The sequence below is a fragment of the Lepeophtheirus salmonis genome, chromosome 10, assembly GCF_016086655.4.
Source record: "Lepeophtheirus salmonis chromosome 10, UVic_Lsal_1.4, whole genome shotgun sequence".
NCBI lineage: Eukaryota > Metazoa > Arthropoda > Copepoda > Siphonostomatoida > Caligidae > Lepeophtheirus > Lepeophtheirus salmonis.
In genome coordinates, this window is record NC_052140.2 from 18,000,384 (window position 1) to 18,072,472 (window position 72,089).

Consider the following 72,089-nt stretch of genomic DNA (forward strand, 5'->3'; position numbering starts at 1 on the left):
TAATTTCTATTCTGTCTTCTATTAAAGAAATTAATTCTTAAAAGTAGAGCTTCCGATCATTTTGTAATTTTCTTACCCACAATTAACACATTGAATTTAAAGACGTAGAACATCATTTATACACTTCAATTCATTATATAAGAAAAAGGCCATAAAATTTAAGCCTTTCTGAATAATTTGCATAAATTATTTTATAGCAAGAATACCTTGGCTGAAAACATCTAATAAAAATGTACTTGCACAACCCTTTCAAAAATATTTATATAGGATGTTCCTAATCCTTTATTCTTCAAAAGGTTAACTTTATAAAAATAAAGATAATTCAATCTTTTTCCTTTTTAAATTAAGGAAAAAGATTGAATTATCAATGCTCATAAAAATATGACAAACATCGCTTCGCTATCCCATTATAACCAATTCAGAACACATAGTATCCAATGAATTTTGATCGTTTCTAACAGAAGATATTTCGAAGTCTAAACACATAAGTCTTCATAACTTAAAAGAAAAAAACATAAGACATTTCTAAGCATTGATTCCACCCATAAGAAAGACATTTGTAATCAAAACAATTAAATTACCTAACAAGGAGTTTTGTTTCCTAATAGATCAAATTGTCATAGAGAACAGGAACAATAATTTTTGAGATACCCTTTAATTGATTGTCTTTCTTCTACATCCACATCATAAAATGCGACGTCTTCATGATCCGAAGTTCGGTTATACGAGATATTGTCAATACATGAAGAACCCATGGGGAATTTATGACAAAAATAAATTATATCAATATAAGGATAACATGGAAAGATTGAAAGTATAAGAGGAATCATTATTTTGGGTCAGCCGGTTAAGAACCTAATCTTACCAACATACATTTTTATTTTATTTATAATCAAAATCATGTTGTTAAAATGATTTTAATATTGAATTTTTTAGTCTTTTATGTTTGTACAATATTTTTAGTATTTAACTGATGTTTATGTGTGCAAAATGGAAAATATAGTAAATAATATCAAAATATTATGACTTAATTATTACAGTTGTTTAACAGTTTATCATGTAATAAATTACTTTTTATTTTTGGAATCTACTTTTTATCCAGTACATTAACTAAATTATAGGATGCCTATTCCTGAAGATGGCCTGGACTTTTTTATTTGCTCTGCAAGCCATCCATCGTTGTTGGAAACCTGGTCAACTGTGATAATCTTCTTATCACCGATCATTTTTACGGTTGAGCCGTGCCCCTTGAAGTAGTTGAAGAGCTATTTGTTGAGTAATTTTTCAACGTAGAACAAAGTTTATTACTTGAATCGAGATATAAGAGTCTGGACTTTGCATCTAAAAACAAGTTAATCAGCTGATTAAAACACTTAACATGTAATATTCTAACAAATCTACAGGACAAATTTTCTTCCATACCCTGTACACCAACAATTTCAACATGACTAAAATATATTTTGATTGTTACGTATAAAGTCCTTAGGTATTTTAAAATGTACATGTAACAAGGTTTGTAATAATTGTATCATTGTAACTTAGTCGATTTTGGAAAACATCAATGATACGAGCGTTTTTTTAAAAACTGAATAAATTTCATTTAATAAAGGTATAAATATAATTTGAAAACTTTGTTCAAATTAACAAATTAGTATTATTTCCCAAACATACTCATTTTAGACTGTTTATTTTTAATGTAGCTAAATATTTTATCAATTCTTTAATTTTTGAAAATAAATAAAATGTCATGCAACGTTATCTTCGAGTATTAACATAATGCTCAAGTACAACTATTAATACATGTATATCATTTAAGGGTAAAACAATTCAATTAGAAAAAAAATAAAGAACTATACTTTTCAAAATTGATGAAACTTTAAATATTTTACTTTCTAAAGCCTTCAATTTGCTTTATAGAGCAAAGTACCCATAACAAGTCATAAAAAATAACAACATGAAATTGTTGTTGATCCATTGTTTTGGAACTAACTAAAGTAGCGTAGCATCTATTACAATAACTCATAAAACAAACATTACAGTTTGTCATTAAAAATTTTTACAGTTGTCTTTAAAGGTCTTACTAACTGAAAATGAGGTTAAAAAAAAGTTTTGTATCAAAGAAACGAAGTAATTTTTTTTTGTTGGTTAAATTAATTTATTTATATTCTACAATTCAAACAGTGTAAATAATGAATACACATAAAGATAAAAGTAGATCATATACATATAAAGCCACAGGACAATTACGTTTTAAAAAAATATTGCACGGACTTTGCAGTCATTGCTCAGATAATAAAATTTGATATTGTCATTAGAAGTTTGAAATTGTGCCCTAAATTTGGTCCCATCTGAAATTCCAGAAATGGATTGGTAAATTCTTTGTTACCATGAAGGAGAAAGATCAAGTAATACCATATATTTATCTTATTCCACTTAGCCACCATTTTTTAAGAAAGTCTTAAAATTTTGTTTTAGCAAGATACAATTTTGAATTTGTATTGTTTTTGATGAAGCAAACAAAATGTTTTTACTTATCTCTAAATATAAAATATCAGCAAAATATAGAAAATTATGTCACAAGATAGTTAGTCATAAAGTACATTACAATTATTTTTGCAAACACAGCCAACAACACATAGTTATAAGCACTACAGATCTATATATGATTATCATGGCAAATACGAGTGAAACATATGATACAAACGAATGATCCATAATTTAAGTATAAATACGTGTGTCTTACTCTTCAATTTACCAATAATTTGTAAAATGTGGTACAAGTACATTGTTTTATTTGTTTTCACAACATTTGAAGGAACATATTCTGGTAGATTCATTTTGTGTAAGTCAAAACCTTCATCAAGTAATCAATATCTTTTTTAAATAGAACTGAGCCATGCTCAATGTCGAATCATCCATGATAAGTATAGCTACAAGGGAATTGGATCAAGAAATCTTTTAGGAGGAAAGGTGTGGCCCAACAATACAGTTCCCTATACATTAGCTCAAGGATTCAGTAAGACGGATTTGAGTTTAATTCAATCTGCTATGGATGAAATAGAAAATAAAACATGTGTGCGATGGGTTCCTAGAAATGGAGAGAAAAATTATGTATACATTAAGAACAATGAGAGAGGATGTTTTGCTGTCCTTGGTTACAATCAATATAGACGAATGCATGTATTAAATTTGCAAAGAAGCAATGGATTCTCTTCTTGCATGGTAAGTAGAAAAATTAGAAAATGTTATGTTAGAGAATCTAAAGATTTTTTAAGAACCTAATAATTATTCTTAAAACAAACAACATAGTTATAAATAGCAGGATCTTATTTATTTTAATATTATTCTGGAGCACCTGGAGTAAAGATCCTATCTGCTCTTATTCATTTTAATTTATAAATCTTATATCGTCGTTACCGCCATACAATAAAAAGTTTTATTTTTCTTTAGGTCTCAGGAATTGTACAACATGAAATGCTTCATATACTTGGATATCATCATGAGCAAACACGACCTGACCGAGACAGTTATGTCAAAATACATTGGGATAGGATTCAGAGAGATTCTTTAAACAATTTTTTTAAAAACATATATGATAATGCCACTGTCACACCACCCAAATGCCAACCCTGGTCAAATGCAACAACTTTTGATGATTGTTATTCAGGTTTTACTATAGACACTTTTGGGTATGCTTACGATTATGGATCTGTGATGCATTATGGATTGGCTGAGTGAGTAGCTAAATAATGCATCAATTCCTTCTATGTTTATATAATTTTAAAATAGTTTTCAAACGTCAGATAATAATACAATGGATGCACTAAGATTTGTACCATCTGGAATTCAAATTGGTCAAAGAAATGGAATGACAGAATTGGATGCATTAAAAGTTAAAGCAAAATATAAATGCGATCAACTATCAACTCTTTCTACTACTCCCCCGACACAGGTTACAACAAAAGGTTCAAAGAATAGTACGTATAAAAATATAAGAATGATAGGGATGGGCTTTATATATTTTTTTGGAACCGGATAATTACAGATAATTTAAGTTGGGAGTCGATTTTGTCCTAAATTCAACTCCGAGTTCAACAAGGGTTTAAACTTATAATTATTCGGCGTTACTCTACATAACACATAAACAAATACATTGGTGCTTGCACTTTATGGCTTATAGAACATAAATTTAACATCTAATGGTAACTTTCTTGTTTCAGATTGTGAAGATAAATGGCCATTTTGTGACTCAATGAAAAAATATTGTTCCTCTGAATATACTGGTGGGAACTGTCCAAAAACATGTAAAAAGTGTCCAGAAGACATTAATACCACAACAACAACAACTTCTACCAAAGATATTACAACCACTTCAGGCAATCATTTGTTTTACATTTAACAATAAGATCAAAAATGTTAATTGTCTTATATTTCAGATTGCTTGGACAAGTACGAAACTTGCAGTAAATATTTATCTTTTTGTTCAGATAAAATTATGACTGACAATTGTCCAAGATCATGTAAGTTGTGCCCTGAACAAGGAAAAACCACAACACCAGAAAAAGTAACAACTAAAAAGCCTGATACAAGTAATGAGCTTAAACTTTTTTGACATTTAATATATTTTATTAACCATTTACTTCTGTCATAGACTGTGTTGACCTAATCCCAGATTGTGAAGGCTTGAAGAGGTTTTGTTCTCTTCGTTACGTATTTAAAAGATGTAACGCAACTTGTGACATTTGTTGATTCGAGTTTAGATCCTTTAGTTCACTTTAACAATACATTTTAAATGAAAGCCTAACACTGATTTTGTTTAAGCTTCAAAATTATTGATTTGAAAATAAAATAATTATATATTTATTGTTTAAATATGAAAAACTATTTATAACTTATTCTATCAGTTTCAATTTTTACATAAAGTATAACTAATATTCAAATAAATTTAATAAATTATTAATAATAATAAGGGGTTCAGTTTATGTGTACTCATTGAGGTACATAGGAGATGAGACTATTTATTCTTAGCATACTACTATTAATCTATAAAAGGAATGTGATACAATTAATTTTAGGTTAAGATGGTTTAGGTTTAAGGTCTTATTTATTAATTTGTTATCATAACAAGAGAAATTCTTCCAATGCTGGGGCTTTTAACCCTTTTACTAAACCGATTATTGGGGGATATGAGGTTCCTTTAGTGATCTATGTCATAATTAACTCAAGGCATTTGATTGTCAGGTTATAAGAGCTTCTTGGACAATTGGGGGGGTACTATTATTCGTGTCTCTTACAAAAAGAGCGCACCTACCTTTCAGGGCTTGGCTGCTTGCACCAATAGCAGCTCCCATGCCTGTGTCCTCCTTAGTTCACTCTTCAGCTTTGCTGTCTGCTGGAGTATATTTTTTTATTCAATTGGATGACAGGTTACGACTTGTATTGAGGTTTAGGGTGGTGCTAAGAGTTTCAACAAGAAGGTTAGCGACTTTAGTAGCAATATTTGAACAGTTAAGGGTTATGGTAAGGATTCTAAGGTTTGGTTGTGTTGAGTTGGCCTTTAGCCACCTCATTTTTTATGCTTTTCTTTTAAAGCGTTGCTAATCTTAGTGGTGGGATATTGAATTCATAGGTCTTTTGGTTATCAGGATTGATTAAAAAATAACTTGTTGAGGTCTCAAGAGCCTGTGGTTAGGGTATTGGGGTGTCAATGTGTCGGAAGAATTGGTATTAGAATAATAAAGTTCTTTTATTTATAAAGAGGTAAGCTAATGAAGCTGATAGACTCATAATCTATTTATAGGGTCCCTTCTCTTTAAAGAATAGGAGAAGGAATTTCTAATTTTTTCATGGCCATGGTCGAGCTTTTAGTTAATAAAAAAGGAAATTGCAAGTTTTTTTATTTCTATAGACTTTACTTGTTTACGTAATTTGTATAAAATGCGCATTTGTGGAGTGGGTAAAGCGTTTGCATTGAACAAATGCCTACTTGGTCCCAGTTTAGTTTTCAAGACGCGTCTTCTCCGGGTGTGGAACAGTTTATTCTATTCCATGATGTTATAGTTGATGTAGGGGGAACATTGGGAGCAGTTTTCGTTCGTAGAGGGTCCTTACATTGGGGGCTAATTGATGGGGAGTAGTTTGAGTGAATTTGAACGGCTTTACCTGTCTTAGTCATATTGGGGGTTCTTCAGAATTGGAGCTATTTTTCCCGTTGTCATTCAACTGGGCATCTTACCATTATTTTCCATTGTTTTACCCAATTCTCACATGCAAACATTGAGTACTTTTTTTTCTCCGGCAATTTCTTCCTTAACCGTTGCTCTCAACCATACGGAGCTCAGATGTAAGACGATCAGCGATTGTCATTTTAAGAGCCTGTTCATACTTGTAAGTTTTCAATCTTTTTTAAGTAGAATGTTGTTTTGCATACCCAAAATTGAAGGATTTTTGACATTGAAGTTTGAATCCAGAAAATATGGTTTTTATTCAGATGTATCATATACATTTTTACATTTAACTTTTTTTTTCTTTAAGATCATAGATCCTTCTTCTGACATTAACAGGGAATCTGGTATAAAAGCAGGGTTGAGACTTTTCCCAAACCTCAGATTAGATCCAGCTGGATTGTGTTCTATAAACTCATAATTCACAGCAATATCATACCCATCAATATGCTAAATATTATCCTCTTTATTATAAACCTTCTTTATGTTCCATTTAGAGAACAAACGTGTCCTATTTAAAAACTAATTCCCAGGTTTACTCGAATGCAGTATTGTTATGAAAGGAATTACATATTTTCAGAACATTTGCATATCCTTTGCCATTTGTTTTTTACTTTGAAATCGCATCTGTGATTTTTTCGGCAGGTTATAGAAGTTGTACCTATGCAAATGTTCCGTTTAATTTTTCTCGTATATTACTCATATACAACTCTTTAGATAAAGTGAGAATGAGAGAAGAATAACAAAAAGGAACAATCCCTAGATATGATTTAAATACACTAAAGTGGAACACCATTATACAAAAATCCAAAATAACGGCGATAATGGAGTCTCCTGGCACTTAAAACTTTTTAGATGTATAAATCGAAATTATTGTTACACAACAAAAAAAAATGTCTACATGTTATACATAAACATAAGTCACTGCTGTGGGAGTTGCTGACTGAGTCAAATGCATCCAAAAAATGAGAACTTTCCTATTACGTTTCTTTAATTTATTAAGGAGGATCTTAGATCATTCCAGCCTCTTTTGTCAGTGTAAAGTATTGAACTTTTGTAACAGCCCAAGACATGAGGCCCAAATCCTCCTTAAAGATGAAACCGGATAGCCATTTCGTGGACCCTGAGGTCCCTGGCCGTTCGGCAGATGTTGTCACGAGGGTTTTCGTTTATCTTCGTATTCACACTCCTTATGAGGCCTTGTATGGGCTAACTTTAGTATTCCTGACCTGTTATGATTGACAAAGGATTCAGTTTCGTTGTAGAGTTTGTTGTTGTTGTATATAGTAGTCCTATAGATCCCGAGGTTACGTGGAATTACAGAGGGATGATCACCGCCTTTGATACGTAAAACGATTTTGTAACGAAATTTTTCCATTTTTGTATTTTGGAATTCTAGAAGGACCTAAAGGTGATTTTATTTTTTCGTTAAACACTTGAAATGAATCTGGTAATTGTTACTTCTCTATTTTTATGAAACGCAAGAAATTTAAAAGTTCTTATCTGGATAAAAAAAGAACAAGGACTTATGACGCATATGTATACATAAACTAGTGAAATGTAATATAAAGATCAGGAATTAGCTATTGATTTCTTTAATCCACTTTGACTGAATCGAAAGTTTATTAGCATGATTTATTTCCTATATGATAAAATTCTTCTTTGAAGAGACAGACAGAAAAATGAAGGAAAATATTACAAAAAATTATTAAAAAGTATAGATGGATAATTCATTTATGAAGTATATTTTTAACAAACTTTGTTCTATTCTGTCATTTTTACTGCCTGATCAATTTTGACAATTTTATAACTAATTGACAAACCACGTGTAAATAAGGAGCCTGTTTTAAAAATTTAATAAACTTACGAACACAGTCTATAATGAATAACACATTGATACTCCTAAGCTAATCCAAACGTTATCCTAGCATATACTGAATGACAATCATCAAAATATTCAGCCGTGGACCATTGTTCGCATATGGGTAGTTTGATGGAAGTGTTAGCATCAATCATTCTAAAAAGTTTGGAAATACATTTCCTGTACTTCTGCTCCAGTGTATTTTGACTTAATCATCTCTATCAGATCGTGTTTGTTCATGATTAATTCCCATTATATGAAACACTTCATGAATGATTGTACTTTTGATCTAAAAAGTATACAAAATGTATTTCACATAATAACCTGTTCTTTTGAAGTTAAAACATTCATTCGAGCCTCACCTCACAAGTTGTGAATCCATCAAATCTTTTAAATTTAAGACATGACATCCTCTATATTCACTGTAACCAAGAACAGCAAAACATGCATTTTGATTGTTTTGTATATACACAATAGATTCAAAAGTGCGTGGTCCAAATGATCACTTTCTTTTTGATGATTTTTTTCTATAGTAGTATGTATAACTTTCATGTCATTAGAATATAATCCAGGCCCCATTGTGGAGGGAATCATATTGTTAGCCCATACTCTTCCAACTAATAAATTTCTGTATCCAAGCTTTTCAGAATTATACATACAAATCATGAACTATTTGGCATTCAGCATGTTGAAACTCTATTGTTAACAGAAATTTTCAACAATTGAAAAAGGATTATATTAGGAGAGTCAACTTTCTGAATTGCTTTGATTATTAGTGATGAGATATTGATGAAATACACTTAAAAAATATTTTAGTTTTTTGTATCTGAATTTATCTCCAAAATTATTTTAAATTTTATTGATGTTAGATGTAACTGCAAGGTTTATCAGTGCTGGATATTTACCTTCAAACATTATGTGAATCATGAAAAATAAAAAGAAATAGGTCATAAGTAATTATTTATAATTTATGTCAATTTATAAAGTTATTAGAAAGAAAATATGATATTATGTTTTGAGGCAGAGATTTTTTCTTTTAAAGGGGAAATATTCCTTATGTCTAGTGCCATGTAGATTCTTCTGTATTTTTAAAACAAAATAAAAATTTTCAATACTTACAATCCAGTAATGCTCTAATATATCACAATAAGAAATATCAAAAAGGTGCATTGGCATATTTGTCTAAAATACTTATGCTTAAAATGTAGGAATATTTTTATTTTTTTATTATTATTACTAGGAAGTACCCGTTAGACTGGTCCAATTTGCAATTTTTTTTAGAAATCTTGGGACGTTATAGGCTTAAAATATGAATGCCAAATTTTGAAAAATTTAAGAAAAGTTTTTTATTGGTCGCACAACGAACTTAAAGTTTTGAAAATTGACGATTTTTTCGAAAATTTTGCCTTCTTCTTGTATTATCTTTCAACTATTAGCAGATATGATTAAATCTTTTTATAGTTTGTTTTACATAAGGAAATAAATAAAATATTTATACTATTTTGTTCTTAGATTAGTTTTTTGGATTTTAAACGGAATAGTAGTGAAGGACTTTTTTTAACCTATTACTCATAGCGCGCATAATGGATCTTTATTATTTTTTTTTTTAAACGGCAATATTGTCGAATCTTTACTGTTAAAAATGAAAAATATTATTAGAGGCACTTTTTTCTTCATTAAAATTTGCATAAGATTATTTTTTAATAACTATGTCATTGGCTGTAAGAGTACTTTTGCATATTATCCTGTTAATTCCACAACTATTTTATTTTTTATGTTGCATATTATGACTAAAAATATTAATAGCAGTTCAATTTAAACAAAGAATACTAAAGTAATGGCAGAATCGACAAGTAGTCAAAGTCCTGAATTGTCTGGATCGATAGACAGCAATGATATCTGATCGAAAAGCAACCTTTTTACTTGCATCAACAGTTAAAAGTATTGGCAAAAGTATTCAGGATTTCAACATCAGCAGATCATCGATACAGAGGGCAAGGATACATGAGAGAGATAAAATATGCAGTAACTTGAAAGAAATTTTTTGTCCTAAATCTCCTTTAAGGACCTAACAAGGAGAAAAATGGTCGATCGTGTACTTGTAATTTTATCTGGATTCGGTACTAGTCGACTTCTAGGTGTTCCTAAGTTGGCCCCTGGAACTGGCGAGGACCAGGCAAAAGCTATTCATCTGTTGCTAGAGGAATATCAAACATTTTGTGAGAGCTCTATGTTTTGATACAACAGCAAGTAACACTGGGAAAATCAATGGTGTATGTGCATTACTTGCATCAAAATTGAAAAGAAATCTTATATACTTACACTGTCGATATCATGTATTTGAATTGGTTTTAGCAAGTGTTTTCTCCATTTGTATGGGCCCCTCATCTGGGCCTGATATTCAAGTTTTTAAAAGGTTTCAGAAGGAGTGGGAAAAAATCAACAAAACAAACTTTAAGACGGTCTTCCTCCTCGAGGTATACACTTTATTGCACCAGGAGCTATGTATCATGCTCGTTGGATGAACAAGGCATTGTACGTCTCAAGATTTATTTGTTTCGAGATAAATTCAAGCTCACTGCTAAGGAAATTAGAGGAATTCGCAATATTTCTATTTTTATTGTGAAAATATATATCAGAGCTTGGTTCACAGCTCCTGATGTTATATCTGTTATCTCTTAAGCTTGATTTTTTTGAAAATACAAATCCAGAAATTTAAGAAGCTGCAATCAAAAAAATTTCAAGGGATCTGTACTATTTAAACGATCATAATATAGCCTTGTCATTTTTTGACCCAAAAGTGTCATCTCAAGAAAAAAGAAATATGGTCAAAGCAATTAACAATTCGGAAAGGCCCATTAATCTATCAAATACATCAAAGCAAGCAATAATAAACAGGAAAAATATTTGGCAATTATCCTTATCAAATTTTATTTCAAAAAAATACCATACACTTTTTTACAAGTTTGGATATAACAAATAATTTCCTTCAAACTGACCCTGAAACTTGGCATTCAAGAGAAGACTATAAGGCCTGCATGTTGAATCATTAACAACTTAATAGGTATTAATGATTTGGCTGAAAGAGGAGTTGCCCTCATAAACGAATTCAACTCTTTTATAATTACTGATGAAGTGCGGATGCAATATTTATTACAAGTTGTCCAAGACCATCGAAAGAGATTTCCCGATTCGAAAAAAAGTACATTAAGTAGGATAGATTATTTAATTTTTTTAAATATCAACAACACTCATTGTATTACGACTGACGTGTTGGAGACCCCTCCCTTATTTAAATTTTTGTTCTTGTTGTAGATTTTTCTCTGTCCAATCTTCCCTTCAGTCCTTTACTCCGGCACACCCCCTGTGGAAACTTTTGCTGTAGAAGATTTTAATTTTCTACAGCAATGGGCTTAGCCTTTAAATCCTTTTTCTAATAAGTCACTTTTTTGAAGTATAGCTACGACTCAGACCTATACATAAGGGTGGTAATTTTGGTAAGAATAGAAAAGCGTGCGAGGAGAAGAGAAGAAATACTTATGGCATCTTTGATTAAATAATATACATCTTCTTCTATCAATCATGAACGTTATCATTCCCGCCTTTATTATTCAATATTAATATAATAATATTAGATGGTGATAGTCTATAGAGAACTGAATAAAATCCCTAAAATAACGTCGCCTTCTGTCTGGATTTCTGAAAATGGAGGACCAGGAATTTGGAAAATACTTACCGGATAAGAAACAGATAGTTTGTTGGATTTGTCGATATAAATGTGCCTTTAGTCCCATGTCAAGAATTACACGCCACTCATTATTATCATATCAAGAGCATGAATATTCATCTAAAAAATCAAGTTAGTGATGAATACATCAAGTCAGACTTTAACTCTTATCTCACAAAGATGTTTATTGTATGTAATATACCCTTATCCATTGCTAATCATCTATGTTCAAAAAATTTATGGAGAAACATACGGGTAAACCTATCCCTTCCCGAGGAACCATTATTTAATTAATGGAGGATGTTGGTACTGATGTCATTTATAGAAATACATATAAAAATGTTTTGAGTCATCCACACTAAATGACGATCAAGTTATCAGTAAAAAAATATTTACTAATGTCGAAATGAAACTCTGAATTTTGTACTATCTCACAGTAAGTATTCAATTTTTTTTAAATCTAACCCTAAAATATGATTCTATTTTAGCTAAACATATCAAGAATTATGATACACAACTCAGTAAAGGGCAAAAACAACTGCTTAAATGGTCACAACAACGGGGGTAGTAGCTCTGTATGGTTTGCAACTAGTTTGTCTGAGACTAGTTTCTTCGCTTTAAGACTTGGGTATGATAATTAGGGTTTCCAATATTACATAGTCAATAAATATTACTTTTTTATCACTAAAGGCTTAGCTATGGTTGATAGGCTCCAAGAAATGGTGTTCAGAAAACTCATAAAAGGCAAAAACAACTGTTTAAATGGTCACAACAACGAGGGTAGTTACATTGGGTGTTGCATTATAATTAACAATTGTGTATATCCTTCATGATAATAGTATGTTGTTATATAAGCATAAATAACGGGGGGAAATCTTTCTTGATGCTCTTAATAAGGAGTAATATCGCTGGACATTACTACATAATTAGCTTTTGCTCTAAATCTTTCAGATGGATTTATTTCTAACATTTTTTTTATTAGTATATTTATTGTCTAATTTTATGATTTTGACATTTACTTTATTATTAATAATTAGTTAAATCTCATCGGTAGAGATATATCTATCCTGTGCACAATTGTATATAGTAACTTCCACATGAAGAAGAAGGGTGATAATCTTTTCATTAAACTCCACGTCTCGTTTGTGTTTTGCAACCTTAAGTTATGACATATTTAACTGGATTCCAATGTCAGAACAAGAAAATATTATTTGGATCAATCTATTATATCAATATTTTATATTTGTAATTTATTGTTATTATTAGTTATATGATTCTAATTGTTTAATTTTGTATATTTAACATAAATATATGATGGTTTATTTTTTGTTAAATAAATTCTATTTAATTTAAGCTTTTTTTTTTAAACTTGGAACTTCCAATATATTTCGAGATTAAGTCATTTACGACCATAATTTTGTTACTTTCTTTGACATATGACCCTTAATTTACGATAAAGCTTAGGCAAGGGACGTGAGAGCCGTTGTAAACCTGATATATATTGTGATTTCTTTACTTTGAACTAAGAAGCTCTGTCCAGGAAATACGGCACAACCCTTGCTTATTTAACGGGGAGTTCCAAAGACTACTGGAGAGTACTGGAGTTATTAAAAACCAATGACGAAAACATTTGGTACTTTGCTTTTTTTTCTGACTTTTATTTCAAATATCAGAAATTATATTTATATATTTAGAGTTATTATTGTGTATTTGAGATCTCAAGGTGTATGTATATAATCTATATTTCAAAGTTGATTTGTACACTTATATGTCATTGTAAATTCCATGAGGATATATTTTCCAAATATCCTTGTATACCAACAATCTGTAATTGAAGTCATCGAAGCCGACATTTAACTCCTTGTATTTTGATCTGAAAGTTGATCAAAGCATTATTATATGTTTATATTTTTGTATGATATATACAGGCCCTTCCGTTTAAAACACAACGTTATTTAAAATTTATTGGACAACTGTATTGGGATGATATAAGCAAAAACAATAATTTCAGGTTTAGATAGGATCTTATCTTGATCAGTTTTTGAGGTCATCATATGTAAATAGAGACCTTATTGTTCCCTTCTCTATTTTAGAAGCTTCAGATGTCTAAAGAGGAATCTATTGAGGGTCCTATACACGATCAAGGACCCGTGGAATACCGCGATTTTCACTTTTGCAACCTAGAGCTGAACTTCGCGAAAAATTGCTGCGTAAAGTTCAACACCAGGCTGGAAAAAGTAATCCCGCCCAAAAAATTGCTATTTTGCTAACGAATAAAAAAAATGTCCCTTTCAATAATCTTATTTGCAATTTGTCTGAAAAGGATAATATTTCTGAAAATAAATTGTTGTGTTTTAAACTAAGGGTCTGTATAATTAATTTACTCCGTTAAGAATGAACGTCTCTGCTTCCGCTTCTTTGATTGCTGGACATTGGTAATTAAAGAGACATTTGCAATTTGTGTCAGTGAGGTATTTTGAAGTTCTTCCAACTCTGCTCCGACAGTATTCATTTTCAGAACATATGTTTAACTAAAATAAATAAATAAATATATTAGTTAGAACAATATAAACATGAGCTTTTTGATAATGTTGGTTTGTAATAAAAAAGTATTTGACCTATGGATATTATACAGAAATACTCCATGATATTTTTGGGTAATTCCACATCAAATCGTCAAAAGGCTTTCAAATATCTCCGGAACCATTTTTAATGTAAATGAAAATATATCAGAAATAAAATTTGTTATCCTCTTAGAAATATATTGTAAATAACATTTGCAGTATAAGTATTTGATTCACCATTCTTGGGGTTATAATTATCAAAATCAAAAAAATGGTTGGATGAAAAATACAAATTATCACCCTAAGAATACCATTCCAAACGTCAAATATGGGAGTTAAAACATTATGTGTTAGGAATGTTTTTTCTGGTAAGGCAAAAGAACATCAAAGGGACATTGGTTTTTTCCCTGGGCAATAAAAATAGGTCGTTTAATACGATTTTTGCCACAAAAATGACAAAAACACACATCCAGTTCAACAAAGAAGTGCCTCAAGAAGAATCACAGTAAGGCCATGTAGTGGCCTTGCCAGTCTCCGGACCTAAATCCAATTGAATATCTTTATCTGTGGGCAAACTTATAAAAATTGAGCAAAGGATAAAATACTTATTAACTCCACTGTAGAACAATATTAAACTTGATCAACAGGCTCAAATTTAATATGATCGGTCATTATATAAGGCCATGGCCTCAAAATGAGTTATTATAGAATGAAATTGAAAAAAAACTTTTATATATATTTGTACTTTTCAGAAATGCATTGTTTTTGGAAATTGAGTCATAGGTTCACAATATATGACTGTTTAAAATTTGCTACACACAAATGTTTCTGGAATAATAAACGGCTCTAAAATTTTGGGAACGGATTATTTGATTGATAAATTTAATCAAATTGTAATATTATCAGTTCAAAATTTGCTTTTTTTTCATGGCGGTTTGACATGGAAGAAATTACACCTTTGAGGTTTTGAACCTGACATAAGGCTTACCTGTTTGCAAAAGTATGAAATGGAGACGACGTAGACGTTGTGCTTTCTATAGTACTCATATTTCGTTTCATACTCTTCATCATTAGAGCAATGACAATTAATGTTATCCTTCATTGCAACCTTTAAGCCATATTCGTCATAATAATGATTACTCGTATACGCAGGAAGAGAGCCGTGGCATATTGGTACAGGTGGAGGAGCGTCCTTGCAGTACTATAAGTGGGAATAGAAAGAGTAATATAAAGACTTAGTTAATTGGGAAAATTACATAAATCCAGACTATTTTAAATACGTATTTACAACGACAGAGGGATTAAATAATGCAATCACTTTTTTAACAATATCAGTCCTGGCACCAAGTGTAAATGCTCAACTTTATCGGTGGGATCATTCTTAAGAAATTGTAGATTTTTAGTCAATATGTACCAGGGATGGCGGCAAGTACATTAAAATGTACTTAGACCATTTACAGTTCTTTATTGAAATTTTAAGTACAAATTCAATTATTTAGCTCTTTTTTAAAATGTTTTGAAGTCATTTAAAGCACTTCAATGAAGTCCAAATACAAGAATGATCAAAAAAACAACAACAACATATACTTAAAGGTTTGTTTCAATCATTTTTGTCAATAAATTATATCACAACTTCAAACTTTTGAATAAAAGGTTTTATATTTACCGAAATCAGTTTTTACAGATGGTCAATTACCTTTTGCATTTTAAAAAATGTCAAAAGGGGGCGCAGGTTTGATTATTTTTACATCCAATGGACAGAAAACAATATAAATTTGTAAAAGTGGAGGTTTTAAAATAGAAATTTACCTATTAGATATATATATATATATTTAAGATTGTTTTAGTTTAGAATTTTCCCATAAACAAACAAAATATAATTCAATCTTCTTAATTTTTTATTGGCTCTCTTAGAGATAGCCTGTTTACACTAGTTGTTTTTAAAATATTTTAAAACTAAATTAGGGAAATATTTAATATAATTTAATGTAGTAAGTACTTAGAATAACTTAAATACTACTTTTTAAACAAGATATCAGTATTTCTGATTCATATTTACTCTGGTATAAGTACTAAATTGTATCACATAAAAACACTATTGTACTTGCCCTCATATCTGATATGTATATTGTATTTTATATGGCATGCATAGATTGAAACAATTAGTCAAAAAAACAATTTTAATTCAAACATGTTCATATTTAATTTAAAATGTTTGACGATTTGGTGGATCTTCATAAATTTGTACATATCGACTAAGAATCTGGCACTTTGTTTTGTTCTTAAAATTTTCTACATATATAATAGTCCCATTCCAGACATTTGTAGAGCTCATGGGCATTAACGATATATCTTAAAATATATATTTTTGGAATTTGATTATCCTTACAGAAATCATAAATTTAATATGTGATCAAAAACAGGGTTAGGGGGTAGTAACTTGGTGCCAGGTCCGGACTGTTGGGTGGATGATAAATAAATTCCCATCCATGCTTCTGGGGCGTCATCCAATTGTGTTCGACCCGGCGTTGTCTTGATAAAACAAGATTCTTCTCATAGTCGATTTTTTTTAAAATGTCAAACCTTCTGTAAATGGTTTAAAACGGTTATATGATGAATGTTCCCCTCCTGGGCGATGCTACAACTATCACCATGACGGTTTATCTTGGTATTTTCCCTGATTTATGAACATTTTCGACAAGAGGCATGCTAGTGTGTGTTATATAGCTCACTTTCACTAGCAGAACGAAATCGCTTTAGCCACTGTTGTGAAGGACAAACCAAAAGAGTTTCGACCATTTATACAATAGAAATTTTCTTGAACGTTTGTGCGAGTTTTTCCCTTTCAAGAAGTAAAATTTCAAAAATATAAATGGCGAATTTCTTCCCTTGGGACCTTCATACTCGACGTACAATAATTAACGACTAAAACCGGTCTAGCACAATTCTCTCCAAAAAACATACCTTTACAACACTTTATCGTATGATCTGATCTGATCAATCATAAAGAAGATGTATTCAATGTAAACAAGGGCGGACATACGAAACTACTTTTTCCCAGCATGTTATATCAGCGAAAAAGAAAGGAGCCAGTGTCACTGCTTCTACAACCAATGGCATTTAGGGTGATGATACTGACAGAAAATATTGTTTTGAACAATTGAAAACCATCACTTTCAACTTTAGTTACAGAGCGATAATTCAGAGCAGAGGTCTACGTTATGTGATCAAGTTGAAGAAAGTTCTTTTTCCTTCATTGAACTTAATTTGTTACATAATGTTTTACCATTTATGACCTGATAACATACATTTTACTTTTTAATGAGGACTTCGTTTATATGTAAGTCAAAATTAATGGCTTTGGAGATAGTTGAATTCCTTAATTACGTTTTTTTGATTCCAAGATGTGACTGTATAGTGATGTTTTAAGCTAGTAACAAAGATGGAAATCTTCTTCTTGCCTGATCTTGCTATCTTGACTTTTAAATGATTATAAGCATGCTCTTAAAATAAATTTTATGTGTTATCCATTTACTCTAAATCCTATGGATCTCTTTCCCCTATCTACTTTTACTTATTACTTTAATTTAATTTATGAGATAGTACTTCTCCATTTCTTTTTATAAATACTCTGACAGGTTTGTAAATGTCAGAGTTGCTGGTTTTTAGAATATATAAAATTATCGTATTCCTCCACGACTTCTCTTTTGTTTCCTCGGTCATTGTGGATCCTCTTTTGATAGTTTGTGTCAGACACAATATCGTTGACGAGAATGAAATCCAGACAACGTTACCTCCCAGCTGTGAGATCGGTGGCAATGTTAGCCTAACAGGTCGTGGTTATCCCGTTTTCTTCGATATAGAGAATCTTACTCCGTCTACGAAAGGCGAAGGCCATACAGTTTTTACCTCACGGAGGATACAATTGGACACTTCTCACTGATACAAGACGAGGTGTGTATTCGTGGGATCACATCTGTCAGTATTGTATTAATCCCTAGTATGTCTTATTCACCCATGTTCCTACTCTTCCTTCTATTCCCAGGGTTGGTGAATGTGTAAAAGTGGAAAAGTTAATTTTGTTTTAATTTTAACAAATATGTTCTTAAATACCTAATCATACATGTCCAAAAAATAAATCTTTGCAATTTGCTCTAGATTTAGTATTAGATATGGTTAAAACTAGTGCAGATTTATGAAATTGACTCTCTATGTATGTGTAAAATTAGTTACTTTATACTGATGAAGGCTATGTGTTATGGATCGTCCGTCATACGGATCCCATTCTGGAGAACACTGCACATTTCTACAATCACAAATCTTTGCTTGGCTTGTTCCCCATTCATTTTTTTGGATATAGGAGCAAATTGATCCAGTTAAACAAATTGGCTGTAATAGAAAAAAAGAGAATAAGATTAATAATTATGCAACGTATAATTTTTTAACAATTTTTGTTGTTTATTCTATAACAGATGACATAAAAAACAAACCAAATACATTTATTTATATAACCTGCTGAGACACCATGAATAAAATGTTAAAAAAAAATTTTAGTCATGTTATTTTATGGTAAAATTAAAATAAAAAGAAAAAAAATACTTAATCAATTACTGTTTTTTTAAATGTGCCTTTCATTGGTCAGATGGAGTTACATTGATTACGTAAAAATAAGCCAGTGTATATGGGTTAGCCTTAGAAGAGCTTTGATCAAAGTTTTTTTTTAAATTATCAGTTGGCTGTTATGCTATGTTTTTGGAGGGTAGAATATGATATGTTTTCGCTCAAGAAACGAGATCCTTCTATATTTTAAATACCGCTACAGAAGAGTTAAAATAAAAATTGATAAGTTTTTTGTACTAATAATCTCTCTCTCTATATATATATTAAATAAAGTTTGTGTATGTTCTTTAAAGGTGCCCACACCGCTTGACCTAGGAGTCTGATACTTTACATGGATGTCTCTATTGAATCAGGTCAGGCTAAGATGGGGTGCAATTTTCAGGGGGAGGGGGAGTCATGTAAGGACCTTATTGTCATATACAAAATACAAAAAGTGACTTCCAACTAAAAATAATGAGGAAGTTTTCTAAATTTATTCAAAACAATAATGTATTCAAGTTTATGATTAAATGGTCGGATATGTGAAGTACCCAGATTATGACAATAGCCTTTTAGAAGAAGGTGAAATGTGGACCAACTGTTGAATATTCCCCCCGTGAATCTCATAACAAAGGGGAAATACTTTTGCACTAAATTACAAAATTCTGATCTTCTATTTTTGCAAAAGTTTAGATATATAATCAGTGGTTGTGATGATGAGATTTCTCCATCTAACGTGACTTCAAAAGAGATCACCAACTTCATTTTGCATTTTGCTACAAATGTGGACGTTCAAAGGTTGTTTTTTTCCCCAACATTCCTTATTTGGTTTATATATCATATATAGAATATACATTTATAAATAAACCGGAACAATTGCGTAAAAAGTGCATAAATAAAGATTAGCTTATACGTAATGCTCCAGGGTAGAACTTCAACTAATATTAAAAAAATCAAAATTCAAAAAAAAAACTGTAAACATTCGAATTGACAATTATGATAAATTTTTGTCATAATTTCTTAACACCTTTTTTGAAATACTTCTATGATTACTTGAAGTTGATGAAAGGTACTGGATTTTTTCTCCAGCAAAATTCTATGACTCACATTCTAATTTAGGAATTTTCATTGTGAGAGAGAAGCTGTCAAGATGATACCTCTCAACTCATCCTCCCGAATAGGCTGATAGTTAGTTGGCTGGCGATGATGCCTTTACAATTAAGAATTGTAAAGTTCATTTTTCTTCCCCATTCGTCACCCCTTTTAGATTTATGGATATAAAATATTTAATAATATAGATTGAAGGGTAGTGCACAAACGCATATAGTGTGTTATTATATTGTTTCCGACAGTCCTTGTAGAGCCTAGTATATTTAATACAATCTGTGGAGATTTGTAACTGGATGGCAAACTTTCTATCATCATTTATACCCCTCAGAGAAGACACTATTTCTTTTCCAACCCATAGGGAGGCCTAAGAGCTTAATATGGAGTTCTCAGAGTCCATTCACAGCTGTATCAAAGTTTAATGGAATCACCTTAACGTGCCACGGGCATGGAATTGAATAATATTTTGAAGAATTAACATGTGGAAATCTTCTTCTACCATCGTTTAGTAATTCTTTCGAATTTAAATTATGAACTGTTAAAATATCTCGTGTGATTGCGTGTTATTTTAAAATTGAGGAGTCATTTAAATTTCTAGAAAAATAACTTTTTATTTATATTTTGTCAAATTATATCGATGGTTGAGTCATTTCTAAATGCAAGGGTGAGCATCCTCTGAGCTGATCCCCAAACTGGAGGGATTAATGTTTGGGGATCAGATTAGTCCCCATCATAAGCCAAATGTACAGTTATCGGTTTGTTATACTTCTTCTCAATTCTACTGCTGGATTTCTTGAAATATCCACAAAAGTTTTAGAGTAAATTTTTTGGGACAGTACGAGATAGTTGGGCTACTCCACCACTTTTATGAAATTTTTATCTTTTCATGGCTTCGATATAATTCTTATAAACAAACCATACAACCATTTGTCTTCTTCTAAAATAACTTTTTCTGCTAGTTGCGGACTTGTTGTAGCCTTAAATAAAATTAAAGGTATTACCAAATTGTTATATAAGTCAACTCTTTTCTTAAGGTTGAATCTTTTCCAAAAAGAAATCCTTTTGTTGACGAAGGTCCGAATCTCAATCTAGTTATCTTCATAAATACCACTGTTATTCCATTTTACACCCAAAATTTCTACCATTCTTTTAACTTTACAACTTCCAACTTTAAGATCTTCTCCGGGCTTCCAGGAGCCGAAAGGTAAAATAGAGGTCTTATTTTTATTCACAGCCAACCCTGTTTTTTCTTGAAACTTCCGAAAAAAGTTCAGTAAGACTTTTATTCGGGCAATTAGCCAAGACTCAGAATTCACCTCTGCGGCTAAGTTACGTCATCTACATTCAAATCAAAAATATGCTGAGATCCCTCAAAGCTAATCCCAAGGGCTCTGTATCTCTTTGTAACACCTAAAACGAGTTCTTCAATTGCAGCTATGAAAAGAAGTGTAGCTGAGGGCATCCCTGACAACAGCTCTTTTCTAAGATGATTGGCTGGCTTTCTAGCCCATGCAATGAGATCGTTAAAGTACTGTTATATAGTAAGGCACGTACAGGGTTAAAGAAATGTCTCTGAAGAAACTTTTTACAGATCTAATAATTTGCCTATGTGAAATAGAGTCGAAAGCTCTGCAGAAGACTATTCCTATTATTGCTCCAAACTTCTTCCTACTTTCCACTGTGTCAATTGCAGCTTGAATATTGCGTGAAACATTGGAAATTTTCCTATTCTTTAAAAATCCTTTTCATTAAATCACAATTTTTTTGTTGAGAATTGGTTGCATCTGCAATACTCCAGAGACAATCCTATATGATTAATTGAGAACAGTAATTGGTCTCCAATGGCTATTATTTTACCAAACTTATTATGAATGAATACAATTCTTCCTTTTGTCTGTGGTTTGAGTAGTTGTCCAAACTTTTCCATAGAATGTCCAATTTTTAAAAGATACGAAATGACTTCATCGACTTTACCTGAGACTCCATCTGGACCACAGGCTTTATCATCCTTATAATACTTTTCTATAAATTTAGAAATAATATCTTTGGAGAATATATAATTCTCTTGAACAGTAGAAATTATTTATCTTTCCAGAAATTTGCCTCTTTTTGTTTTTAAGTATCTTTAAAACTACTAAAACTGATCGAAGGCAAAAATTTCATGTAAGAAACTCTTTCTGCAATCTTGATTTGCCGATCTAATATAGCAAAATGTATCAATACATTATTAAAAAAAAACAACAGTAAATACTTGTGTTGATCATTCGTGGGTTATGTTAATAGTCAAAACATCACCAAACCTTGTTTATAAAGAATATTTGAATGTTGAGCGTCAACCATACTTTCAAATCCTGGACGTTAAATGATGAAATTGTGGGAAACGGGGAAAATTCACTCCTTTCCATTTTCTGCTTCATCAAATTAATTTTATAAAGAACAGACGACACATAACACATTTATATCAATAAAGCAAAGTGTATCTGTATGTTGGGAAAAATACATTTTGATCGAAGGAATAACATCAAACTCATATTATAAAATTTTGAAGGGTCAGTGGTATGTAGCATCAAGCTTCTATACAAGATGCAATGGATATAATGGTCCCTTATGTATATGTGATTCATATTTTGGATGTAAAAAATAAAAATTTATTAACATTAAGTCTTGCAAGCATTTTCTATGTAGCATCGAACTTGTATAGCTATGAAACTCTGCTGAAACTCAAAATGAATGAGATCTTGAAGGCGCTGAATTCAACTCATATTAAAAAATCACCTGATTATATTACGAAAGGAAGTTTTTTTTAAATAAGTTCTAACACCGCAGATTTGTTGGGGTGTTAATTTCAATATTATTAAAGTAAAGTTTGTCTGTTCTTCGACATCTAATAATTTTGGGTAATGGCACTAGCAACAAATAAATTTGTCATTTAAATCACTTTCTTAATATTTATACATAAATATGCGAAATATTAATTCTTTACTTTAATTGTGAAGGCAAAATTGGTGTTTTGTGTAACTTCGTAAGTAGACCCCAAGTTTTTATTTAGCTAACAGAGACCCCTGACAGTCAATAACTAAAATAGACCCCTAGGCGTTGATAAAGATCCCTTCGGGAATCATTTAATATTTTTTTCAAAATCTAGATGCTACTTCAAATTGTGAAGACGAATGTATTTATAATTTAGTTGTATTTTTTTTTCATTAATGTTTAGCTCATTTGCAATTTAAACAGAGGTTATATGACAGTCGATGATTTCCATTATTTTATCCTTATTTTTGATTATTGTTTTTCCAGATGGCTGTGCATCTTTAACATCAAAATTATAGAAACATAATCAACGAAACCAAAATGTATGTGATTGGTTGCAATAATACCAGCACTTCTTTGTAGAAAAACTGTAAAATATGGGTTAATTTTTGTTTGTATCCATCGTTGACGTGCGTTCAAACAATACTGAGTCAAACAATTAATAAAAAGTTTTTTAGTTGGAAATAATATTTTTAACTGCATCAATGTAAACCAATTTCACTTATGCAACGCAAAATGCACATTACTAAAGCTATGTATTGGAAAAATAATTGATTTTTTTCACTACACCAATCATATTGCTAAAATTTTTCAATTGAATATTGAAGAGACATATGAATAATATATAAAGTTATATTCTGCTATTGAATGATGTCATGTCAGCTGTTGCTTGAGGTAAATTAGGTTAATATTTTTGGATTTTTGAAAAACATAAATAATTTCTGTTGCTAAACTTAACTTTTTTATAATTTAACATTAGCAGTAATCTTTAATGGCTTACAATTTTCTTCTAACATGTCATTTTTTAATATCAACAAATAAACAAGCTGTTTGATCAATTTTTCTTTGACTTTTTGAAAAAATATAGTACTGAATAATTTTATTAAAATAAGAAATTATTATTTTACATTACCACAATATCTGTGGCCTCTGGTTCTTCGAACATATTTTAATTTTGCTTTTCATTTTTTGCCCTTATTAATTACACATTGGGTGATTTTTAAAGTAGAACAGTTTTTGAAATACAAAAAGGAGTTAAATTAGATACACCAAAAAAAATATTTTACTCCTTAAGACATTCATTAAACAATGATAATAAACAATAAAGTTATTTTAATTCTTAACGAGATTTATTACAAAATAGCTTTAGATCAACTTTTTCTTTCATTTAATAACTTTTCTTTTCTTAATCCGAATGTATTTTCAACTTTTTGCAATACTGAAAACATGTTACAATATTGTACAAAATGATAGTAAAAAATATTGACACATAAATATTAGTAGTTAAACTGCACATATACTTAACTCAAATATTTATCACACCCTCGTTAAACTTGGACCTGGATGGGATCATGTTGTTGAAGAGAAATTGAATTTCCATGATCACTGCTGCATTACATATTGTGTCATGGAAGCTCGTTTAAAAAAGTCATTTCTGTTCACTGAGACTTTGAAGGGTTCCTTTAATAGCTCTCAAGGAGAAGAGTACACCGGTTTAAAAGATGAGCACGCATGCCTTATGTATGAAGCTGCTTCTCTTTCTCAACGACAAAAAATATATTAAGATTATTTGATTGGTATCCTAATAAATACAATGATCTTGTCATGACTCGATACGCAAAACATTTATCGAATGACGAAAGGAAAATATTTGCGTAGCACATACAGGTTTGAGAAATAGAAACATTGACGTTTCTACAATTTAATACCGATTTTTCTATATCCGTATCCGCAACCATAAGTTTTGAATTAGTTTAACACTTAGATTTTTACTTGACTCATCAATTGGAGATCATTTAAACAAGGTATATTGCAGCTATTTTTTCTTGCCAAACACATTAGCATTTTAAGAGTCAATGTAGCCATGAAATATTAATAAAATAATAATAATGAGTTATTTGCTTTAGTTGAAATTTATCAATCATTTGAATGTAGAATCTGTTGTTGATTCTATACTGATTGGCTTGTGGCTATACCCCCCATAACAATGATTCACCTAAATGAAGACTTTGTAGTAACAAAAATTTTATCCAAAATATATGTTAATCGAATGACAGACAAAGTCTTGAGAATGTCCGGCCTCAAGGATTTTATATATAGAGAGTTTAAAATATTAAGGTCGTGTTAGGTCTATTGTGTTTTTTTTTTTTTTATATTATGTATTGGTACTAAAATTATTACAATAATATGTAAAAAGTACGTAAGATAACTTTAATGTATATCACGTAACCTCTCCATAGATTTTTTTTATGTTGATTGAATTTAGGACACAAATAAAATATTCAAGTATCAAAAAAAGAAAAGAAAAACATACTAAATAGAATGATAAATTCCAAAGTTTTACTAACTACTATAATTTTATATGTAATTCAATCTCCATGTCTAGATATCAATGATAAATTTAGTATATCTTTAATACCAATTTGTGATATCACGTTAATTATGATAAGTTTTAATATGTTGAATTATTAATACATTTTCTATATGGTGGGATCAGTTTATTATATATATATAAAAGATTTTTTCTTTTTTAGTCGTAAATAAGGTTTCAATCCTCCACTTGCTTCCCTTATTTATCAAGATATAGTTAAAGGTAGTCCTAATTTTCCTTTACGACCTTGTATTTTGAATTTAGAAGATGAGGCACTGCCTCATGTAAATAAGTTGGGTGACGAATTTGTAAAAATGGCTTCAGATCTTGGAGAAACTTCTATCACATATTGTTTTTCCAAAAATGGACAGAGGAGATAAAATGGCCTCAAAAATAATCTTCATAGTTATCACATAAATCATACCTTAGAGTTTGAATATCACCTTCTCAAGTAAGGTTACTTCATCTATCATATGTGTACTCATAATACGTGTAATAATAATTTATCTCTACTAAATGTTCATACTTCGACAAATCTACCTATCAAAATCGATAAGTTTTTTTATTTAAAATGTAGTTTAAAGGAGTGAAAATATTAGGTCAAGCATTTTTTTGCTGGATGTTTTACTATATTTTACAATTAATAAAGTACATGAAAAAACTTAAAGGATGGTTAAAAGTTAAGCGTAAACTTAAAAAAGTTTATATACAGTTTTATGTTTGGTGAAGACAATTGGGTGCTCCAGCGTTTCAAAATAGAAGTAAAATAAGAGAAAATTTGATAATTCTTTGTACATCAATACAGGCAAAGTGAAAAGGCGGAGCAGATAGCATTTTTTTTTGTTCTGTTTATGGATCCGATACAATATCGAATTCAATAGCAAAGCGATGGTTACAACGATCATGTTCTGTTAATATAGATGTCGAAAATGTCGATCAAATAATGGAAATTGTTGATTTGGACTAGCATTTGAGAACTAATTCCATTGCCCAGCAACTTAAGATTAGACAAATAACCGTTTGGAACCATTTAAATCGGAACTTCCTAACTCTGTTAATTTTATTGTCTAAATTAAGCAAAGAAACTCTACAAATTTTTAATTAACTTAATATGATAGGTAAATTAGGTTCAGGAAGCACGAAAATTACTAACAAGGAATTTTTTTTCTCCCCCAACAATAAAACAATTAAATCCCATAATCTCTTCATTTTGAAAGGTTGCGTTGCCGTGGTTTTTTCACTATATTATGTTAAGTTCTTAGAAATAAATTGCGTGTACACACATAATATAAATATTTCATAATCCATCTTTGGCATTCGCAATTTATACATATGCTGGAATATAGTTTTTGATCATTTGCCATTCATCAAATGTAACGTAATGATTTGAATCAATAAATAAAAATAAAATTAGTGGAATACTTTAAAATCTGGATTTAATTTCAAAAGACTCAATAATGATCTTTCGAAAATTATTATATTATCTATGGTTCAAACAAATATTTAATTAGGGTAGTCCATATTAGTATTATTCGCTATACCACTGTTATAGGAATACCGGGATACTTACACACATAAAACAGTATCAAAGTAACAGATTGCAGAATCGCTGATGCTTTTCTGCTATTACTTGATTAACATAATATAAAGAGATACATAATTATGACCTCAATCTCTTTAATATAAAGTGGATGTTAATAAAATTAGCACTTAATTTCAAATATCTTTATGTTACGTTTATTTTAAAGCTTTCAGAAAGGAATCTAGTGAAATTTTGAGTTCTATAATTAAAATAAGAATAAATCCTTTAATACAAGCACTAAATCAAAGATTATTGAAGCATTTGCAATAGAAAAACATGAATTTGATCAATAATTATATTATCTAAAATATTGAATGAAATACCCAATTTTAGATTAAATTAATGAACTAACATGAGAGTAATATTTTATATACATATGTATGCACATAATCAAACAAGTATTTTCTTTTATTTGAATGACGTATTTACAGCTGATGTTTCCATGCATTCTCCTATAGAACTATTTGCTTGATTAAATTTATGTAACAAACAACGCGTATGTGTTTGTTTTTGATGTTTTAACTGAATGTTTAATTATAATAATCTGCCAACAGATAAAATAATTATAAATATTTTTGTAATTTGCTTCCGCCCACCTTCATATTTTTACCATTTACTGGGTATTTAATAAGTCTTGCACAAACTTGTTACATACTAGACATCTTTTTAAGCTGAGTGAAGCCAAATGACTCGGATATGGTAGACATCAAAGTGAGATTTATTCAATGTATATAAAGGAACACTATTTGTGAGCTTGCCCGTCATAGATGATGTGTGAGCTGTAGATGCAGCCTATCTTCTTGCACTCCATATTCACACAAGACTTGAGATCAACAATTCTGCTCTGGTGAAATCGACAAACTTTGGACTCTCTTTGCTACCAAATGCTGTAGTAAAGTAGGTTGAGTGACCAAAAAATAATTTCGAGGCCATGAACTAGACACCTACACTGCTCCCCCAAGGAATTGTATATGCTTTTGAGTCAAGAATGGCCTCTCCTCAAACCTTTTTTACATTCCTCTGTGGTTTTTACCATCTTTTAGACGATGAACCGTAAGAAGTGAATCTCAAACATTTTCCATAGCGTACTACCTATAAAATATTAAGGTATCCAAGTACAAAAGTATTTTTTTTTAATTGTCAAAGATTTGTCAAAAAAACACTCCCCCCAAAAAAAGTGTGGGAGGGGAAAGGTGAAGTGAGGTGATAAGTTTGTTAAGATCCTGTAAATCCGTGGGATCTTTTTTGAGATCCATCTAAATACCAGAAGATGGTTTGTCTCTCGGATTTCGGATTACAAATTTATCTTTACTGTACCCCAGTGCTAAGAACCCCCCCACACCATTTGAATTATGGATTAAACCAATGAAATACTTGGCTGGAACTATTTTTTTAAATTAACATTAATTAACAGTATATTATGCAAAATTTTGGATGACTGTTTGGTTTTATACGTGGTTTTAAGCTCGCCCCCTCCCAACAAAGATAAATGTAGGCTTAGGGAGAACTACCCCTTTCTAAGTGGCCACATGATTGTGAATGTCCCTTTAAATTAAAGATTTTTCATTCTCAAGTCAAACCTTGTCAAACACCTAAAAGGAGTGAAACTGAAAATATTTTTTCCAGTAATATTTCTATAATAAGAATCAATTAAACCTTCCAAATTCAAATGCGTAACTACTAATGTGTTAATGATCCCTAGAATGTATAATTTCATACGAATAGTACAGATAAAGAGATAATTTGTCTTTCATAAATTGATGAAGCAAATGAACATGTGCATTTATGTTGTATCAATTTTCTTCATCATTCAAGATATGCATCCATGTGTATCTTTGGTCTGCCAATCATAGACAGATCTTATCTTTGACCATTGTAATTATTGTTGGACCGAACTAATTTGTTTCTTTAAATATGTTTGGTTTACCATCAATCCCCCAAAAAAAAAGATCTAGAATGTTTTAGACCATATTAAGAGGTACATTGATAATGGTATAATGTGTTTTTTTTTCAATCTGTGAACATCGTTGCCATGACGTCAGATAGATAAAGTTTCAAGTGTTTTATACCGAGTGGTCCGTTAAAATCTGAACACTTTGAATTTGAAACTTCAACAAGATATCATTTATTAGTTAACAATATCATTTCAAGAAAATTAATAGTATAAAGGTACGTGTGCCTGAGCTATCTTAAACATAAAGGCAATTTTGGCTTTCAGGTGGCGGCTGAAGAACTGACAAAGACTGCGGATATAGTATTCGGTCATAGAGTCCCAGTACTGACTGAAAGTGGCTCTGAGGGCCTTGGTGTTTGGATGAAGGGTACTGCAGTCTATTCCCTGGACAAGTAACCCGAAGGTGTAGTTGAGGTGTTTGGCATCAGGGCTGTAGTGGGCCAAAAGGTTAAAAAATAGTTCAAAATAACTCAAAAGTCACATTCAAAAGAGTCTTGCAACAAAGGAGATGGAATTATTTCATTGCATGTGTCGAAAGTGGCCTCTCCTCCTTCAGAGAGTTCTTTCCATCCACTTATTTGATAGTTCTCTGAAAAGTGTGCTGCGAAACCCTGATATATCTGACATGAGCCTTCATTAACTTGAGGGAATTGTCATGGTCTGTTATCTTTAACTCCTACGGGTCTAGTTTGGCTTTTTTGACAGAGCCCTTCTTTGTCTCCAACGTTTCGGACTTGTTGACGTCGTAGACGGGGGCACTGGACCCAACACCCAACTGCTTGGAGTGCAAGAATGGAAATTTGTCGATCACGTTCAAGTATAATTTTCTTGACTTGTACATAAGATAAAGAGCTCTGTTCTTGTTTTTGTTTTCTTTTGTAACTAATTGCTTATGCTTTAATATATCCAAATATGTATCAATTTCAATCACTCAACCTTCCTTAATTTTTGAATTAGTAAGATTGCAATTGACAAACCAGTATGTGAAGAATATATTGTTTTACAATGCAAATCCAAATTGATTTTTAAATGGAGGACATCATCTCGTTATTATTAGAGTTAATTAAAGCTAAGAAGGATAAATAATATTTTTCAAGATTTGAGCATGGTAAGGTATGAAAATGGCATTCAAGCACTTTTGAACAATTTATTATATCTTTTATGCCTGATTATTGAATTGAAAAATGGAAATGATTCCGTACTCAAAGTGAATAAATGGTTTTTATTAGAAATCTGAAAAAGACAAATACTCTTATGAGTACATCAATAATTATTCTATCAATATCTTGAATTGGTATTTATTTAAATTTTCTTAAATTGACCTTAACGCTGAAAGCATACGTATATAATTTTGACAAATTTGTATTTTAAAACAGTTTTCTGTGATAGATTTAGCTCATTAAGTAACTCAACTACAAACTTTATTGGCAAAAAAACTAAAATACTACCATGTAATTAGTGTTGTGGCACTTAAACAAAAAAAAAGTTTTGTTTTATTCCATGTCTGTAGGTATAAAAATGTCGGAGGAAAAAAAAATTCTGAGCAATCTCCTTCGTGCCAGTGTCAGTCCCAACAAGGCTGGAGATACTTTTGGCATCTAAATCCGATCTGCTTTCAATATCAAGAATCAATTACAATCCCTAACATCCAAGAAAAATCACAACTAATGCAGCAACAATATGGCTGACTTCTGCCCTACCTCTATGTGACCTTCCTCCTGACCTGACCTGAACACCCTAGCAATTGAAGTTTGAGGTGGCTTGCAGAAAAATGTCTGTCCTATCTCTCATCCAAATTTTGAGATGCTCTGAGCTCCCATCATGACGGCTTGATACGCCCTTGACACGACTTTCATCGTCAAGAGTTGCTAATCTATTAACCGGCTAGTCAAGGATGTTATTGCTTGTAGTAGAGGACATATAAAATAAAAAATATAGGTAATTATAATATTTCAACATATTACAAATTGGATTCGATCAATGTTGTGCCAAACCTATATTTTTTTTGGAGTGGTCTTTCGGACTGTCAGTACTAAAACAGATTTAAAAAAAAAAGAAGAAAACCATTTGAGGGACGTAATCAAGGACATCTCTTTGTAGTTTTTAGGACTGATATGCAGGACTGAATTTGACTTGACCAAGAGTGAACTGGACGAAACTGCAGCCATCTTTACTATATACAGACTGACACAACACAACTTGTAACTGAAGTTACAAGCCTGCATTGATCTATCAAAATAGTTTCTATTAATCTTGGGGTTGAAGGATCCTTGTAGCAAACAATTTAACTCGTTAAAACTTACGTTGAATATAGTTTAATATTTTTGTAAGACTTTATTTGATCTGGTACCCTTGTGACTGCAATTTTGAAACAGTTTAGTATACAACTCGTATAACTGGTTAGAGAAGAAATTAGTTCAAAAAAATGAAATCAAAATAATCAATCTACGATTTGAAATCAACTTAATTTCGACACAAAGTCTGAAACAGTGGTTTTAATTGTAATATTTGTTCAAAACGGTTTTGATAAAACCACCTACAACCGTATTGGAAAAAATTTATTTCATACCCTGCCTCATTACTAATATTAATATAAAATCTTGTTTATTATACTAATGACATCATTTATTAAATTTTGAAATCATTATTTCAGACCTACACTTCTCCTCATATAGTGTTTGAACTCTTTCGTCTCCAACCCTTAAACCTCCGCTACCTTCATAAGATCTTTGGAAGCAACAATTTTGAAGTAACGTCAGTATATTCTTGCTAAAACGGTTTTTTTTTCTCGTTAAAATAAAATTATTGATCTTTCATCAATTTTATAATGTGTGCGAAGTAAAATCGTGAATGCCTTCATGTCGTCGAAATTTCGGTAAAAGGTAGTACAGGCTCTCTTTGCGACTACGCTCAAAATGGCATAGTCGAGGGGGAAATTGTCTTGGGAGGACGGAAGCAAAACCGAGCATTGTGTTTTCGCCAAATCAACTATTTATGGCTTCTCTTGGCCCTGTTGTCCTTGGTTGTAGTTACGGATGTCGTCGTACGTCGTCAGAGGCTTTTCACCTATCAAAATTTTTGTCATTTTGTAGGCGAAATAAAGTTTACCAGAGTCAAACTTGAAATTTACAAGATCAATATTTTTTAAATTCTGCGAATTTTAAATGTTTTACTTCAAAGGCATATATTTCATATATATAAAAAAATTATGTCATCAGACCTGAAAACAAGGTGTAAGATATTAATATTAATTTGTGCGGCTCACACTACAACTGAAATTTCATAGTTTATTGGAGTGTACAGTAAGACAACAACGTAAAAAATATGTTGGAATATGATGGTAACTTTACAAATAATAGATAGCTCTGTTAAAAAAAAAAAATTATGAAGTCAAAATACCTAATTTTCTCACACTGAAGGTAATAAACCATTTGCAAAACTCATTGGTAAGTCCTTGGTAATGTCGGAGAGACCTATCCTTAACAATAACACGAAACAAATCAATTTTCAACTTTGAAAATGACCTTTGAATAACTTTAAGTCAACAATAGCTGGAAGACTTATTATTTTTTTTAGACGAAAATACTTTTGAAGTATAACCGTCTTCATGACCCTTTTATACGCTTTAAGGAAATAAATTATAGGAAAAAGATTATGATTCACCCAAAATCCTCCATTATCTATCTCTTTCGACTTTATGACATCAAATAAGGTCATGGACCGTGGTACCCCTCATTTGCTTCTCTGGAAGCTACAGGGGTAATCTTAATGTTCACATTGAAGTTCTTCAAGACAAATTGTTTCCTTTTTATATAGCTACTCGAGTAAAAATAATTATTATTGGCAAAACAAACCAATCTCTTGGGGGGCACCCTACATCCCAGATGCGAATCCGCTTGACTTTCTTTTTTTAGAGGCATGTAAGAAGCGACACGGGAGTGTGTTGGCTATGAAGGCAGCTGTAAATAAGGCCTAGATTAAAATGAATCCGGACTATCTACACAAAAATTTCATTGCTTTACGAAAATGGATTATTGGTATAGTCACAGTTAATGGTGAAAGAATTGGATAAAAATATAAGAGGCGTATTTTGAATAAATATTTTTTTGGAATTTGAGTTTGAATTGAAATCTAAAAAATCAAGTTACCACGCAGTATCAATATAAATAAGTCATTCGTCGGATCAATTTTCAAGTACTTTGATTTACCCCTTAAGTTAAAACTTAATTTATTGTTAAAATATGATATTTTCATTTTGTGAATATATTAAATATAGTGAAAAAATCACGTAAAATCATAGCTTTCTTGTTTATTGTATGTACAAAATAGCTCAAGTCTAATAATTAAAATTGAAATAAAAATATTTTGAATGTTAAAATAAATTATTGAATTTTTATAATAAATACATTATTAAAACGTGTTTTGACAACTTCAATTATTTATCGACATAATTAAATGACATATTTCTATTCATACTATTGATTTTCGATATATACAAAACAAAGCTCCTATGCATAACAATAACAAACTCAATAACAACTCAATAAATCACACATAATCAAAAACTCAATCATTGAATTTGAAAGTGCATTAATAAAATAGCAGTTTGTAGGATTTAGATTCAATTGAAACAAGACTATTAACCAAAACTCACAAATTTCTTTAGTTATGTGGTGATTTATTTGACGAGTTGAAAATGAGAACTTGCTGTCTCACATCAATTAATAATCGGAAATCAATGTATTCTCACAAAATCAAACTTTTCTTTAAAAAGGCTTTGGTAAGTTTAGGAAATATATTGATCACTCTAATAGACAGCGTATCCCAGCGAATCGTGAATAAACTTTGGAAAAATTTCATTGACTTACTAAATAATAAACCAATTTCCCGTAATGCCAACTTGCTGAGCAATAAAAACAAACAATTGTTGTAAAATAAATTTCATCATGCGACCAAGGACAACTGAGATGAACGACAAAAAAATAACAACTCAAAAGGGTTATAAAGAAAACTGGCGCCTGTAAGTTCTTGTCAACGTGCCCTCCGACCTCACCATACTACAAGCCTCTTGACTATGAGGTCTGGAGTGCCATCAAGAGGAAGGTTTGTGCCACATCCCATGTTGGTGTCCTAAAGGGCTCTGTGGAGAAATAGTAGACTGGTTTGTAGAAGACCTGTAAGTCCTTCAGGCCTATAATCAAGGCAATGCGGAAGGCCAAAGGTGGCTACTTTGATATTTAATTTAATATACAAAAAGTCTTATTATCTTTATACTTGTATTTGTTGAGAATATTGATAAATTGAGTTCAGGAAAATTTGATAACAACGATACAGACTGTATATAGGAGAGAACCGATTGAGCCTGAACACTTTAACAATTCATATTCCATAAAATCATTTTGATTAAACAAACTTTAAATTTTTAGTTAGAGAAAAACTATTATTGTTTCCAACTATATGAAAAAATACTAGATATTATAAATATCTGAAAACACTTCTATACAGCTTTACAATATTTTAAACTCCTTCAACGTATTTCTCTTTCCTTGACATTATGGACTGGCGGTCTCTACTACACAGCAAATAGGGTATTTTCCACGTTTGTCTTAATAAAAATTAATTACAACTTCCAGGGTACCAGATAACTTTTTACGAAGTTAGATGTTTACTAACAAAGGCTCCAATATCTTCATGTGAGTGAACAACTATTTATCAACATTTAATTATCAGAAATATTTATTGTAACATCACGAATTGTTGTGGTATATCGTAGAGGCTACTTTACTGTGATTTTTAATTTATAAAAAATATATATATTATGGATCTATGAGTACAAAATGAATAATATTCATTAATTTTAAGAATACAAATTGAGTTTAGAACATTAACTTTAACTTTACTGGAATCTTGTATCGTTAAACCCATTCAACTATGAAAAAGAAAATTGTAACAAAATTTTGAAAATTAATTTTTAAAGTTGTGATGTATGATTTATTCTTGTTTTTTGCTATAATATAAACAGTTATACAAAAAAGGCAGTGATCATTGAATAGTGAAACAACTTGTCCTCGGACTTCATCAAGGCCAGCTGTGCTTCTGTTCGTCCCCGTCCATAAAAATGACAAAAAATAAAAATATGGAGAAGTTAAAACGGCTTTTTAAAATTTTCAATTTTTTGAGTCCTCGTCCTTTCTTATTGCCAATAAGAATTTTTTCTTGGATTCACAAATTTAAAAGTTGGTTTCTCGGATTATCACTTAAAAAAACATTTTTAGGAAATGATAAACTCTAGTAGGTATGTAATTCAATATTCTACATTTGTAAAGAAATTAAGAAGATTGATATTTGGTATTTATGTCTACTCGGGGATTCTTAGAACGACAATACCATCATTTTAAATACCATTTTCACTTTGCTGTAAAATATTATCTAATGTTTAAACCCTTGCCTTTCAAAACAAATTTGATTTTATTAACAGTATCAACACTAAGTCTTGACAAAGTTTCGTACCCATATATATTTTTTTTAATTATCCTTAGACAAAGGATAGTAAAATCATCTATACATTCATAAATTTTTACTTGTTCAAAAATTGACTCAGACATGTTGGACTTCAATTTTTTAAAATACTTTTTAGCAAGGTAACACTTGCATTGTGGGATCAACACACCAGGGATTAACAAGGGCCATGGTTACCCCATTTTCGTAAGTTCACAATAATCAGTTAGGTTACCTATAAGCTTGTACCATAATGGCAAAAGTTGGGAATTAGGTTTCACTGGATATTGCTTAAATAGACACAAATCAACCCTGGAAATTAAGGAATAAAAAACATAGATAAAATTTTCTCGATATTTTACAGATTTTTAAATCAAAACGCATCCATGAACAACCATTTTTTTCGACGTTTGATGGTTATTTTCTGGTTGAAGAGATAAAATGAAAATAAAAAATATCCAGTTTTACCAAATTCACAACCTTTTGACATTACTTTATGATTACCAAAAAAGTACCTTTGGCCCAGAAGGGTATTTTGAAATGAGTAAAAATTTCATATTATATTTTAATTAAAAAAATTGATTTAGATCATTCCATATTTTTAAATTGTATTTTATTTAATATTATTTTAGAAAATCCATATTATTAATAGAATTAAGAAGACAAACACATTAATATCTCCTCTTTTTAAGTCTTGTAAACCGACAGAAACTCATGAATTAATAAAAAAATATCTGAACTCTTCGGACAGGAAAAGAGGACATGCCCGAGAAAATGACTCTTCTTTACCCAAAACTTTGCTATATAAAAACAATATTATTTGTTAAAAATATGTTTTTAAATTTCATGATTCCTTTTTTAAATATTGAAAAAACTTTGTAGGTAAATTTGATAGTTTACATTTTTTTGAAAAAGGGGCATTTTTGATATTCACAGTCTGCGAAAGGAGATGATATACCTCCGTTGTTCTAGTGTTGAACAAAAATCAGAACATGATACTATATATATATATGTACATATATTCGTTGATAAGGGGCCTTGAATCGTATTTAGTACATCTTAAAATACTTTTCATTCATAAGTTTCCCATAATAAATCTTAGTTGCTATCAAAGTATGAATAAAGTGTTTATATTCCCACATATATTCCGACTAGAAACTAGATCATGATGTCTCAAAAAAAAAAAGAAGGTAAAAGTCTATTTTGTAGATACTGGTGGGGAAGATGATTATGATTCGTACAAATGATAAGTAACTGAATGTTAAGAATAAATTTAGTTTGTGGGAAGTAATTAGCAAAAAAAAAAAAAAAAAAAAAAAACGTTTTGAATAAAAATCAAGAGAGTGATTTTTTATTTTTCAATTGATTTATTTACAAATGTACAAGAATTAATTTTATCTCTTGGTACACATGTCATTATTTTCAATTGGGAATGACATTGGTATAAAATCACGTATGAGGACAGCTAGACATCTGATCTCTGAACAGAGGAGCTGAGAGAGTTGGAAAGGGCAATAAATAATCTTAATTTTTTTAAGGTCATCAAAATTCCGGCATCGTTTTTATCTTTTCTGATGAAAAAAATTTACCATTAATGCCACTGTGATTTAAAAAAACAGCCACTACATTACAACCAAACGTCCAAACAATGTTTCAGCTTCAGTGAGACATGTCTTCAGAACAAACGTTCTAGTAGCAAGCATAGGCAAAGTCTGCCCTTCCATTTTTGGGAAGAGAAAGGAGCTGCTCAATGCAGATCCTTCCATTAAGCTTCTGGATAATAAAGTGCTGATTTGGGCCAGAAAAAAGTTTAGGGACAACTTTGGATTTACTCAAGACGAAGCCCCATGTCATTGCTCCGCTTAGACCCATGACTTCTTGAGAGACAACTATCTGGACTTTTGGGACCTCAACATGTAGCTGCCCTCATCTTTAGACGCGAACACCTTCGAATACTCTATCTGAAAGTGTCTAGTGGAGTGGCTATGTGCTACTCTTGAGAGGATTGTTCAGTCTCTAAAGGCTTCCATCATGAAGTAGTGGACCAAGACCGAGTCTGACAATATTGTCAAGGTCTTTGGTCATTCTTAGGCCTCGAATTGAGGCCATTATTAGAGCTGAAGTCTCACATATTGCATTAAAGTTGTAGCAAGAACTATTTTCAGCTGACTTTGTCACATAAATATCCTCATGAAACCTTTCATTTAAATTTGACTTTTGAAAAATGGAAAAAAATTTTTTTTTTTTTTTTGTGTACCACTATATAAGATAAACCCTTTCTATACATACAACCTAATAATTTATAAACATATTTCTATCAGCAATAGGCATGGTATTAATATTTGTGGGTTAATTTGATACACTCAACAATGTTAACTAAAGTTTGGAAACTTTATTTAATTGATTGAAGTGAATTTAGACCCCATATCGTCTTTCAAATAAAAATAATAATATTTCAAATTCTATCATTGTTCAAAATGATTTTTTGTTGCTTAAAAATATCTACAAAAGACTATAGAAAGTGTTTACTGATAGAAATTGATGATAATTTATCAAAGAGCACAATCCATATTTCAACATTAGAAAAGTCATTTGAGCTTGCTTTTGTGTTGATTGATTGTTTATGCGTCGGTGTATTAATCATTTTAGCTGTATTAATGGTTTTTATTGTGCAAAAAAATATTTATTCGTTGTTTAAACTAATTTTTTTTTGTCAAAGTTATAAATTCTTGAAATATATAAAGTATACAAAAACCCTTTTTATTCAGTGAGTATCCAAAAAAGAAGTTATTCATACCGTATTTTTATGCCTTGGAAATCCATATGACGGATTCGAGCAGATAATGTGTGATAGAGTGATCCATTTGACAAAGAGCCCAACTGATTTTCCCTCCACCATGGTTTGAAAGTAAATGTTGTTCAAGACTCAATTAGTCTCTTATTTATTCGAAAGCATTGACATAAATGTGTTTATTTCTTCCTTCCTTCTAATGTTGATGCGCAGAAAATAGAGTGGGAAGGGGGGGGGGGCAGAGAGGAAGAGATTGAATAAGAACTACCATACTTTTAACAATATATATTTAATAAAAAGTATCTGAAAAGTAAATTTTTGAATATAACTCTTTATTACTGATTTTCTATTAAAAATTTTTTAACACTCATTTAAAATAGTAAAAAAATACGTATAGATATTCATTCATGAATACATATCTATATCTAAGAAGTAAAATTATACATAAAGGCGTTGCCACGGAAGAGTGGGTAGGGGTTGACAAAACCCATGGCAAATTAGAATAAAAAAACATAAACCGTCCGACGAAAAATTGGAGTTTTTAAATATAGTTTAATTTCAAATGTCGTTCCTCAAACAATATTATTAAATATTTGAGTAGGAAAATACACTATTTTTTTTTTCAAAAAATAGATCTAAGCTTTTTCTTTAAAGTCTATTTTAAGAAATATTAATTTATCCAGAACTTGTTATTATTAGAAATATGGACATAGTATATGATAAAAAAGATAATTCATAGTACAGCTTTTTCTAGAAGAATAACTTAAAATTAAATCAAACACATTACATATTTTAGTGTCGAAAAAATGGAAAAACATTCGGAACTTTTATTCAATATTTAGTAAAACTAAGAAAACAGATGTTTTGAAAGATATTTAAGCACATTTTATTTGCATAAACACAAGCAACGACATATTGGGTATCTAGACTTAGGTCTATATTAAGTATGTTGTTTATTATAAAAAGAAATAGTAGTTCTTAGAGTGGTGTTACTATTTAATTACTTCACTTGACCAAATTTTTAACAAAATGTCCCTTTATACAAGATTTGAAGAGTTATGAAGTTTCAAAGTTAAATATTAAGTTATTCAAACGTTTTGGGGTTATATTATTAATTTAGTTATAATATTTTTAATAGTTTGTGTTCGTAACATGTTTTTAAGTAAACATAATTTACTATATCTTTTAGAACTAATGTACCAGTCTAGTTGAAAATTCTAACAGGGAGATATTGCCTCATTAATTTCAAAATTGCAATGGAAAAGGCTTACTTTCACCTTCTATTTGAGAACTTAGATATCATACTCCTCGATGTACACTGGCAATAAAAAGTTTGGGAAAAAATACTTGTTCGTAATTGTCATCAATCTTTATGACTTTCTCAATATTTTTTACTGTAACCCGATACAAAAATTATTATAAAAAAATAGATCCATAATAATAAATATTACTCCAATTTAGATCCTTAATTCTACTTTAAATCCAACAAAGACATACAAATCCAACTCTGCATAAAATTATTTTGCCTTCAAAGCCATGGCTGTCTTAAAATAGGTTTTTAATTTCTTAAGACTGTTCTTTCTGCATGTTAGTATGTATTATTTGAACACTTTAGCCTTATGGGCAAATTAAAAGATCAGTGAAAATTGCACTTTCGTTGTTTTTGTTTTTTTAGGGAATAAAATGAATTTTCAATCGAATATTGGATTCGTAGATCAATTAAAGTTTGTATAAATTTGTTTGGAAGTTCGATAGCATATAAATTTGACACATAAAAATTGAAATATTTGTGATCTTCTGAGTATTTTTTCAATTTATTTCATTTTTTTTTTCATAAAACATCAATTTTCAATTTTTAAGAAGATTAGTAAAAATATATTGTAGACTCTAGAAGTATAGTATAGTAGAGGGGTAAGTAACCTTTGATACATGGAGTGCCAAGTTCAACATTTCTAATCAATGAGCATGCCACTATCAACAATAATGGGAAAACCACACACAAACTGCGGGAATAGGCTCTAATTTGTGTGTTCCAGTGAATAATCATCCGCATCCCAGGAGTGGCACGCATGCCATAGGTCGCCGATCCTTGGTATAGTATTTTAGATATCCGGATCATTTCATGGAAAAAAATTGCGATATTTGCCAAAATGAAGCAGTTATCGAGGGATATTTGTTCGACGACATTATTCTCCGAACATTTTATTTTTGCAAGGACGTAAAAAATATAGATAGTTATGTGTTTCTCCTTACAATGGCATTAATTTACTTTTTCTACTTTTTTCCAAAATTATTGCAAAACAGTTTGTTGCAATTTGGCGTAATTTGATTTATAACTTTTTTGACAAATATTAAAATGACCTTCTTATCTTTAGAATTTTTTTCGTGCATATACGTTTGTATGTCATTTGAAGTATATAACACGATTTTTTTTTAAATTCATAATAATACTGTTTCAACTCTGTATATTGTATAATACATATATATTATTTATTGTAATGCTCGCACGCACGGAAAGGGCTCTAAAAGTGAAGAAAACATCACATTGACTATGAGTAGATAGACCGGAAAAAGTTGCTATGTTTTCTAATGTCCCGGTTGTTACCCGACATGCCAAAATATCCTTCTGCCAATGAACAAGCATTGACACTCCTGACGGCTCCATCAATTCTGAAGATCATACTATTAATTATTTTATAAAATATAAAACTTGGGACACAATTTATCGGTTCAAGTGGATTTATATTAAATTTATCGTTAACAAAGAAAAAAAAAAGAAAAAAATAACAATTATGTATTGAGATATTTAGTATTTCAACTAGTTTGAATACTGAGGTTTTTAAACACCCTTATCGGCAGAATTACGTAGCTTAACGGCTAGATACAGACCACCCATAATTATTTCTTGTTCCCTCCTTGACACCAAACAATGCCAGGTAAATCTTTTCTAGTTATCTATATATTAAATACAAATGTACGTTTGTGAGGGTGATTGTGTTTCTTTGTGTGTCTTACAATTACAGCCAAACCAATGAATGGGTTTTTCATATCAGTTTTTAAGTCTCAAGAGATGCTTTTGGTAATTTTTTTTTTTGCTTTCAAAGCCATGGCAGTCTTAAAATAGCTTTTTTCTATAAACAATTGTTTTGACCAAGAAACAACTACTTCATATGGAACAAACAATAAAGACCATAAATTTCTAAGGATTAGATCACAGCATGCTTCATTGTATCTTTGCACACTATTTTTTTAAAGGAGATTATAAGATTAAGAGAAAAAGAAGAGTGAATAAGACAAGAAATGTTTGACAATAATATAAAGAATGCGCAAATATGGTACAACTTGAATATTTATTCTTCTCTAAGCCTTATTTTTTTATTATTTAAGCTTTGAAAAAGTAGTGTGCAATGATACATACCAAAATCCAAAGAGAATAATTCTTTATTACATGAAGCAAAAGAGTTCAGAACTAATTTTTGTCCCAGACAATACCGGGAAAACCTACTTTAGTAATAATTAAAACAGAAAACAAATATAAATGCTGGTATAAAATTCAAATTAAAAAAAAAAAATTACTTATATAGTACTTCAAAAATTTTCATTCTCATTCTTTTTAATATGCAGGTGGGAGACTCATTACCCTAAAGAAAAAAGTTTACGGAGAAGGAATACTTCTTTTAAAACCATACCTTCAGTGAAGAAGTACTCATATATATGTCTAGACTCTGCATTGTTGTCTTTTAAAGCTTCATGGAGAGGGGGTCAGCCATCTTGATACACTGATGCGAATTACGATTTGTAACAGTCCGCAGTTTTCTGCACATCATTGACCACTATTCTATCTATGCTCCCTAATGATTATATATGGCTATATGTATGAGTAGAGAGGTTGTTAATTTCCGTAGAAGATTCAAGAAAACAAGATTATGCTCTAATTCTTACATTTTGTCAATAATTATTTTTTTCTTACATTTTTGAAGAGTTGTATGTTTCTTTTTAGAGGGTCTTGTCACTTCATTATCATACCCCACAAATGTCTGTAGGATCGTTTAGTACTGATCCATGTAATTAAGCTTTAGTTATTTCTTAAGTAAGCACACACCAAATTTTTCTGACATTGATCCCTTGTAACAACTACGGCATTCTGGATATTGAACGCAATATCGATGGATTTCAATGCAAAGAATAAACCTTTTAAAAATGAGAATAGTCAATAAAAATCTTAACTACATACTTAGAAGTATGTAATTGTAATAAGTGTAAATTGTAGTTAATTAATCATTTACAAAATATATTATAAACCTAAGCATTTAAGACGAAATAAATATATGAACTTAACTCAATGAAGCACATAAATAAATACATATTTGCATGACACTATTATATACAATTATAAAATAAGAAAATAGTTCTAAGTGTTATTGCCATATAAATATGCATAACAATTGTCAAAGAATATAATCTATTATTTAGTATCAATGAATACTGAAATAATAATTCTAATTTACAGTTTTATCACATCGTACGCATTTTGTGTAATCTGTAATTTACAAGTCATTTTGTCATTCAGAAAATGACTCCCCACTCATTAAATTTTGAAATATATTAAACGAAATTTATATTTTCCTAAATAAATCTACTAAAGTTATAAGATCCCGGATAGTTTATTAACATATTTATCACGTAAGATTTCCCCTGAATTAATAATTCATATATGAAGATAATAGGAGAGTTTAATTTGTTTTGCAGCTTTGCTGATAAAGATATCTAGAAAAGAGGACCACATTCAATTCATGATCTTTTACTTTTTTTCCAATTACAGAAGAGACTCACAAGTAATGATGGAATTGAAAGTGAGGATGAAGTGTCTAGAATTACAGAAATAATACATCCATATAAATTGATTCAGTGTCATAGATACGAGTTGTTTGTTTGTTATGTACACTAATGGCACTTACGAACTCAAATAAATCAAGACATATTTTAAGAATATTAGGAGACGAAATAGAGTCGAGATTCGAAGGAGTTTCAATTTAAAAACTGTTGATAAAGAATGATAACTTTCTTTGCTACTCACAATACATTTACTTTCCAGTATTATTTCTTTTAATAAAACATATCCTCAGTTCTTATAGAAACATACAATAATTCCATACGAGATCTGGAGCAACGAATGTGCATTTGAACCAATGGAAGTTAAAGTATATCTAGATAATGAATGATACTTTTATTAAATAGTGTGGAATGTACCAATCAAGACCCAATAAACTTTTCTAAAGTCATGAGATCTCTGAAGTTCATGGATATCCCAATGTCTTAAATGCATAATAATTCAATAGAGCTATGAGTGGACTCAGATCCATATTTCAGGATAGTTCACAAAAAATATCTATCCAAATCATCCTTATTGTATTATAAAGTAATTAATTTGATGTATATATTACTTGTATTCTGACTAAAAGTTATCATATGAACTGTTTTCATAAAAAAATAATAATTCAGTCTATTAATTCTTCCTTTGCCCTATGAAATAGTTTGAATGTAGGAGGTTTCGTGGTCTTCTTATTCTCTTTTGCATAGATATTATTGACGGGGATAATATGGTGAATAACGTTCTGGTCAAAATACAATGTAATAACGCATAGGCAGGAAATTCCCGGTCTTCACACTTATATAAAATTATTTTATTCTTTTTTCACCTCATTTTCATTTAGTGCAAACCTTCAAAAGACAGCTGTCAAAATTTCATAACAATTTGTTCTTTATTTTTTGAATTATTGTGCTAAGTGATACGCTACTTTTGATATTTCCAAAATAATGGATCGAAGAATTTTTTTTTTTTTCTTTATGGGGGGAAATACCATTTAAGCTAAGCAATAATGTTTTGAAAAGTGTAATGAGGATTACGATAAATAAAATGAATAAAAAAAAAAATAAATAACAATAATTTACAAAATGTCAATTTTATACGAAAAAAACAACTTATTTTAATTGTTAATCCCTGAACTTTTCAGTTTATGTGTTACACTGGAAATGTGTGTATAAAATAACAAGACTGCAGCCATATGCAAACTTTGAAAAATATTAGAGACATGTTGTGTACAACTTTCCCATCTCACATAAACCACAAAACTCTTTCTTTTAAATATATTTCATAAAAGAGACCAACGTCAAGGTATTCTCCTTTAGTTGGGGACAAATAAATGTTCAATTGACTGTTACAAGATCTCTGGCCCAAGATCAGAAGGAAAATAAAAGACTGTTCAAGTAGAATGGAGGATCAAAGGAAAACAGTAAAATCCGTCTTAATAACAATATGTGGGATTTACCTGGAATCTGGAGCAAGAGGGGTAATTTAAGATTAAAAAACAATCGATGGTAACATTAATGACAAATTATTGATAGAGTCAATAATTAATAGAAAATATCTAGTCAAATTCAATACAGTAAATACAAATTTGATTTTTATCCAGTGGCACTTATTATTTTCTTTTCAATAGTAAAATTTAAACGAGAGGTTTTTTGAGAACATTATTTAATAAAATAATCTGAAAATAGTATTTGGCACAATTTTTATTCACTATATGTGAGCTCTAATAATTGCCCCAATACGATGCCTTAATCCCTTACAGACCGTGCCTATGAAGTCAGACTCAAGCTTGGTCCACTCCCTCTTGATGGAAGCCTATAGAGATTGGATACTCCTCTGAGCAGTAGAACACATCCTCCGTTCTAGACACTCTTAGATAGAGTACTCCAAGGGTTTTGAGTCTAGAGAGGAGGGTGGCCACATGTTGAGGTCCCAAAAGCCAAGAAAGTAGTCTCTCAGGATGGCCTGTGTCTTAGCGGCGGTTTGAGTGAAAACAAGGATAATTCGATAACTTTTATGTCAAAACTTACCAACCCTGACCAAAATCCTTTTTGTAAACACAGTGTCTTAGTGTATTTTTGGTTATAAGGCTATAATGATATAGTATATCAATATATAGTGGACAATTAAATTATTATTTATAATAATATAACACCTCTGGGTATAAATAACACTCTGCACAATAAAAACTTTGATTATAAAGTTGTTAATCAATTATGCCGATGGCGAGAATAAGTTATGTATCTTCAAACTAAAAAAAAATATAAAATATTCTATTTTAGATCAGCCAGCTAAGAACCTAATTCTGCCATGATTAAATTTTACTCATCCTCAAAATCTATTTTAATGCTGATCCAGTGATCCATCTGTGAGAGGCTATTAAGGATTTTCTGAAACATTATACTTAAAATATATAATTCAAATTATATTAAGGATTTTTAGCAACAATAATCTTTGTTTTTGGAACTTTTATCAAAGCACAGTTAGGTACTTGTCTTAGACCACTACTTTAACTTACAAAATAGTGACCTCATGCAAATATTATTTTCTTCAAAAACCAAGACTCAAAATCAAATTTCAAAGAGAGAAAACTGGGTAATTATTTTTTTCTTATGGTATAACCAACCTTTAGCAAAGGAATGGAGTGTCTAGATCAGAAATTTGATGATTTTGTGGGCCAGTATGATTAATTTTTCAGCGGCAGGCTGGGTACGAAATTTTGGGTGATAAGTTATCGGGAAGTCAATATAATGGCGTTGCAAATACGGATTACATTAACAATTTAGTATAGTATCGTTAAAAACGCGTCAGTACGAAAGCACTAATATTGTATTGCTATACCTAACACTAATACATGTAAAATTGTATCAAATATGGCTTTAACGTGTGTCCAATTTTGTTTTCTTGTCGGTACATTGGAGAGTGTTCTCTATTTTTCAAAGCTGTTATCATAATTGAAGAGAGAACAAATAAGTATGAGGCAAAAAAGCTTTAGTTTATACGTATATACAGGTTTAATTTAGAACTGATAAAAATAATATATTTTTCTAGAAAATTTGCACATTAATATACAAATCTTAATAATTTCCTTTTAAAAATGAAGGGGCTATGTGATTTTAAGTCTGTTTTGTTGTACGAGTGAAAAAACTATATCAGTATATAGTTTGGCAGCACCAGCATCACAAACATTGCTTTTTTTACATTACAAAATAACAATTACATTAAATTACAAAATCTATTTATTTTGAAAGTGAGAATTATGGAGATTAGAAAATTGTAATTAAAGTTCAACAAAAAATGACTCATTTTGTCTAGTTAGGAATAAAAAAAATTTTTTTTAAGTTTTCTGAGCTTTTTTCATTGTCTTTTGATTTTTGAACAAAAAACGTCAATGTAAAGGGGTTTTCATTAAGAATGCTTTTAATTTTTTAATATACAAAACCCAAAAGTTAAAGATTTTGCCAATTTTATTTTTTCATTACAAGTTATGAACATCCAATTGCCGAGCCCAATTTTTCATTACTTTTTCCAATAAAGTGCACAATATTGCAGAAATTTGAGTTGGATGTTTTCTCTGAGCTCTTCTAACGTTGCGAGCTTATTATTGTAGACCAATGAATTCAGGTACCCAAAAGAAAATAATCTAAAGGAGATACATTGCAAGATCAAAGCGGCCACTCAACTGTTCCAATTCTCAGAATAACGTGCTCACCAAATTTGCTTTGCAATAAAGCAATTGCAATGTTTACTGCGTGACAAGTGACACCGTTTTCTTGAAACCACATGTTTGCCAAGTTCATTGTAAATATGGACAAAAAAATCAGTTATCTTGGTCTAATAGCGATTTATATTTACAGTAACGTGACGATTATCACCATCAAAGAAAAAATATGGCCATGATCCCTCCAGTATGAAGTCCACAAAAAACAATATTTTTTCCTGGATGATATGATGTCTTGTGAAGGAATTATGTATTGCTGTCTCAACAAAGGCATTGAGCCAAAAATAAGATTCATCACTCAAGATGACTTTGAAATTAAAATCATTTATTTTTCCTTACAGTTATTTCGATAATAAATTTGGACAATTTGTAATCGCTGATTAAGTGTATATTGCACCACGATTAAATATATTCTAATGAAGGAAGAAAATAAATTCGACGTTTTTTTTTAGCGAATGGAAAAAAAAATGAAGCATCCCTAATGAAAAACCCTTAATAAAGTAAGGAGTGAGGATTGTTGAGGAGTTTTCAGTATATGTCATCGTTGCCTTATAGAAGCGGTCGGCAACCTATTGTAGAGTAGGGGCCAAACAGCTATAGTACAGAATCATGGCGGAAAACCATACTATTATAGTTGATATAGTTGATTTTCTAGTTGTTTAGGGAAAACAAGGATTCAATATAATTTAATTAAAGCAATATCTTTATTTTTTATAACAGGAATTACAATAAGGAAATCAAATATAAATACAATTTAAAAGAAAAATATTTATTTTACTAAAAAAAAGGAAAGTAGGAAAAGTACTCATTATTTAATGAGACGCTTGTTTCTGCTTTTTTTTTTAATGTCAAGTGGAATATTTGTCGATGACAGGAGCTGAACTTGTATAATGATTATGTGGAGTTTCATTGTGCCGTTTTATGCTAGTAACTTTCATTTTGAATAAATTTGCATAGATGTATATGCCTGTCCATGATAAGATTGTGGGTGAGCCATCATTCACTTGTTGGGCAATACGGCCCGCGGGCCGATGTTCGCCGACCTCTGGCTTATTGCAAAATTGATGATTGCCATTGGACTAAATGTTGCAAATATCATTGCTCAATACAAAGTTGGATTTGTGTTTATTTCCTTTCTCGTAGCTAATCTAATTAAACATCAAGAAAGCTTAGCTACTCTTCTCTAAAACATTCTTCAAATTATTGGAATTGGCATGCCAAATTTTAATCTATATTATTCATGCGTACTGGCATGTCATAAACGGTTTTTCAATAGGGACGCTCACATTTTACGTTGATAAGTTTCGAAAACAATGTCTTATTTGTTATTGTTTCTTTGACAGGAAAATACGAAAATGATCCTGATTTTCAACGTAAAATCATCTTCAGCGATGAGGCACATTTTTGGCTCAATGGCTTTGTTAACAAGCAAAATATGTGCTATTGGGCCTGAAAAAACCCACATGTGATTCATGAGGCCCCATTACAACCCCAAAAAATTACTGTTAGGTGTGGATTGCGGTGTTATTGGGCCGTACTTTTTCGTCGACGATGACAATCCCCACGTTACCGTGAATGGAAATCGTTACCACGCCATGATAACCGATTTTTTTTTGGCCTGAATTGAAAGATATGGACTTGGACGATATGTGGTTACAACAAGACACTTCACACACAGCAAATATTACAATCGATTTATTGAAGAGTAAGTTTGGTGAGCGTCTTATCTCCAGAAATGGACCAGTCAATCGGCCGCCTCGCTCGTAAGATTCAACGCCTCTAGACTATTTTCTTTGGGGTCACGTGAAAGCCCTGGTCTACACCAATAATCCGTCGACGTTAAAACAGCTCAGAACAAATATTCAACGTAAAATTGCTCCAGTCTCAGCCAATTTATGCGGAAAAGTAGTCGAAAATTGGGTTCAACGATTGAACTTCGTAAAACGTGCACGATGTGGTCATTTAAATAACATCGAATTTAATTCAAAAATTAACTTGAATGTATATTAACGGCAAATAAAGAAATCGTCGATATCTCAAACCGTTTTCGTTTTATTTGAAAAAAAAAATATGAGCGCTGTTAATGAAAACCCCTTTATTTATACAATTTTACACAAATGTAATGTGGTTTATTCTCATTAATACAACAACTCTTCCTCTAATAGTAAAAGAGAGAATAACCTAGGGTGTCCTCAAAGAGAGACTTATAGAAATTATCGTTTCGTCTAAAAGAAATTAAAGGTTCAAATCTTTTGATTTTGTTTGTCCTAATAAATTAGTATAATTCTTCAAATTTTATCGTTTACAAATAATTATAACTCAACAATATTTCAATTTTTTATTGTGAAATCATGAAGTAGTATACTTATCAAAAGTACATACCTACAAATGAATCTATGCATAAAACTTGAATAATAGTGGATCTATGTATAGAACTTCAATACAACTGCATACGTATAATTGATCTATTTGCACATTGTATGGATAAAGTTCAACTAAATATATAACCAGTAAAAAACTTTAATCCCATATATATTATTGTTATTTTTAAACCCATTTCAATGAAAAACTAAAACAAAGAATGATGAAAATATATCTCAATCATTTAGATAGTTTTTTTCTTCTTATTATTCATTTCTTTTAGTTCGTGACATTTAAAAATAGATGCATTTGATTCATTATCTTTTTACATTTATCTGCTGTTGTTAAACTGTTATTTTACTAGAACACAAAACTGTCGAAAGCTTTTTCAAAATCTATTAACAGTGCTGCAAATTTTGTATTGCACCCGAACATTGCTCCATTGCATATTGTATTCACCGCGGAATATCTACCAAGTATCTGCTCTAAATAAAGCTTTTCCTATCAGGATAGATGATGTGTGGGAAATATCTATTCATTTTTCTATTTAGAATGCCTGTAAAAATTTTGAAAGATGAATTTAAGATAGAGATTGGACTGTAGTTCTTGATGCCTTCACTATTTCTTCCTTTTTTTAGGATCAACGTCAAAATTCTTTCATCTATGAAATCTGAAACAAAAGATCTGGTTGCATAAAAAAGGAAGGCAATGAATTCTGTGTGGTTCCCTTTAGGATATACAGTGATGAGTACATTAAAATTCTGGACATCAGAGTTATTTAATGGATCAAATCTAATGTTGGCAATTTTCTACCTTTAAATCTTTCATTCAAGAGCTTGCTGGGTCTCTCTGGAGGTGGATAAATTGATAGAAATCCCTGAAGCTAAATTGGAGGTTGGGGTAGCTTAATACTGGTGAATGCTCATTTTTTTCAAACAGAAAAGAGGGCTAATGGCGGCCCTGGACTACAGCAGGTAGAGATTGATGCGACCTCCTAAAGGATGTTACAGATGAGACCCTAATTGAATTTGGAATTTATTTAGTTTTTAGAGTTTTATCTTTCTATCTTATTTTTAAAAAAAAATCAATTTAAATTACATGGATTCTAAGGAATAAAAGATCTTTTTTGAAATTTTTGACTTTTTTCATATTGAACGAAAATATAAATTATTGTTATATTTTTTAAAGGATTGGTTCCCGCAAAAGGGACACAAAATGAAAAGAAATATATGTTTGGAATGTTTGACCGATTCGATTTCTTTTTTCGAGCTTTTTTTAGGGTTAAGATATAATAGTTAGAATGTGATGACTAATTTTTTTCATATTCATCAATTGTAGTAGAAGCTGATGCCTGTCCAATGAGTTTCCTACCCGAAAAGAGAGATAATCGAGAAATCCTTTTTTGAATTTGTATGGATTACTTTGCCCCTAGAACAAGAATTACAGGTTGTCAAGTTTAGTAAAATAATTACTTGATTGCTTAGGGGACTAAAGCATTCCATGCTTTATCCCACAAAACCCAAAAATATTATTTAACAATCAATTATATTTTTCTTTTTCAAGATCAAAAAAAAAAAAAAATCAATAATTAATTACTTTATTTTTGTATTTTTTGCACCAAGTACATAATTGTCAGAACTATAAATAAAAGCTAGACGGCCTCAAAGAGGATTCTATTTTTTGATTCCTCAACCTGCAGTATAAGTTAATGCTTGTCCAATAGACCGGTTCAAATTTTAACTTTTTTTTCAAATCTTTTAATATTTGAGTTTTTCCCGTTTTCTAAGGTCATTTGGATTTTGCAGCGTGGCTATGCCTGCCAAATGGGCCTTGACATTTATTGTCGGTGGCTCTAAAAAAGAGCAAAAAGAACGTGACTTTTTTGTATTCTTTTTTACTATAGCTTCCCAATGGCTTATCGTATAGCATTGATATGTGTATCAAATCAAAGCTAATAAACTCTGCTTCAATTTGTATAATTATATTATTAACCCTTTATTTGTGCCCGTGAGTAAATTTTACCCTTGATATGAAAAAATGATTGCTTTTCATATTTTTCCCCCTGTTTTTTTAGGTATTCTCCCAGGTTATTATTATCTTGGCGTTTATATATACAAAAATAGAATGAAATACAAATCAAAACCAATAAACTGTGCTTCAGTTTATGTAAATATGTTATTAACCCATTATTTGTACCCATGAATAAATTGTTTGTGACATATTTATAAAAAATATCTCCAATCTACTTTTCTTTGTTTTATGATCTGCGTATTTATCTATGTACTATCAAAATAGATATATGGAAGTACTTCTGAGTGCAGTCTGAACACTGACTTTTTTCTTTGTTTTCGTATGATTTTTCAGTATTTTTTGTATTTAAGGAGTGCAAATACTCTCTGGATCAATGTAAGTTGATGATATCTTAAGTGATGAAGATCCAGTGAACTGTGAAGGTTCTTTTTCTAGTGAGGATTTGATGATAACAAAAGGATTCTCATCGAACTCTAAAACAATAGATCTAAAATTTCCTCAATCAGTTCTTACGAATGAAGATATTTGCAGTACTGCAGATCGTTTATCAATGTCTGACAACCAAAATTACAGCCATGGTATCTGCAGTATTAAAAGTAGGAGATGCACATCTTAACCATTTTAACTAAACCACCTCAATAACTAGACGAAATAGGATCAATAATCGCTATAGTTTGTGCCAAATATACATGAATAGCTTTAAGGAAACTCTACCAAAATATTGTACATTACACTGGGAAGGCAAACTTTTAAGGGACGTTCATGGTAAGAGTTGCCCTGTTAATAGTACAGGAATACAGGAGGTATTAGTCTCAAGTGCTGCACAATACGAGGAAGGGAAATAGCTCCATTTTCCTTTCATAACAAGTTCCACCGGACTTCAACTATGCAAGGCTACATTGGACCTATTTGAAACATGGAACCTAAAAAACAACGTTGTTGGTAAAGGATTTCACACAACAGCTAGCAATAGTGGCATCAACAACGGTGCAGCAAAACTGATTGAAGACAAACTTTGGCGAAAAGTTTTCTACTTCACTTGCAGACATCATGTATCAGAGGGGATAATTGGAGGAGCATGGGAGGCTATTTTTGGCAAGAGTCAGGGTGCGGACAATACAATGTTTGGTAAATTAAAAGAAGTTTGCCCATGTTAGATAAGGACAATCCAATAATTTTAGGCAATGTTGAAAAAATGTGAACCCCATGAAGAATAAATCAATTAAAGCCCTAAACAGTTTTCTATAGAAGACATCTCCAAGGGCTGACTTAAGAGAAGTAGTAGAGCTGTGTCTGATTATTCTCAGTAATAAACCTAGTCGAGGTATTCATTGGACCAAGCCCAGTGCAATTCATCAAGCCTGTTGGATGGCGAAGAATATATATGCTATGAAAATGTTAATGTTTTCAAATGGACTAAAAGACGGAAAGAACGCCATTATTAAACTAGAGAGAATAAATAAATGCCTGCCTTTATTATATTCAAAGCACTGGATAACAGCAAACTCTGGAGCCGATGCTCTCATCCACGATTTGCAATTGATTAAGAGCAGGCTTCACTATCCGCATATTGATAATTAACTCGCAACCTCTGTTCTGAAAATAATGAGAAATCACGGTTGGTATCTGACTCTGGAATGTATACTATTTACGTTATTCAGTTCACATGAGTGAATGATAACGCAAATAAAAGCAAAGCTTGCAATCAAGCTATCAAAAACCGAAAAGCTAGAGTGTGATAGAAAAGGTAAGCCAGTTTTTCCAGTCATCACTCAAGCTACATTTCTCATAGACTTCGTAGGACCTGAGTCACATTTTCTTTTTGACGCTCTTGGATTGATAAATGACTGGCTTATTACACCGCTGGATACCTGGGGAAATAATGAAAACTATAGAGGAGGATGGGAGTTTGTTAAGTCAGTAAAAGTTATCAATGATGTTGCTGAAAGAGGCGTAAAACTCATGAGTGGCTTTCCAACTAGGATTACCACCGACCAAGAGCAGAAAAACCGTTTACTGCAAGTTCTGGAATACCACAGACATAAAAAGTTTCAAGAAATATAATTTAAACCATTAAGAATATTTCTAGTATTTTATATTGTATTTTTTTTAGTATGTTATAAGATCATAATAATTTGGGAGAATACCTAAAAAGACAGGGGAAAAAATATAGAAAAACACACATTTTTTAATATTCAGTGTAAAATTCACTCATTGGCACAAATAAAGGGTTAAAACATATTTAGAAAATTGAAGTACTGTTTATTGGCTTTGATTTGATACCCATATCAATGCTATACGATAAGCCATTGCGAAGCTAAAGTCAAAAGAATGCAAAAAATTACGGGTTTTTGCTTCTTTTTTAGAGCCATCGACAATAAATTTTCAAGGCCCATGCGGCAGGTATAGTTGCGTTCCAAAATTCAAATGACTGGTATATTCAGTTTATATAGACCTTGGAGAACGGGAATAAGTTCAATATTAAAAGGTTTTTTAAAAAAAAGTTAAAATTTGAACAGGTCTAATGTCCAATTATTTTCCCATCCAAAAAGGGAGAGAAAAGATAAATCTTTAATGACTTTCTATGGATTATTTTACCTCTATAATAAGCTTAATAGATTTTCAACTTTGGCCATAACAATGATTAAAATGTTAAGAAACCAAATTATTTCATACTTTACTCCACAAAATGCAAGACTATTTTTACAATTTCTAAGAAGTTTTTTAAGATCAGCGAAGCTTTAACATTACCAAAAAAAATATTTAAATTCACTTATACTTGTTTTTGCAATTTTAGCAGTAGAATATATATGTTATATATCAATAAACAAAATCTATAACATTAAATATAACGCAAGTATAACAAAATCTTGAAAATAGTAGGAAAGACGTAGCTTAATGGACAACGCGCTTAGTAGAAAATATTATCTTGAACTCAATGTGTGTAGGCTTGCGTCTCGGTCGTTCCTACAGAAGGAAATATACTTTATCGATATGGAATTTAAAGACAATTCCAACTCAGATGGAGTAATTGTAATAATGTATTGTTGACTTATACTTGGCCAATGCAACATCACCTTGAATATACAACCAAATATATATATTTATACTTTTTTTTTTTAAATATGTATGAGGCAATGTACTTACACATGTTCTTTCCTAGGCTTCATTCCTTATTTTTTATAATGTACACCTGGTTTATAAGACGCGTACGCTTTGATTACATACTTATTTCATAGATCAAGTATCTACACATTCCTAAAATACACTCAAAACTGACAATAAGATAAAATGATATCAATAGTTATTTTATGAAGAATGCATCGTCCGAGCTTGAATCTTATCGAAAGAAAAAACTAATCTTCTATAAGTGAGAAACTTTCCTAAATGTAGTAAAATAATTCAAAAATTCATCCAGAATAGATTCCTACTATTAGTAAAAACCTTTTTTTAACTTGCAAGAATAATCATTTTGTTGAAATTTGGATTCTAGTGAGACTTTAATTTTATTCTTTGTTTAGGTGTAGATATACATTTGACATAGACTCAACCTTACCTTATTGAAATTTGTAATATTTTTAAACTATTTTGTCTAATTAACACAAGTAAATATCGACTAAATTAAAAAACAAACAAAAAAACACTTCTTACTTGAGTTCAAGGAAAGGAAAAAATATATATTAAAATAAACTTATGTAACATGTAATATTTTTACATAATTTAAATATCAAAAACGTACTTATTAATTTTGATGAGATTGAGTGTGATAAGTAGAATAACAGCTGCTCTGACATTAGTACCAACACGTATACTTTAAATGGGTAACAAAGGGTAATGGAAGGAGCAAAAGAACGACTTAAAAGCGATCAAATTTACGAAATCTTGAATAAAAATTGCAAAATATAACAATTATTAGATGTTATTGCATTTTTACAGCATGCCAAAATTTGTGGTTTTTTAAAAATTCCAGATGAAAATTTTTTGCATATCAAAGTTATTTTAAACAGATTTAAATCACCTTTATAAATTTGGGGTACAGAAAATCCCAGTTCGCTTACAGAGGGTTAATAAAGTCCTGTTGTACTTTTTTAAACTACACCTTCAGTGAAGAAGGGGTGTCAAGACTTATCATTGTTGTCTTTTAAAGCTTCAGGGAAAGGGGGTGGGGCCAACTTCTTCATATACTTATGCAAATTACGAATTGAAACAGTTTGCCATTTCTTGCTCATTATTTATCATTATTCCATCAGTGTTTCTAACTGACTCAATTGGTTTTTTTAATGGCTATATATATGAGTAGAGAGGTTTTTAATTTCCGTAGGAGATTCAAGAAAATAGGATTTAACTCGAATTCTTACATTTTGTTTATAATTAATTTTTCCTTGCATTTTTGAAGATTTTTATATTTTTCTTTTTAGAGAGTCTTGTCATTTTTTTATCACACCATTAATGTCCGTTGGATCATTTAGTCTTACCCTGGGTATATAAGCTTTAGTTAGGGATGAAGGAACATTATTGAACACCCCCCATATATTTTCAGAACTAAGACATTCAGTAAAACACCAAAAAAAACATGTCTAGTCCACTCTCCATAGATAGTTCCTCATTTCTTCATAGTGACCGTTGGGGTAATCCCTGTATTTCGTAGTTGTGGGGTAAAGGACTAATGTTATTTAATATAGTAATTAATTTTTAACATTTAGGAATAGATAACATTATGTGTATAAATTTTTAGAAACTCAAGATGATGACTTTATTAGGGATTAAATCAATTTGGGATTTCTTGAAAATGAAATTTGTTTTAACTTTATCATGTTGGATTAGTGGTAATTACTATAAAGAATACATGTAAACGATTACGAAAAAAAATAAAAATATATGAGATTAATTCAATGTATTTTTGACCCCCTAAAAAAACTGGAATTCAACTTTGATATATAAATATCTAACAAAAATATAATTTGTGGCTTACGCAAAATTGTAAAGTAGGGTAAAAAAGAAAAATAATAACGGACTACTAGCTCAAAAATCGAACGAAACATATGATGTGATTCTTTTTTTGAAAAAAAAAAAAAAAAAAACTCTTGACGATGACTACTCTGTTTTAAAGTTGCTTGAGAAAAATGATACTGTAGATCATTAAGAAAGTACCTTGTCATCCATCAGTCAGAAAATTTCAAAATTTATAATACACCCATGTAAAAAACCTGAAAATAAATTGTGAAAAACTTTCAACAAATATTTCAAAGCTATTTAACTTTCTTTGACATCTATATTGAACGATTCAGAATGTAGAAAGAAAATTTTCGCTCTGATTTCTAAGAAAATTGATATTTTTTGTTCTCATTTTTTCATTTTTTTTATTTAGTAAAAAAACAGTTTGGGAATTCAGAATTTAAGAAATGTTTAGAACATTTAATATGTAGTAACGTGTGATTACAAAATGATCTTCAGATTTAAAAAAAAGTAAAACTTGTTTGGTTTTTTAAGTAATTTCTAGGTGAAATAAATCAGCAGTATAGAACCACACAATTTTTAGAAGATACAAAAAATATAAAACATTGGATATAATTTCTTGAAAGACTGCCGTATAGCTATATATATTTTTAAATCGTTAAATATAAACGTAAAGTAATATACAAGAGCTTTGAAAAGTTTTGAGAACGATTTTAACCATTAAAATCATGTTATTACAGGCGTAAATATGATACTTCCAATTTTGAAGCCTTAAAATATGTAAATTTGGCCCAAGTGGCATTTAAATACACATCAGATATCTTCAAAACAGGAGTTGTTACAAACTTTAATTTCTCTAAATGTAATATAATATAGTTTTGTCACATAATTAACTTTTATCCTGAAGCCACAGTTCAGGTTAGAATCTACTAAGCACCTCACAAGACTGTTGCTTATATAAAATTAAAGTGTGTTAACATACCCGTTTGTCAGTTAACTCTTCTGTCCCATACCAATAGCCTTTGACTCATTTTCTCACAGGCAAATCCACAGAGTATTATAAGAGACTATAATCGTAATAATAACCATATTTGTGATGAACCCATAAGATGATACCTTAGAGAAAAAATGGCTCCAAAAAACACAAGTGATTTACAGGTAGATTACCACATCTATCCAAAATGTATAGATAATTCATTGCCATATAAATTAATACCCTCCAAACCTCTACAACACTCCCTTTTTAAATGAAGAGATTTAGTGATATTATATATTTCTTGTTTGAAAGGAAAAAAATACCATGATAAATTATATTTTCGAAGCATAAAAATTACATTTTTTTCGCCACAAAACAAGGAACAATTTACATAACAGAACGTTTTTATTTTTACAGGAAGAGTTGTTGAGCTTTGAAGATTATAATATACAAAGTTCTTAGAAACAAATTGTGTAAACATAAATGTTATATGTGATAACCTACCTTGAAACATGTAATAAATAGTCTAATATTGTATTGGTTAAAATCAATTTATGTTTGTTTCAATAAAGTTGGAAACATATGAATATTGCCAATGAATTGGACACTTTGAAGAAAAAATATTATTAAATTTTTTAGGTGCAAATGTATTTCCTTTGAAGACTTTTATTAGTAGTGGTCAGCCGTGCTGATCACCTAATATGTGTTGATTTTTATTTCGTGTCCGAATGAGAAAATACCATTAATATAATTAAGAACTGAACGGAACACCTCTTTCATTAGTTTGATAGGAGAAAATTTAAGAAAAGACGACCATGATATAGAAGAATATGTTAAGGTAAATTATACAGAAACAGTAAACAATGGTTCCAAGACTCTGAGCACTAATTAATTAAATATTTGATACATTTGTTATATAAATTTAGAGCATCATGAAACCGTATATGTATATTAATTAGCTAATACGGAGGATATAATAATATATAGATTGGAATAAAAATAGAGGTTGCCAATCACACGTCATTTATAAAATTGTATAATTAATCAAATGCACTATAAGTATATGACTGGCTTTAGGAACTTCGTAGTCCGTATGGGGATACGTCTATTTAAAGGTACGCCATAAGATTAATTTTCTCAAGGAATTAGGCTTTTGAGACCACCTTTTTGTTTGAGGGTTTCAAACCTTTTTTCCTACCTTTTTTTTCTTGTTCTCCACCCCTTCCTACATTAATTGTTAATTGGAGTTCGAGTACGCTGTGAACAGCTGAATAACTATTGTGTGAGTGATACACTATTAATTATTGACATATCATACCACTGAAGGATACTCTATTATTAGTTTTGTAGCTGAATGACTTCCAACTAATATAATAATAATTTTACCAGCGGCTTTAACGTTACGGTTGTTCATTGAATAATAAGGTGAAAGGGTTTCATGTACAATATTTAAATTCCTCCACAATGTTCAAAAGTGATTTTGGAACTGTGGTCCACTGTCGGTTAATATACTCACTAGAATACTGTAATCCTGAAAAAAAATCATTTATGATTTCAATTAATACATAAATCTATGTGTTTTTGATTTGGGAAACTAAACACTATCCTGAATAATATTTCACTAATATTTTGAACTTTTTTTCCTTTACTTTCAAAGATATCTACAAATACGGATTCAAACAGACGAGAAGGTAGTAAGATCTATAAAAAATGTTGGGAATACGAAAATGATTCTATACATTTAGAACATGATGAAAACAATTGTTTGATATCGGTTTCAAATATATGAGATTTGAGCTTGTCCTCTTGTTTTCCTAATGCTTTGTTGGGAAAGGTGAATCTCAGAGATCATTTTTTTCTTACAATTATACTTTAACCATGGGTAATGATTAAGCCTGACGTACTCATACTAAGATCAGACCAATGTTAAGTGAAAATGCGTCCAGGGTAGTGATTGGATAAATTAATTATAATGATATCATTTTTTTAAAGCTAATCTTGTTGCTTAATAATTGGCATTACTTTTTGCATCAGACATTAAAACTTAGAGTTCAGGATCAACGTTAATATGAATGTTTTTAACCTTTAAAAACTTTTCACTAAATAAATATTTTTCTTGGGAAGGAAAAAATGTATCATCAATAAAATATATCTTTCCAGGTTTAATCTTTGCAGGGATTAAAGGATCAGGAATTTTTTTCAAAGACGATACTTAGATTAATAGATGAATACCAATAAGTTATTAGCTTATCGGGCAGACTTGAGGAAACATATTGATTAATCTGTGATTCGTTGTATTCAGAACTAAAAATACGGAAATTTAATACTCCCTTACACATAAAAATTGAATTGTTTAGCTTTCAAACTTTCAACTGTGAATTAGAGAAATAAGAGGTATTACAAAATATTGAATAATCTTTTGTAGCTCCGGTATCGGGCATTTACGAATTCTAAAAGTTCTTTGTTGGTGAAGATATACGTCAGTCGGATTAGAGTAGTCTCAAGAGTAGAAGTTAGTGATTTTATGATTGACGACTTAATGGCTTATAAATTTGATCTCCTCTTCTCTTTCTCCACAAAGAGTCTTCAACTCATACATACTGAAGTATAATGACCTCTTTTATGACACAATCCACATTCCATATCTTTCACTAGGCAGTTATCTCGTGTATGCCCATTTAATGGCTTTCCACATCTCCATCTCATTTTCTTAAAATATCAAATCTTAAAAAGGAATTATTTAAGATCTGGTTTTTATTCAGATACTGCATCTGGATCTTTACCAGACTATGACAAGTAGGTTAATATTGTCTTAAAACTTGTTAGCGTAGTCGAGTGTCATTGACTCAAGTTACTAAACGTAGAGTATAAAGTCGTCTTCTGATAAACTGTGAACTTCTAACTGCAGCTAAAGATAACAATTGCTGTACTGCTCTCCATTATTCTGGTTGTATCGAACAAAATTGTATCTCCTTACTAATATAGAAATACTATGGTGAAAAATGTTGTGACGCCCCTCAACACACCAAGCATCTCGAGAAATAGGAAACTTATTTTTTGGTTGTGTAGAAAGGCTTTGTCGCGATTGAAATCAAAAAATGTTGTAAATTATTCTTGCACTTTGATTGAAAAACTGGTCATGTGGTTGTAGTTGTTCAAAATTGGTGTGCGTTTAAGTGATTTGTTTTTTAGGAAGGATAAAATTCAAGAAATAAAGATAACGTGGTGTGTTGATTTACAGTATGGGCTAAATCTTTAATGTTAGTATAACCTTTCGTTGATTTTTATTTGATGTTTATTTATAGGATCCTGTGTAATATTAAAAACTTTTTTGGTTAATGTTTATGCAATTTTGATGAAGAAATCCTCGAGCCATTGAAAAGAGAACTGCATTTTAGCTAAACGATATTCTGGGTGGGAGGTTTCAATTTCGGACGATTTATGTGCAAGATCAGTTTATTGAATATAGAAAGAGATATCTCTAACATTTCTAAACCACGTTATTAGAATTGATTGGTTGAAACAGCAACATGTTCATTAAAAGAAAGAATGATATATCATTAAGAAACATATAAAGAGTACCAACATACATTATATATTATTAGGACTGAATTATACCAGAAATTATACAAATTGCGCAGATGTTTTCGGGAGACTAACTTTTGGCTAAAAATGCTATTCAGGGTAAATCAGCTTAAAAGGACTTAAATAAAAAGTTGTTTATATATTTATTTCATATATTATTTTTCCAAAATTGTTCCCTCATCAGCTATATGTACACATGCTCACACCCTTCTCCAAAGCGGAGCAGGCCTTCTTGACGCATTTTTCCTCCATTAAGGTCCACACCTTTGAGAGAGCAACCTTCAAAATCATGTTGTGGAAAACTACACAGGCCCTGGTCTTCTTGTCCTCTATATGGAAAAATCCAGTGGCTCAGATTTGGCGATGGGGGGCCAAATATCTTAATTACTATTTATTTTCTAAGGTAGTGATTGCTAATCTTTCCATACCTAACATATGGCGTGAAAAGTCCTGGCCTTCATACATAGATGCACATCTTTTTTATTCACCTCTTCATCAGTTAGTTTCAACTTTCAAACGACGGCTGTCAAAATTTAATTACAATCTGTTCTTTAGTTTGTGAGTTATTATGGTTAGCGTGACGCTACTTTTGTTATTTCCAGAACAATCCATAAGAAATTCATGTTTTAATTTTACTCTGCTTCTGGTTGGGAAAAAATAATTTTCTTCTTAAGGATTTACTTGTAAGTCTCCATAATTCAAATAAAAAAAATCCTATTTGGAACATAAAAAAGCTTGTTTATTTTATTAACTGTGGGACTTTTCAGCCCATGTGTCAGAATAAGATTATGTCTTTTTAATATATTGATGTAGACGCTTGTTAAATTCTGATTTATTAGTCAAAATTGTTCCCAAATACTTTCAAGGCTGTATAATATTTTCGCCCTGTTTTTGAGAAAATCGACCCTTGATGTCCAATTTTCTATATTTGTATTGACTCCAGAAAAATAATTTGAACTTAAATAAGTCCCCAACAATTCAAGGACAGATAAGTTTTTTTTTAATTAAAACTGCATCCCAGTTGGCACTCAATTTATTTTTGAACAGCACTGCTAATGTGGGCTGGAGCCTTATCTTGGGTACAAGTATTCCTCATGGCCCCGTAAGTGACCGATAGAAACGGGATAACCTTCCTCATAGAGGACTTCTTGTATGTTGCGCCATTCATAGTCCCCTTTAATTAGATGGACTCAAGCATAATGGCATTCTGGGGGTGCTTGAGCTTGAGCACAAATCTCACAGAGCTACTTTTGTATCTTTGATTGTGCTTAATAACGTGTTTGTCCGAGGAAAATTAAAACGCAGACAATCAAATATTTAAAAGACGTAAAAAAAAAAACTGAATGATTCTATACCTTTGATACGTTTATTTTGTTTTTCAAGTATTAGTATCTGGATCTTGGTCTTATGAAGGCTTTTCATGTACCAGTCTTCTCAGGAACTTTCAGGTCCTTTAAGAGTATTCTAGTTGATGCTGAAGAGTGTGCTTCAATCAAAGCTTGAGCTTCCTAGATCGTGGTTGGTTTTCTGAGCCTCCCTGATCTCTTTTTATCTCTAAAACTCGTGTCCTACTTCCTCAGCCTGTACAATACCTTGAACATGGTCACGACAGTCACGTTAAACATATCGGCGATATCCTTGAGCTTATTACCTGCCTCGATTCGCTTTGTAATTTTTGTGTGAAGAACCTCTAGTTTAATCGTTTCAGCGCACGTCTTGAAATTTTTTTTACATGAAGCTACAGACAAAATTTTAATGCAGGAAGATTTGAAATAAATTTACGCAAATATCAGGCTAGTATCTTCACACAAAACCAAGATATGAGTTTTTAAAATCACACCCACAGAATTTCCACAAACTCGGTACATGAATACTACAAGGTACACACTTAGTTTCTTAGATTTGAAATTTTATATTTTTGCATCTTCTATATATTATAGAAATATATAAATACTTCAAAAAAACAACAACATCATATTAATTGATGTGTAAAGAATACAAATTATGAAGGTCTACAATATGAATAATTTATAGCTCAATATGTAATTCCTGTTATGTTTATGCCATAAAGAAGCAATGGCCAGAAATATTAAACATCATCAACGAGGAATCCAAACCTAACCTATAGGATCTAAGACTCCCTCTGACATAGATGTGTATAAACAAGTAATATTATCGTTACAAGAAAATCAAAAATTCAATTTCTTTATATTTACGTTATGGTTACTAACGAGGTAAATGGTTGTAAACAAATACATAGATTGGGAACAAATTCATGCATTCATTCATTTTTGTAAAAGTGATCTACACTTTATATTAAAATTTGTTACTCATTATGGGTTTTTTGTTTAATATAATTTAAAAAGCATAACTGGTAACATGAGTTCAATTGCAAATAACAAAAAACATATACTTGCAAATCTGTCTATAAGAAAACAAGTTGAAGTATGGGACAGAAAAGCAGAGTTAAGTTGCACACAGTTTTATTCATAGTATATAAACTAAACATTTGCTCCATCCACGATACAAGATTGATGGGAGTTGACTTGAATATTATTTTCCCTGATGATTATGAAGTGTTTATTGTACCAGCAAAAAGAAAATTGCAAATTATCTTACGAGAAGTATATAACTTGCGGTAAATAATATGTATGATCCTATTTTAGTGGAAACGGAGGTCAATGGTACGTCTTCTCTGCCGGCAATTCAGTGAAATTGACATAAAACAATGTTTTTCTTCGATATATGTGACAAACAGAGGGGAAGTTTAGTTTTTAGATAACTATTTACACTAAATTATTGTTTGATAGTTTTGTGATTAACGAACAGATCATGGCACCTAGGGTATATGAAATTACAGAAAAATAAATTCAATAGATGCTGCTGTACGATCAATAAAGCTCCCTGAACACACTTTTTTAAGGATACTCAAAAGTAAGAGCCTAGGACTGAAATCCATGAAATTATTTTTAATTTATGAATTTTTTACTGGTTGAGGGAATATATGATTAAAGATCAGTCTGGTATGAGATGATGGAAAAAATGAAACGTTGTTAAAGGTAGAGCATATGGAAAGGAATGACCAGGATCTGATTATTCGTTTATTTGAATCGATAAATATATTTAGCGAAAAATTAGCCGTTTACTCAGAGATTTATGTTAAAAAAAAATCATTTGGAAAGTTGCAAGAACTCTTATAAATAAAGTGAATTTTATACCAAATTCGGCATATTTAAGTTTAGAGTGAAATAATAACTCATAGCTCCAGTTTTGATTTGAGTTTTTAGAAAAGTGAGGTTGTGTTATGTTCTAATAATCATTTGCATTTGTTTTTATTCAAAAAATATTGGTTGTATTTTCACAGTCGACAAAATGGAAAAAAATTAATTTTTGTGTTGGAAATACTCGCCCGACCAAAGACCCCAACTGAGATTGCCAATGACCTCAGGATCAAACAAACGCTAATGTATGGCTTTATAAAGCGATTTCATACTCAAGAAATAGCCGCCATAAAGTATGAGCAAAGTAAGAAGGAAACAATAAGAACAAAGCCTATGATTTTGCTATTCAAATTATTAAAAATTAAAATCCGGTGAAAACAATTCCCGTTATAGTCAAGAAGGTAAAGGTGAGCGAGGTTACACTCCAATGAATTATTAAGGATGATTTAAGGGAAGCAATATGTTATTGCAACGGTCAAAAAGGGGAAAAGGCCTATTCAACAATTTTCAGTTATGGTTAATTGGCAATTACCTTAATTTTGTTTTTACTGTCTTCACTAACTAGTTTTTAATAAAATTTGTAAACCAATCTTAAGTGTATACTCAAATATGACGCATGGGGTTGCTAATGTTTTAAATGACAGGAGACATTTTTCACTTTGTAAAAGTTTTTAGAAGTAATAATATCGTAAAGTACGATAACTTTTTAAGAAATATATATATTGGATTGTGGACTCCCTTTATCAATCTTTATTGGGGAAGGGAAATATATATAAGAACTAACATATAAGTGCGATTTAGTGTGTAAAGAATCTTCTCTGGATACAATTTATAAAAATTGCCTTATGAACAAGTTCAATATTCAATGATTTGGTTTCCGTACAGAGTAGAGACAAACACTCTTACAACGAGGAGCCTCCATAGTGGAACTCAAAAAGAGAGAATCTGCTTCATTTTGTAATTCTTTTAGGAAGACGCCGAGTCACTTTTTGTCACAGTGTGAAATATTATGGGACTTTAGATATCAATTATTGCAATTTTTTTTATATATAAGATATCATATTTTATTAAGATTAAATCATTTTGCTTATATTCATGTCGGACCGTAATAGATAATACCAACATTTTAGTAAGTTATCTTACTTTATACCAATTTATAATCAATAAAATTTCTGTCTTAGTGAAATGAATAAATTTAGCAAAATATTTTTATTTATTATTTGATAATTGATATGTTTGGCTATTTTGTTGAAAATTAATAAGATAACAATTTATTCATCTGTACAATATGATTACTTAACGGGATAATGACCGTGAAACAACAAATAATTAGTTACAAATTCATACATTCGTTAATTTCATCTCGCTACGTTTATTTTATAATGAGTAGTACATTATTTTACTCATAAAATGTTCATATTGATCTTAATATAGTTTTAAACCTGAGAAATAAATTAATAAATACATTCATTAATCTTTAGCTTAAACGTTTTTTAGTAAAGACATTCTAGTAAGGAGTGATAAGTTTTGTGTATTCATTTTGAAAGCGGGTAATTGAAATTTGGACGCAGGCAAAACAAGGTATTTAAATTCTAGAATGTAATTTGTAGCATGACATAGAGTGGGGAACGAAACCTTATGGACATATGAATAAATTACGAAATATGTAATTTTATCGAATCAATAAATCACAGCTCAAAATTAGTGCTCTTTCGTTCCTCATTTAGGATGGAAGTCTACAGTCCCATTCAAGTGAAGTCCTCCATATCAGTCCTAAAACTAATTGAGTTTGGTCTTTTATGACGTCACTGACCTTTATTTCCTTCTTTTTAATCAGTTTTAGTACTGACAGACATAAGGAGAGATCCCAAAGACTGGACCGAAGAAGACATAAAGACAAACACAACACTAATCAAAACTTATTATTGATATACCTATGTTAAAATACTTTATTTAACTATAGTACGGACGTAATCATTTTAATAGATACAAAATTGATGATACTAATAGCATATCACACATCCTTCCCCAATCCCATGCATGCTTCTACACCAATGCTTTAATAACCCAGTCCCATCCAGCCAGAGTTGTTACAATGTTCATAAAAATTTCTTTAAATCAACAGCAGTTGGCTTCTGATCCAGAAGGGAATGATGTTGTTGTGAATTTTGACTTTCTTGGGATAAGAACAAGTTTGTATGATATTTACGGAATAAATTATGATTATAGAGGCTGGTTCTCAAATATTTAAAAAAATACATACCGACTCACGTTGGTGAATGTCTAGTGGGTGGAGATTGGAATATTACACACAGACTACAGAGAAATGTAAGGGGATACAGAGGGTCAAATAATAAAATCAATGCAGGAGAAATGAAAAGAGGTTATCAGGGGAAAAAACCCAATGTGATTTAGGTCTAATATCACACAAAACACTCCCTAAAAGGGCATTTAAAAGAAGCACAAAGTCAGGTAGAGAGATTCATGGCTGACTGGACTACATTCTTGCTAATCTTCGGGTGTTTAATCTTTTGGAAGAATTCTATGTTATGCCTTCATTCATCTCTGATCATTGTCCATTAATTTCTGCTTTCAGGAATCCATTTAAAACAAGAAGTTCGTTCTGGAAACTAAATGTATCGCTCTTACCTCCAGGAAAGCTCGAGATGAAATATCTAAAACTATAAACGAAAATAAATTAAAGTAAGAAATGTAAGTATTTCACTGTAGGAAACCTTAAAAAACATGGAGTTAAGTACTAAAAAGTTATTTATCCGACACGGTAGAGAAGCTGCCTTAGAAAGGAAAAGAGTGAGGATACGGTTAGAAAAAATGGTTGGCAAATACCTAGATACAGACTCAATGTTGGAGGAAATAACCGAATACAAAAGTAAAGGAGCTGTGGTTAGATTAAGAAGGAAAATAGTGGACTTTGAAATAAAGGGGAAGGTATCTTTCAAAAACTTAGAAAATTTGCTGAGGGGGAAAAAAAATATTGCTTAAGTTGGATCTCTGGTGAGATTTCTCAGGCTTCTGCTGAGGTGCTGAAGGAAGTATGTAGTTTCTACTCTAAACTTTATGCTTGCCCCGACAGTTCAACTGATAAAATATGCGACTTCTGCTAATTCTTGAGAATTGTCAAAGACCCTACCAAGTGGAAACCCCTCCTATCCAAATTATCGAAGCTAGTAACGACTGAAAAATATTACAAGGTTAGTTCAGTATATGAGAATATTTTTAAGAATATAGACTTGACCATAGTCCAAGGTGAGATCCTAAAATTTATTAAAAAATACAAAAAAATAAATATAAATCTCCTCGGCCCTTTGGACTTCCTTTCGAGTGTTTAAGACTTTTGATTTGCAAATGGCTTTGATATTGGAAGGGGTCATTAAGAAAATTTTCAAAAATAGATTTGTCACAGATTTCATGGGTGAAGGAATTTTGACGTTGGTCCTAAAAAAAGGTGAAAATTAATGAAGACATCAATAATTACCGTCCAATCTCTACTGAATACATCATTCAAGATTCTTACAGACATTTTAAATTGAAGAATATAGTATGTGTTACCACACATCATCTCCCCTGATCAGAAAGGTTTTAAGTCAGGCCGATATTTGGAAGATATTCTGCGGTCAATACAAGATGCAATGGATCCCTGTTCGTCAGGTAATACAAAATTTGCAATACTCTTAATAGATTTTGAAAAAGCTTTCGAAATTTTATCTCATAAGTACATAATCCAAGAAATGTACATAAATGGATTTCGAAATAAATTCGTAGATATGATGTCGGCTATTCTACGACACACATCGTCGAGAGTTGATATTCCGGGAGCAAATTTTAAGCTTGCAATATACAAAGGTACCAGACAAGGAGATTTGTTATCTCCAACCCTGTTTATAATCAGCATTAATGGTTTGTGGTATAAAATAAGGGCTAAAGTATGCAATCAAAGGTTTGCAAAACAAAAACTGCGTGTTAGAGTCGGTACTGTATCCTGATGACCTTACCTTGTTTTTCTGGCAAGAATAAATCGTACAGTCCATGAAAGCCTCGTTCGAGACCATTAATAATTTCAAAGATATCTCGGGTCTCTCAATAAATCTTAAAAAGACACAAATTATCTAGAATTGTGATCTTGAATTGAGAGTTTCTTTCGGTGAACTAAAAATCACTCGATCAGCTGTTCTACTTACAGTTGGGGTTTCATCAGATTTTTTGGAAGCTACGAAAATAAATGGGCTAAAAATTATTGAATCAATACAAAGGAAGTGTAATAATTTATAAAAGCATCCCTTTAACTCGATAGGAAAGACTGAAAGCATGGGATATAAATATACTTCCACGGATCTTCCATTTATTAAGATTTTTCAGTCAAATGAACCAATAAATACTCAAAATAAGAGATGTTCTAGTATGGGGTATCTCAAACCCATATATTTTACAAACCAGAGTAGAAGCTTCAGTTCCGAATTGGGGCATTGGGCCCCCTTGTATTAAATCAGTGTGGAAGTTCTTAAACTTATCTGGGATTAAAAGGATATATCCCAATAAAGATTTTTGGCCGATGCATATTAAAAACAGATTCTGGAAAGATACGAGACGCTGTTTTCCTAAGTGGATTGCCATGGGCCCGTTGGAACTATTTCGTGAAATTTTTAATTTGTTAATGCTCCAACTAACGATACCCAAAATGTTCTCCAGCTACACTTTAAATATGAACACTATTATATCAGTGACATGCTCTATATATTGTCTCTCAACCTTTCATTAGAAAATAATAAAAAAAAGGCAAAAACCCGTTAGTGGTAGTGAAATGATTCCCGAAGGTTGTTAGAGGTATTATTTAATTTAACAACAATTCATTCAAGCAAAACAAGTCTCTAAATTTGTTTAATAATATAATATATCTTCATTCCGAGTTTTTACATATAAATAATACATATGGCTAGGAAATCCGATCATTTATTTACAGGATTTCATATCAATTTTTCACTCTGAAGTCCTCAGTTTTGCAATTTCATTAGACGTATAAAACTGGGTTATATTTACAAACCTATAACTTACACTTTTGTTCTTTTTTTTTTAAAACAAAAATCCTACTATTTTAAAACTAATTTCGGTTGATTCATGTTTTTCTTAATATAAGAGCAAACAAACATATTTTCTTTTCATAGAATTCAAAAGTATATATTGTTACAATCTAGCTATGCTACATATATATAATTTGCCCTTGGGAATCGTCAACGAACTTTTTTAACATTAAACATGGCCAAAGATAATGAAAGAAATTATTTAATTCAATTCTCCTGGCACGTTAAGATCATCCCACTAAAATGTGATGCAGCTGTAAATTGAGCTTGAAAGCAAAACAACACAACTCGTCAGTGTAATGACCGTTAAACTTCCTACTTTATATAGCAAACGACCTTTGTAATGGTTTGCCCCAGCTGAACGGCAAGTTTGGGTCAAAGGTATACCACGAGAGGAAACTAAATTTTAATACCTCTGTTTGTCAGTGGACGATATCACCGTGCCACCATTGATAGAAAAACATCGCAAAGGATACATATTCAACCATTAAGTTTCGTCTTCTGGAATATATAAGCTTTCAGACAGCGAGAAGTTTGTAGCTTTTTGAATATTGGGTAATTGGGCGAGCGTACAACATCGGTATCAGTAGACGAAATGATAAGTGTCCTGATTGTAGACGAATTTTGTATTTTAGCCACAGGTTTTTTCCTTAAAGCACTGCCGTTTCCAATCCGACTCCAACTAGAGCAGTTTCGTTTCACATATTCTATCAAATATTAACTTCTCCCCGTTTGCTTACGATTTACGAAAAAATTTATAGGAAAAATTTACTTGTCGATAGAATGTCCGAAATCAGTATGATTCCTGCTAATATATCAGTATATACAAAACCCTCCTTTTTTCTGAAAACTATCAACAGTTCATCCATTTCAGCGTACGAACGTGTTCATTTAAAACTTTCATAAACGACCTTGTTTTCGTCAGATTTTAATCAAAGCAAAAGTACCTTAACCGCTCGTCGGGGCACATTTTCTCCGTACTTTTGAGCTCCTCCCCGATCTCCTCCACTGCAGAATTGTGGATGCCTCTGATTTCACATCGCTTCCTTTTGTTCTTGGTATGCCTAATCTCCTAAACTCCTGTGATAGTTTTTTCAATTGTTAAAAGCAGGCCCCCACAACAAAGCTGTTCTCATCAAATACAGAATTGAGACTAGTATGGAATTTTAAAAAAAAACATTTAATTGTGTAAAATCAGCATTAGATCATGCTACCTTACTTGTACATCCCTTTCCCGATAATCCTATAGCTCTTTTTGTCGATGCTCAAACGGCAGTTTCAGAACAACTTAAAAAATATACATGGAAACCTTTATCTTTCTATTCAACACAATTACACACACCCACACTAAAAAAAAATAATTTCGATTGAAAATTACTATCAATACATTTATACATAGTTTATCTGGATCACAAATCTTTGACTTTTGCTAAAGTTTCAGATCCCTGGCCCACACGTCAACAACAACACTTTTCATATATATCAGACCTCACTACGGATATTCAAAACATCACTGGAAAAATAACACCGCCGCAGACGCATTATCAAGGATTAATATGGTTGCATTACCTTCAGTCTTTGAATCTTGCACAATCCGAAGCTCAAGATAAAATTTCATCCTATTGCAAAGGTAAATCCAAACTTAAATCATCTGAGGTCGATTTGTGTTCTTCAAAAATAACAAATGTGCTTTTATATCATATTTCTTCCTCCAATCCGCGCCTGGTAGTTCCTCAGTCTTTGATATAACTCACTTGTTGTCATATCCATCAGCTTGTTCTTCCCTTAAACTTACAACAAAAAACTATGTTTGGAATGGTATGAATAAGGAAATTAAACTTTGGGCTCCTTAATGTACTAAATGTCAAAAGTTGAACGACATACAAGATCAATACTCATCCATATTCCTATTCCTGCTTCACGTTTCTCACATATACACGTTGATCTAGTGGGCCCACTTCCCTCTTCTCACTGATTCACACATCTTTTTACAATATTTTTTTCTTCTTGGCCAGAAGTGATTCTGATCTCTGACACAGATACCAATACATGTCCACAAACATCGTGCTTTCATTGCATATCACAATTTGGAATTCAAGTGGAATAACCTCAGACATAGATCCTCAGTTTACTTCTCAACTCTGGCAATAAATATATATATCTCTAGGCTATAAAATAACCCAAACCACGTCATATCATATCATCTAACAGATTAGTCGTACATTTTCATCGACAACTCCAATGTTCCATAAAACCACCCCTTAATTCATCACAATGGGTAGGCAAACTTCTTTGGACACTTCTAGGTATAAGTACAGCTCCTAAAAAGGGTATTTTTTCTTCGTCGGTAGAAATACTTAATGGTCAATCACTCATCCTTCCTGGTGCAATCATACAGCCTTCGTCGTTTTTTCCAGAACAATCTCTAACAAACTTTCATACACATGTTAGTTAGTTAAGAATTTATTGCTGCTTACCATAGTAAGCAGCAACACATTATAAAATAATACAGATTTGTATACATTACAAAACTATAAATACATACGGCAATGCACACGACCACACAAAGGAGTTTATGTGCTACTACAGAAGAAGTTGATCTTAAGTCCTACTTAAATTTATGGTTATTATCAATAATTTGTTTAATATTTTTGTACATTTCATAAATTTACAAAGATCTTCATCCTCTTGATATAAGAGCAGCTAAGCATTTTTTTCTTTCGATTTGGTTTGGAACCCAAATCGAAGAACATATCTATTTGGGACTGCTTTTTGCCATCAAGACTTTTTGAATATATGTATCATTTTTTTCCAGAGTCTTTCACACATGCTACTTGATTTAGATGGTCTTCTCTTGGGTCATATGCCATTCTGTGGTCCTCAGTAGCAGTTTTTCTGACACTGCCAGTTCATACACATGTATCAACGTTACTTCCTCAGCCCGCTGTTCATCATTCATCACGT

At 30.9% G+C, this 72,089-nt stretch overlaps 2 protein-coding genes across 2 annotated transcripts; one reads left to right on the forward strand and one right to left on the reverse strand.

Annotated features, from left to right (window-relative positions):
- Nucleotides 1-2,732: 2,732 nt before the first annotated feature.
- Nucleotides 2,733-4,884, forward strand: LOC121125569 (zinc metalloproteinase nas-6). The gene is made up of 7 exons (XM_040720765.2): nucleotides 2,733-2,827; nucleotides 2,888-3,222; nucleotides 3,451-3,734; nucleotides 3,790-3,977; nucleotides 4,221-4,376; nucleotides 4,437-4,589; nucleotides 4,652-4,884. Exons 1-7 carry the CDS (start codon nucleotides 2,770-2,772, stop codon nucleotides 4,747-4,749), a joined length of 1,272 nt encoding a protein of 423 aa, XP_040576699.1. The 5' UTR covers nucleotides 2,733-2,769; the 3' UTR covers nucleotides 4,750-4,884.
- Nucleotides 4,885-13,487: 8,603 nt separating this feature from the next.
- Nucleotides 13,488-38,557, reverse strand: LOC121125726 (U-scoloptoxin(11)-Sm5a). Its single transcript, XM_040720922.2, has 5 exons — nucleotides 38,315-38,557; nucleotides 18,610-18,765; nucleotides 15,365-15,577; nucleotides 14,197-14,343; nucleotides 13,488-13,685 (listed from the first exon to the last, which is right to left on the reverse strand). The coding sequence occupies exons 1-5, from the start codon at nucleotides 38,414-38,416 to the stop codon at nucleotides 13,650-13,652; spliced, it is 654 nt and encodes a 217-aa protein (XP_040576856.1). The 5' UTR covers nucleotides 38,417-38,557; the 3' UTR covers nucleotides 13,488-13,649.
- Nucleotides 38,558-72,089: the final 33,532 nt, after the last annotated feature.

What these genes read in the sequence shown, in the direction of transcription:
- LOC121125569 (XM_040720765.2), top strand. Translation starts at nt 2,770, where the DNA reads ATGTGGTACAAGTACATTGTTTTATTTGTTTTCACAACATTTGAAGGA. An exon ending in ATGGATTCTCTTCTTGCATG is followed by an intron (nt 3,223 to 3,450) that starts GTAAGTAGAAAA and finishes ATTTTTCTTTAG; the next exon opens with GTCTCAGGAATTGTACAACA. An exon ending in AACTAAAAAGCCTGATACAA is followed by an intron (nt 4,590 to 4,651) that starts GTAATGAGCTTA and finishes CTTCTGTCATAG; the next exon opens with ACTGTGTTGACCTAATCCCA.
- LOC121125726 (XM_040720922.2), bottom strand. Translation starts at nt 38,416, where the DNA reads ATGGTGGAGGGAAAATCAGTTGGGCTCTTTGTCAAATGGATCACTCTA. An exon ending in TTTCATACTTTTGCAAACAG is followed by an intron (nt 14,344 to 15,364) that starts GTAAGCCTTATG and finishes TATTTATTTTAG; the next exon opens with TTAAACATATGTTCTGAAAA. An exon ending in AGACGTTCATTCTTAACGGA is followed by an intron (nt 13,686 to 14,196) that starts GTAAATTAATTA and finishes ATCAACTTTCAG; the next exon opens with ATCAAAATACAAGGAGTTAA.